Consider the following 72,089-nt stretch of genomic DNA (forward strand, 5'->3'; position numbering starts at 1 on the left):
AACTGTTGAACATGAACTCTACATTGTGTGCTCTTTATTTTTTGATTAGATTGACCAGGCGTTCCAATCATTTTGGCCCGAAGTAACCTACCTTTTTGGAACTTTCCGAATATGCTAAAAACAAAATGACGCAACATTGGCTTACGTGATTACGTCGCCGGTTGACGTCCACGCACCGCGCAAACAAAATTACGTTTAATGTCACGAGATCATGTGGTTAAAAGTCGACTTCTCAGAAAACTTTCTCAGTCGAAAAACAGTCAAGTTTTTCATTGAAATCAAACAAACAACAGCTTATTTCAAGGCAGCTGTCACATAAACGAATAGATGGGAAATAAATCCGGTTTTATTGACCTGCAAACTATTAGCAAAACGGCACCGCAAACAAATGTTTACGACAAATTAACTCGCTTCAGGCACAGACATAGCTTGCTGACTCACACTAACGTCACCTCATCTAAAAGGAGATATTTTGTGAGGTTTTCATATTAAAAAAAGTATATTTTCAAGATGTATTATTTACATGCTGTGTCTTTTTGAGACATAGGCTAAAGCAGGTTTGTAAACTATTTAAGCACCTTTCTAAACAGAAAAAAAACAAAACATAAACAGTAAATTCTATCCTCTTACAAAACCATACCAAGTGACATCAAAATGTGTGACGTTTTTTAAAATTTCATTAGCTTCCTTAATAATACGTTTTTATGCTTTGTACCGGTACAAAAACATGATTTGCAATTCTTAAACTAAGTAATTTCTCAACTTCCACAGCTCACAATTAGCACAACACTCGATTAATTCCGTTTCGAATCATACCACCATGTCACTGGTGGTATGCGAAATTATTTACGCGAAATTACGTTTTGCTATTTAAGTGAAGTTTGAATGACGGGTAGCCCAGAGCTGTATTCGTTAACACATAGCCAACTGTGGATAAGTTGCATTGTTTTGTTGAAATGTACAAATGTTGATTGACATATCCAGACAAGGGTCCCAATTTGTCACTGATTTTCTTGTGTCATAAGTCATTATAACATTCTGGGATGTCAAAAGATTTATAAAACACAAAAAATCTACATTTGCTACTTTTGCATGATTACTGCATATTGCTTTGGGGTGGTCTGCTCTTTACAACAAATAAAACAATTGGCAAGGAACAAATGATTAAATGATCAATGAAAAAAAAAAGACAATTGCAACAAGTAGCTACTCTTTTTTTTTAAAGCTAAAACAAACAAGTGATTTTTATCACAGTTTGTAATTTCACCAATGCACGTCCCTTACATTTTGGACAAAACTTTTAATGCTGCTCAAAATTTGCATGTGTTGACAATAATATCTCTTGTTTGCTGCTGGGAATTTACAAAATAAGTCTATCTGACACTGTTGTATAAAATCTCATGCGACTTTAGCAAAAGCGGCATGAGCAAATATATTGTACCAAACCTGACAGGACAGGCTACCTCAATCACAACCTGCATATCAGCTGTTTTCGGCAGTGATACAAATACTTGGGAAATGGAATCAATGTGAAAAACGATTGCTTTGCTGGCGGGAAAGATTGCATTTCCAATATCGTACTCAATGCTGATTCTCAATTGTCAGATACGTTACCAAAAACAACCGCAGGCTTAACGGTAATTAAAGACAAGAACTCCCTCTCAGATAAGCAGCTGGCTTGATTGTGATGTTGCAAGAAAACGCTCAAGATAATGTACTACCGCGGTTCTTCGCCGGAGGCATACGCCGGTAATTCAGATCTCCTTTTACTTCCTCTAATTTAGATTTTAGAGCGTTGTTTTTATAAATAACTGCATTGGAAAAACGCAGCTTTCTGTAAACAAAATTTTTTTTTTTTTTTTTTTTCGATTTTCTGATCTTCAGATGGTAATTTAAGACGTTGAAAAACACAAGTGTGGTGTTTTATCTTGGTGACTTAGATATTTTGTAAGTGGCATACTGTAAAGCAGTAGTTCTCAAACTGTGCGTCGCGACGCCCTGGTGCGTCGTTTCACTTTTCCAAGGGCGTCGCAGAATAATTCCGTTTCTTGGCTAAACTCAGTTTAAGATTATAAAAATTAGGTTAACCCTTTGAGGACCGCTAGGACAGATGTGTCCCATGCAATTAGCTGATTACACCGCAATCAACTAAATATTTGCCACTGCTGATACCCTAACGTAGTATTGGATGTCTATCCTTCAAAAAAAAAATTAAAACCTCTGAATCATTTTTCTTAGTGTAATTTCATTTTGAAAACAGTGAAGAGTTGAGGTTGCAAGTGCGTTTTTTCCTTCAAATTTGCGAAGCATATTTATTTACATTTGTCCAAGCTCGAGTCGAAATTTGCAAAATACTTCCAGGAAAATTTTTCAAACTACGAATGGATTCGCAATCCTTTCGTAGTAGGAAATCCGGCAAATTTTTGGATTCAATGAATGACGATTATCCACTATCCAGGTTTGGTGAAACAAAGCACTACGAATTATTATCCCATTCGCTACGTTGTATTTATGTGAAGCAAAATTTTCTGCCTTGGTGGTGATAAAAACCAAATATCGATCACGAATAAACACTGAAAGAGAAATGCGAATGGCAAGTTCAAAAATTCTCCCAAGATTCAATGAACTTTGTGAAAACAAACAAGCCCACACGTCACATTAAATAATATGCATTGCTTTTGTTGTCGTATCAATAAACAAAACTTTAATCATAAGTTTATTCATTTACTTTTATTTGCTGGTGCGTCGCAAGTCCAGAAAACTTTTCCAGAGGCGTCGCAACAAAAAAAAGTTTGAGAACCACTGCTGTAAAGAATAGCCTACTTGCAGAAGGTGTCACCAGTAGAAAAAATCAAAACAAATTTTATTTTGGTAAAATAAAGGAAACTTTTTTTGTAAAAGATGATCTGAAAAGAAACTTTGTTTTTCATACATTTTTTATGCACTTACTGTGTCTGTATAGTCGCTCAATAACTTTGATATAAAAAGCAATGCCAAGCAAATTTCCAATGCTAAAACAGAAAGTTCATAAAGTTACCAGTACACAGCAGGCTTTTTAAATTGTACCGATAGAGAAATGTAGGCTAGTATTCCGCCCAAACTGCAATACCAGATACAAAAGCTTCCAAAATTGATGATGCTACATTTTACATTCTAAGAAAAATGTTGATGTAAGTTACTTTAAAAGACAACACTACACAAAGCTCCTAAACTGGTAATATGTTGAAAAATCATGATAAAAATTGATTTGTGAAAATAATTATAACTTACCTCTGCTTGCCAATTGTGCTCTTTTACACTTACTTTCTGCAAATGTTGAATCAAACCTTATCATTCTGCCCAAATTGCAAAACCACACGCAATAATTTTCAAAGTCGGTGATAATACATTTTACATTCATCGGAAAATATCAATATATCTCATAAGTTATAACAATTATGTCATGTTTGTAAATTGGTGAGATGTCGAAACATCATGGTAAGATTAATTTGCCCAAATAACCCGACATTTTTGGCCAAATTTGCAACGCTCTTTTTTCAGAAGGGAGCTACCGCCCCCCTGCCCCCCATCTCCTACGGCTATGAGTATTGTTATTATTGTTAACCGTCAGGTCAGAAATAAAGGCTTGCAGCAACACGACTGCATGGTAATACACGACTGCTTCCGAAAGTTAAAATACCCAAAGCTTTCTTGGTTTGATCGAGCTGTAGGAGATTTGAGTTTCAATCATGAATTAAACAACTTTACCAATTTATCAACATCATGAACAGTGAGAGCGTTTGCAGCTTTTACGTTGATGAAACATTGAGTTACGTGATTTATTCCATCAACAGAAAAAAAGCAATTTATACAAGTACCACCCATGGAGGTTGGATCCTATGAAACGCAAGCTAAACAAGTTCAGTGCAAAACAAGTTCTATCAAAGCGCTACAGGCCGTTCCATAATATTTCCACATTTTCATAAAATTCTTGACTGTTTTGAACCAAATCTGAGCTTTAAAAAACTTTCAGAAATTAATAGTCACGTGCAGTGACAAACAATTTTTTTAATGCGGTTTCGATACAAGTTTGCCTGAGGTTTAATGTAAACTCACAAACAAAGAAGACGCAAAAAAGCTACAGTATTGAATGGAAAGAGAAATTAAGAAAAATCAAACACCAATAAACAATTAAATGTTACTGTGCTAAAAAAACAACAAAGATAAACGATTCCCAAAGTGGGCTACCTCGCCTGCTGCACACGAATTACTGTGGTTGTGTGTTACAAGAACCACCACTTGAAAGAACCGGAAAAAAAACCTGTGACTACATACCTACGCTAACATCATTATTATACTCAAAACAAAAGTGTGAAGACACATCACGCAGATACGTTGGACACACAACATGAACAAAATAGGCTGTTGTATATTGCATGTTCACTTTTATGGAGATTTGAAGAAATTGCATTAATTTTTTATCGTTGTGCTGCGTTTTACTTATGCCTGAATTTTTCTGCTATCTTATGCTGAAGTGCAGAGAAAAGCAAAGTTTCTTTACAAAACTAGATATTCAATGCTATTTCATGACTAAACTTCAACCCAATTTCTTTCACGTCACAATATCATTTTTGTGATTCCTTGAATAAACCTCACTTTTCTGACTAAGAACAACCGTCTCTGTTTGGATATTTTTTTTCACTGTGAAGCGTTACAGCTATGCAAAATAACAGCATGGTTCGGTTAGTAATAAGCCTTGGCTTCATGGCACGGCCGATTTCGAATAACAACGAAAACGTGGTTTATGGCGAAATCTTCGCCAAAGCTTAAATTCTAGTCTTGCATACCTGCAAGATGACTAGCACGCTTTTGATCTCACGTTTGTTAAAGTTTTTTTTTTTGACGTTTAGTCAACTACAAACGAAAGCACACTACTGTATGTTTCCAACTTTCCACCAAAGCAAAGTTAGTTTTTTTGTGCAACTAAGATCGTCCATGATATTTTGATGTTGCGTACTTGTGTTAGATAAGATGCGTTTTTTGTAATGTGGAAGGACCACAATGACAAGTTTCAGAAGCAGTTTCGACAAAAGTGACAAACGCCTTTAGGACTTAGATTCATGTTTCGAAATAAAAATTCTTTAAATTGCGGAAAGCCACCTGTTCCAATAAACTAATGTCATCCTTCTTGCAGGACTAAAATCATTGTGCAAGCAAAACACCAATGGTAAAAAGTAAAAGTTCCATACTCAGTTACTGAGTTTTGGGGAATAGGAAGACATGGAGGAAAAGGTTTGCATCGGTTCTCATCATGCTAAGCCTTCGGCACTAATGAAAGTAGGGTGGCCAGTTCCTTTCTTTCAGCCGCCTTCCCTTCAGCAACTATGCTCACCCAATTTATTGCACCCTGAGTGGAGGCTAACATTGTTTGTCAACAACTAGCTTAAGCCGGAGGTCGAACCAGATTTGCATTATTGGAAAGCCAGCGCCTTATCCTCTGCGTCATCCCACCGCCAAGCTCCAATGGAATACCCATTATTTTTCAGGGATTCCACATTGTGAGATATTTCAGTTAGCCTGTCTTGTCTTGATGTGATTGGTGCGTGGGAGACATGAAACCAAACCGTGAAGCTAATGGTCTGTCGTAAACACGCAATATCACGGCTTAAATAGTTACAATTAATTAGCCTGTTTCACAATGTTTTGTAACATATTTTGTGTGGTCTTCATATCTTTACATGGTTGTTTTTTCTTGTTTTTTTTTTTTATTGAATAACGCTTTTCTCCCGTTTCCGTCATACTGCAAACTTACCCAACCAAATTACTGTTGGCCAAGTACTTTTTAAATTATGGTAATTCAACGTCTACCGACATTGGTTGGCTAGCATAAGCAGTTACCCGATCGCAAATATTCTTGTTGTTTTTCTGATTGTTTTCCGTTATTTTCCTTTTGGTTGCTTTCCTGTGATCCGAATTTAGTTGAAATATATTGCGCATTCCTTGAGCATGAAAGCTCTCCATTCAGCGGTAATCAATTGGATGAAGTAATTTACAGGCAACAACACTTCAACAACACAAAGGAAACTTTAAGTAAATGATATCGAAGACCAGGCCCGAGTAAATGGTTTAAGTCGCTACAACCAAGCGTCGTTGTTTGAGTCTTTACTCTTGGAAGCCGAAGGTCAACTCTCTCATCACTCCAAGTTGACGGTGTTTCTTTGGAATAAAGCAAGAAGCTATCGGAAAGCAACTAGTAGTTTGCCTCATTGTCCAAGATGAGCTCTTTTTGTGCCATTTGGTAAACGGAGGATAGTACAATATCATCACACTCACACCAAGATACCGCTCACGGTCAGTGAAAGTTTGAGCGGAAAATACCGATTCTGTGCGAAAGCGGGTGAGCTGCACCCATGCTGGCGATGACTGTCTCGAAAGGTAAACTAAGTGTGAAAAACTACCAAGCGCTTGACATCACCATCATCATCACCAGCATCATTCATAATTTTAAAGATAAATGGTTCTTTGGTAAAAATTTACAACCAGCGCTTTTTATGACAACATAAATCTTATATTACAGTACAAATGGCCGCGACTTGTAATAAATCCATAAAATCGCTTGCATCTTCTAAAAATAAAGTTCTGAGTAAGCAAATTCTCATGCACACAAATTCTTTTTTTCTGAATTGTTATTATGTTTCTAATGACTTCATTTCGTTCTACGGAATTTTGTCCAATAGGAATATTATTCTTGCCAACATGTGACCCCAGTGCACAAAAAATCGTAGAAGGCTGTTATTTATATTTTATACTGGGACGTTTGGCTTCGATCACCGCAGCCCGCGCGAGAATACCACAGTTATGTACACAAAAATGTTTCAGCAACCTCTGGAGCAGAACTTCCCAAACTGACTAAAATACTCAACTGAAGAAGAAGCGAATGAAGTGATTCAGCTTAAAGTCAATAGCCGTAAAGACAGATAAAGTACTCAACATGTCACCAGCTCCCGTTATTTTTGTTCTCCTTGTCAATGGACGGCGCTTGTGGCTATTAAAGTGTGCTTTTTGAGCGTGCGTGGTCAAGTTTGCGTCAATCGAACTTACGTACAACTCACGCACAGGCGTTTGTAAGACATTTACACCAATGCGAACACTACTATTCTCAAATAGGAGAAGTTTCTATAAAGATGATGCGTGTTTATATTGTACATATAAATTTCAATCTGAAATTAGTGCTTAGTTAGACGCATTCAAGCCGTTTTAATCAGTTGAGGCATGAGAAAGTTTTCAATTGCTCTGCCGTGGGTGTTTGAACAGCAGAAGAAAACAAATAGCAAAGTATTCGGCTTGTTTGTAAATATCTTTGAAACAACATTTTGGTGTTGAAGTTGAAGTTTGTTTTATGAGTGATTGATGGTTTATGTGAAGACACACCGAGTGACTTATGACGAAGCATTCCGAACGTGTGAAGAGGTATTTTAAAGTTGCTTCAGACCAACAACATTTTATGTTTGATTAACAACTGTAGAAATAGGACTTTGAACTTTGTCTTTCAGTCATCATGTTTCGTTCATACTTACCAAAGCACTTGGTTGGTAAAATATATTAGGTGCACAAACTGGGAGCAGATCATGTAATTTTTTTTACAAATTAGTCCAAGGTAAAGTTGAAAGATACTTTTACTTATAGGAAACGACTTATAGAAAACACCAAACAATTTTCTTAATAAAATATTAGCTAGCATTTAGCAACACTCTAATGCTGTGCATGCCTGCATGCACTTTATCGCACAAATGTGAATGCCTACTGTAAAAGAAGATCAAAGCAATTAAAGGTGTTGCGACCGAGTCAAGTTTTGCACCTATTGACGTACAGCATTGCGGTCTCAAGAATGATATATAACACTTGCGTTTTGCCGCTTCTACCCTTTTATGGACCAACTCAAGGAAAATTTCTATAAGCAGTCATACATAATAGTTCTAACTTACCAGCCAAAAACCATTCAACGAGACAATCGGTCTGGCAACGCTGTTTTTAAAAAGAATTCAATAAAAAAATCGTCTATTCCCTGGGAAATCCCCGGTGCAAAAAACAAGCATTGTGTCTCGACGAATTACATCGAACTTTCGTCAATGGTCACTGGTCAGTCAAAGTCGATCGATTTTTCAAAAGCTTTTTAATTACCAAAACTACTATACTTTTTCATACTTTACAAATTTCTACTGCATTGTTTATTTTTGCACGCAATGCATGATTGATTATAAATATTATTTTTGTTTAAAAAAAAGAAAGAAAAAAAGTTGACTTTGCACTTGTTTTCACGCGAAAACTTAAATTTTGTATTATTTTAAAAACGCGTCATGCTTGAGAAAAACTAAAAGCAGTTTTGAAATCAAGAAAAATAAATAGCCCACTTGACAAATTCAACCAGCATGATCAGAAATCAATTAAAATTTTGTAGAGCATTGCTATCATCTGGTAAGCTTTTTACATTATTTTGCTGTCTGGGGTGTTTGCTTATCCTGGTTCTACTTTGAAAGTGTACAAAAGCATTTTTTCTTACTGTGTTTCTTTGTTGATGATGAATACTGATTCATTATTACACATGTAACCTGGTGCTATGGTTTATGATCAAAATAAAATACCCGATGACTTGTGTAGCACACCACGAAAATATCACCGAAGTTGTGATATTATGATCGGGAGATTAGAAGAATAGTCACACTTTTAAAACGTTTTCTACACTTGAAGCCTCGAAGCAGCTTAAACTGTTACATAACCACTTTTTGATGAGTAATTTGCAAATGCGGCTTTCAGGGTCTCACAGAGAGGCTGAAAAAAGTCTTTCAAATGCTAAATGTTTGAAATAGGGATTGTAGAAGTAGGGGATTGCTCACTCAAAAGTAAGGTGGACAACTGGAGGGTCATAATGCTATGACAAAATTAGATACAACCACAGCTTGAGGTCTACTGCCATCTGTCGCATACTCAGGTGCAGTTTATATGACCTGTCCACGTGTGTACAAAGCGTGTATCGCCAAAATAAATGTAGGAAATATGTCATATCATGTTTATCTAATAGTATTCAAGTCATGATAATGAGGGGGTTGACTTCACGCAACACCGTAACGGTCGGTAGCCTCGCACTGCTGCAGTAAGGTTTTGCAGATTTTCTAGCACCCAAAATTTTAACCAAGTATAGCAATTCATTTGATTTTTGATGATAATGAATTTACCTGAAAGCAAAGAAAATGTTTTGCAGTTCTTCTAATTTTTGAACTTCTTAAATCTTAGCAACCCTCCAGCTGTCAATTTCTCAAGACAGGAAAGTGAGTCGTCCCAGTAGGCTATTCCACTGTCGCTAGTTTGAAAGTTTTAAAAGTTCAGAAACTTGCTTGACAATTGTTCTTATTAAACATTTATCTGTAAAGTTTTTCCATCCCAAAAGCTGCGATGTTACACGAAATAAAAGAACAAACCACCCTATGATAGGATGAATCTAAAAGTTAGGTTTCGGTGTTAGGTTTAGGGAGCAAACACAGTTGAAAAGGGACAAATGGCGACATGTTCAGACAAACTATAAATAAGAAAAAAAGAAAGAAAAAAAAATTCTTTCTTATACTTTGCATAAAATGTCATCATTTGTCCTTTTTCCGCTGTGTTTGCTCCCTCGACGTGTATCTTGAGTTGCGCCACTTTCCAAAGATTTCCCTGTTGTAGTCCCGAGCTTGACGTAATTCTACAACTTTATTTATGACTATATTATATCAACAGACTTTTGGAATCACACTACGTGGCGTATAACACAAAGGTACTGCCATCGGGAGGGCAAAATTACTCCAAATCACCAGTCTTGTTTATTTTATGCTCTTTGCGTACCACAAATACAAGTTTAACTTTTTTTTATCTCGTCCGGCATTGATCTGTCTCACCTGCAAACATTTTTCAAACTGGCGATAACCTTCGTAACAACTCTGTTTTGACCTCATAATTAGTTAATCATTACATTGCTTATCGGGTGCATGATTACTCAATGGATACGTCATCAGTAAAAGAATGTTCAAAACAAAATTGTTTGAAGGTGAAAGTTACTTTGGTAAATTGGATTTATTTGATTTATACTTTCATATATTTTACAACAGATTGTAAACAAATAGAATCATAAAAAAAAGATTACGCTTGTAGACTGGAGAGTATAGGACAAATAAAGTAATTGCTTCTTTACATCTTAACTTTATCGCACAACTGACAAGGTTGAAGATGCAGTGGGTTTCAATGGGGATTGGTCTTCCAACTTAAAGTGATTAATTAATCAAACATGGACAATCAACTTTGTATCAATAGCCCTTTCTGCAAAAAAAGTTAAAGTTTAACTCAGCAAGAACAAGTCTAACAAAGAATTTGCGATGTAGAATTCAATTAAAATGAAATGTTTCATCATAGAATGAGCAAAGTTAGAAAGCAAAAAGACATCTTCTCCAATAACCTACATTACAAATTTTGCTAGAGCGTTTCTCACCTAAATAGTTCTGAACTTCCATAGCAAAACATAGATATGAAATATAAAGTTGCTTGCAAGAGTATTGGAGCTATGTAGCTTAGCCTTAGCCTATAGTTTAGCTTTGGTGCTTTGATAAGTGTATTAAGTCTCTCATTGCAAGCACTTAACTCAATTTGTAAATCATTTTAAATTGCAACACTCGTAATTAGTTCATAAATTATATGGGTCATCTTTTTATAAATAATTTTTCTCTTTACTGTATCTTGTCATAGTATAAATGAAACGTGAAATTTTAGTAAAACATCTAACGCTAAACATCAAGAACTCGTCCTTTTACTTAGTTCTAATTTTCATTATCATAAGAGCTACTGACAGGATGACTATTATAATTTTTTCCTAACTCTTGTCTGCTGTGTACTGCTTTTGTGCTACTGTAGGCTTATTTGCAACTGTACAAGCTACAAACGTGTGTTGTAAAACCAATGCAAACAATCCAATTTCTTTCATTAAAACAAACATTTCTTTGAATAATGTTACGTCGTTTTTTGAAATATCATGACATATATCAAAGTAACTAACAAACTTATCGACCAACATTTTGCTATCCAATGTAGTTACAGCCTACATGTTTATCGCTCATCCACTTCCAGTTGACTGGACTTTGCTTGAAAAGAGTAAAGTTTCTGCAGTGCTCGCACATTAAATTGCTGCGATTCATCTTAATTAGATAGACAACAAAGCGAAGTTAAATCGGTTATATACCTGTGCACTAGCTAGACCTATCCATAAAATTGGTAAATTCACTTCACAGAGAGGATAGCATGTTATATGTGTAGGCCTACGCCTATAATATTTGTTTTTAGCTTGATATTTCGTAATTATTGCATCATTACTTTTCCAAAACACTTAAATTGTGTATGTCTTCAGTAAAATATTCATTACACAAGAAGAGATATGTGTAGTCTCGTCATACTTACTATAAAAATAATCCTGTTAGATTTTGCGCCCATTACGACTTCTAGGTAAAGCTTGGCTTCTTTCAAAGAAACTTTTCGTATCGATCTTTTTGACTTTGCTATCCTTTCCTGAGGTGCTCGCTTGGAAACAACTGCATTAACTTGGCATTTTACACAGAAAGATTACTTCCATCATTTTTAGTGATACAAGTAATAATCATTGAAGATCACACGCTGACATAACGCGTGAGGAAATCGGTTGTATTTTTTATCATTTATGTTGAATCGGTGTAAATCTATGATATTTCAACAGAAGCTTGAACGATACTATTACTGAAGCGATCTCAGTTGAAATAGTGTTGCAATGTTGGCGCAATGCGTAGCGCAAAACGTAACGTTCCAGAAAGTTCACGTTAGTAAACGTAAGATTGACGTAAAACTGTGTATCTGACGAGATAATTTAGATAAATACGGTGTGGACCTTGGGGATGGTCGCCTGAATTGCAACGCCTATCTGCACGCACCAACTAATAAAGAGTGAGACAAACGTGTCTCAGTCCAATAAGGTGTTTCCATAAACTTGAATTCGGATCATTATAAAGAAAACTGCGTATCAAGGGAAGCAATCAAGAGAAATTGAGTACGCTAAGATGTTATTTTCATTCTCTCCAACAAGACGAAGTAAGCCTAATTAGTAGACATGGACTGTTGTATGAACTGAACTGGTTGGATCAAATTGCTAGTATTGTCCATGGCTGCCCAGATATGTGGCGGGATCGTTCACATTTTGCAGATTGTTGCTAACAGTCTGACTAAAAAGTTTTTAAAAATTATGTTTTCCAATTTTTCCCCGCCTGATAATATCACAAGTAACAACTTATGTCACATGGGGAAGACAGTAAAAGATGAGAAAATGTAACTGTTAGATGATATTTGCTTAAAATTAAATTTTCCCCATCTTTTACAACCTAAAATATCTTGGAACATATTGTGGCACCTAGGAAAGCAATAAAAAATTAGAAAAAGAGGTTTTTGGAAAACTTAAGTTGATTATAGACTGTTATCAACAGTTGGCAAAATGTGACAAACTAGGCCGTATCTTCAAGGAGCCGTGCACTGGTACGTCTGTGTGCTATTTTTCCCCGACTTTTTATGAATTAATGAGCTGATTTAACTCATTTATTAGATGTTCAGGCATTACCACTCAACGGTGACATAAACAAGGCTATTTGCGCATGCAGGCTACATGGGGCTTGGTAGGCCTATCATGAGGTCCAGAAGGATCTGTGGCAATCAAAAAGAAATTCTAAACTTGTGGAATTCCCTGCAAATATTCCACGGAGAGCCTCAAATATATTTTATATTACCTTGAAAGATATTTGTTGGAGACTGGTATTCAGCGTAAAAAGACAAGAACCCTTCAATAGATCAATGAGCATTCGTAAAAAACGCACCAACTGGCATATTGTCGACATCAGAGACTTTTATTGTTGCAATAATAGTCTTCCAACTGTTAAAACCAATTTTGTAATTTAAAAAACTCTGATAGAAAAATTAAAGACAGCTATGAACATAAATTTAATGATCATACATGCTCTTAGCATTAAAGTTTAATTGATCACAGCTTAACTAAGAAATAATTATTTACATTACCATCAGAAAAAATAAAAGCCTGTAGTAATTGCCCAATAAATCTTTACACAACTCCACACATATTTGCAGCCACACGGGTCATGCAATTCAACAAACAATGCTTTCACTGATCAAAAAATAAAAAACCCAAAATGTATATACTAAACACGTGTGCGGCAAACAAACGTTACTATACTGTCTTCATCTTCAGTGCTATAAATGTTACAGCACATAAACATGTCTATAGTATAGACATTTATAGCACTGAAGATGAGGCAGTGTAGTTTTTGAAACGTTTGTTTGCTTAACATAAGTTTAGTATCTACATTTTGGGCTCTTTTCACTGTTCTTAAGAAAGACGAATTCCGCAAAACTTTTTAAAACAAGCTTAGAAACGTCAAAGTATTTCAGCCACTGGTAGATATGAAGTTGAAGGAAAGTGAAAAAAAGTTTTAGAGCTTTAAGTTGAAATGGTTTTGATTCTTTTTAACCATGACCTTGTAGGAATGTAGGCTACTTTCAAAACAATTGCGACATAATTAATCGACGCAAGCTCTCTGCGACTGAAACTGCAGTCTCCTGTCTCTTGTATTAGACAAAGACCTTTCAGACTATGTGGTTTACATTGTAAGCACTGGCTCTATACGATATAGTCAGTCCATAAAGTTATAAACAGTAAATGAAATAAAGTGGTACTTAAAACCTCGGCTAAAGAGTACAATAACATACGGTATGCTTAGTACGTAGATAAGTGTACATATTATGGCAGTGAACTGGTATTTAATTCCACATTCAACAATTTGTATTCGTTTCAATATTTTGTTCTGAACTCATGAAATGTTTAGTTAAATAAATGTAAAATAAAAAATAAATGCATGTGATGGTTATCAAAAGTAATGTTTGCCTGCTTAAATTTTCTGCATCATTAGTTACAGAGGTATTATTGGAAAAGTTGATTGGTAGTTCAGAATTTGAAAATTACGAGCAGAATGTTGCATATGGCTAGAATCTGCAGGTTTTTGTTCGACTCTCTTCAGGAGTTCACCACATTTATAGGTTTATCTTATTCTGACATTAGCGCTTGTAGCGAGTCAAACGAAAACCTGCAGCTTCGAGCAATGTGCATTGTGCAGCATTCTACTCGCAAGAGTTATTATTAAATTAAGTCTTTGTTTGTTGCTGCTTTGCTTTCAAAGTGATTTGTTGCCAGGTATCTATAATTGCCTTAATATAATATGAGATTATTCGCCGGGAATTTAGTCATAAAAATTCTCAGTCAACACGGCCGAGGACTTGGGCATATATAATTTACCTGTCCGGCAACAAAATTGCACTGTTGAGTGCCATCTTAATTTTCTTAATTAATGTATTTTTATTCAACACTAAATTTTGTTCATGCGAAAGCCATCAATAATGTCATACCTGAGGTAGTGGCAAAATAATAAAATTGTAAAAGGAAGTGTCATTAACATTGACAAATGGCTTATGTAAGAGGGAAGTTTACTGATGCAGAAGCCCCTTGTTGTTTCACTTGTTCTAGAGTTTTCGTATTCTTAATATTCTACGTTAATCAATTACAAAATTTCACTATTCAATACAATATCGGAAGAATAACTTTTATTGAACGGGTTTAGATTTATTGAAACCAACTTCTTTGATAAAATTTTGTTATACAATGACATACGTAGTTTAATTTTTCAAGTTTTTTTTTTTTTTTTTTTGTAAAACTATGAAAAGTACAAAAATATACAATAGTCAACTTGTGCAGCATACCTTTTATAAATCATTAAAGTCTATACTTTGTTTAACGTTTTCTATCAGCAAATGAGAAAATGTTGCCATATTCTCAACACAAATTAGCCCTGTCTTGGCGCAGTGCAATCACGCTATCTTTTCAGCTCTCCAAGGGCCAGCTAATTATAACACGACAACAGGCGAAAGTAAAAATAAACCTTAGCAAACAAGCTGTAATTAACTGTATTACAAATTGGGTGAAATGAAGCCCATGGTTATGCATATAACCAGAATGTGATCGAAAGTTTTCCGTAGGATAGACAATTGCCTTCTGCCAAATGCGATAGCTTACCTTAAGGCACTTGGATGTGTGACAGGTATATAAGCTTTGTGTTCCGTACATTTATCCCACTTGCGTTGTATAATTTTGACGTAAAGACGTAAAACACCGCACTGAACAAACACAAACTCGAAAGAGAAGTTAGTTAGGAAATAGAGAATCAAATGTTAGTTATATCAATGCTATTCTCTTTGCGCATGCAACAACAACACAGAAGAAAAAACGATTAGTCTCTTTGCTGAGCAATGTTTGTGATATTTTTCTTTTGTCGAAATTTATATGGTGTAACGACTGTTGTATGCAAACAAATTCAACGATGTAGCTTAATTGTAAACTTTTTCTGGCAATGGCAATGCAGAAACGATAGTTGCTAAAAACGTTGTTGTCATTGACGGTCATTAACATGGATTTTTTGAATGGTTTACGCTTTATAACCTATTCTTGCTTCAAAACTGCTTTTTCAAAAAAATTTTCATTTGCACTTAAACTTTGTAGACGCATTGTTTCTTTCTTATTGCACATATTTTATCGATGCTAAGTGCTAACAACACAACCACCACCGTTTTCCAGCCAATTGCATCAGGTTTGTTCATGACGACTCATTTTGAATTCTTTATAATATGTCCCCGTCCCGTTTTACTGGCTCTGGTGAATGTTGCGTTATATCAAATAATTCTAGTTTTGAAGCTCGTGAAAGCAACTTTATAGGTATGCACAACACTGCTATAAATCTCTCAATCCTTTTGCTACGGCAATGGTTTCTATTCTGGGGTTCATGGGCCCACAAAGGGTCAGTAGAAAGTTTTAAAGGAGTGAAAGGGGCAAAAAAATATGTTATCTATAAACCAAACTTCATAGACTAGTTGCACTAGCAACTAATCAAAAAATAAAGAGCCCAAAATGTAGATACTAAATTTATGTTCAGCAAACAAACGTTTCGAAAACTATACTGTCTTCATTTTCAGTGTTATAAAATTTTGTATACATTTATAGCACTGAAGATGACGAAAATATACTTTACGTGCTTGCTTTGACGTAATGAAAACTCAATGAGCATTCGCAATGATCAGGTGAAGTTTTCTTACAAGGGATTGCATACAAACCGCACGATCCAGCAGGACTTTTGCTAGTGATCATATTACAGTTGTTTATACAGACTGTAACGTATTAGGCTTACTGTGTTGTATATACAGTATAAACTTTGGTTTTTGTGTTTTTTATGTTTTTGTCCGTGAATATGGACGTCTCCATCTGATACACACTAATAATACTAAAAAAATAATTGTTTCGACGATAAATGTTTGTGAGAGTAAAAATAGCGTTTCTAAAAATAGGCTTACAAGGGACTTTATTACAAAACAACATTGTGAAAATATAAAATCAATCCCTTGACAAGTGAGCAGGATAGCCAAGTTGGCAACGTAAATTGCCAAAACAGCTTCTATTTCAAAGGTCGTTATGTAATTGCTTAATGCAACGTTATTAACGCAAGGGCGCTTTGCCAGTTCTCCGAATCGTCTAGCTTACACGTTATATAACCGTTGTTTAATGTTTAAAGCTAAGAAACAGAATTTTAGTATTCTCTTGATACTTTACGCAGAACGCCTGTGATCAGCAAAGAAGTGAATGCCCGTTCTCAACGCACGCTGCAATGAAAATCTTGCACAGAGTAGGCCTACTGGTCTCGCTGAATTTTCTTATATGACAACAAGTGTCTTACATGTGATCTACAGCATCTCAGTTACATGAATTTGAAATAAGCTAGAATTAATATAAGTACCACCGGCTGCGATTTTTTGATAGTGAGGTTTTTTCTTTTCGTTTTGTGTTTGAATGTCTACGGACTCTACGCAAACCAGAATAAACATTTTCAACTTCATTTTCTATTTGTTCCGACTTACATTAATTTCTTGACTCGTTGATAACATCAAACAATATACCTAGTCGCTTCAATATATTTTTATTCCAAAAAGTTATTTGAAAACAAACAAAACAAAGCCATGCAAGATACATCACCGCCAGTTTAAACGAACTATTACTTTTTTATTTGTTTATTAGAATTTTGTGTCAAAACGAAATAAACAATAGCCTACCAAAGCCTTAAGTCTTTGCCAAATTTCCTGTTGTTGGTTTTGTTTTTGTATTTTATTCTCTCAACATCGTTTCTTCTATAAAATTGAATTGTAACGTTTTTGTTTTGTCGAACCCGATAACATCGATGTACTACGGTGATAAGGTAAAAGTGATCCCATACTTGAACCCAATTAAGCATCTGGAGAGATATAAAATATATGGTTCCCATAAAACTAAACCTTCGGCACTAACAAAAATAGAATGGCCAGTTCTTTTCTCTCGGCCGCCTTTCTTCAGCAACTGAGCCCTTCAAGTTAATTGCACCTTGGGAAGAGGTGAACGGTGTTTTTTGTACAATCAGCGCTTGGAGTTGAACTAGGATCGCATGTTTGGAAAGCGAGCGCCTTATCTACTGGGCCACTCTACCGCTATGGCCATATTTTAATTGCAATATAGGCTTTTTCACAACAAAACAAAATTTAAGTTTCTGAGTGGAGGATAAACAGCATCAAAAATATATTTAATGGTGTCGCTTCTATCCACAGAAACTTAATGCTGTGAAACCGAAACGCTGAAATGGTTCATCTTTTTCTATGAAATGCTACCACCCAGCGCATTCAATTGCGATGGCCTGTTGCAAAATGAACCTTTAAACCACTGCCTCGAAATTTGATAAATTACGCTTTAAAATGTTGTAGAGGTCAAAATGATTTTACAATCGTTTGATCACTTTATAACCTAATTTAATTTTAATGCTCATTTATGTCGTGCTTGAGGAGGTACAAATAGGGGCAAAAGGTTGTCATACAGTTGTTTTGAATACGTCTTACGTTGAGAAGAACTAAGACATGGCCCTACATGAACTATTAAGATTTATGTCTGTAGCTTAATAAATAACTTCAATCTTCCAGTGGGGTACAGTGACTATTTTTTTGGGTGTTCATACTTTTTAGAAAGTTTAAAACATAAGCTTGATTTGCAAAGTGCCTCTTTATATCTTAGCCTACTACACGTAAGTTTATTTTGATATGATCTGAACACTTGAACAGTTATTGAGCAAAGTGAAAACCTAATGTGTGTTTAAAGCTTGCTGAAAAGAGTGAACACCTGAAGAAACGTCACCATGCTTCCATGAAGACAATTAGCTGTTAGCACCATTTCAAGGCTTTGTCGGTCCGAGGATAAAGATTCAAAACCAAACCAAACCAATATTTTGATTTCAACATGTTTAATTCTGGTAAAACATGAATTAGTGATTTTGCCCTTTATGTGCAATAAAATTTGTTGAAAAGTTTAACTTTTTAGCAAACAAAATATAAACTGCTGAAATCCATAGGTGGAAATATTTCTCAGAATGTCTCTTGACTTAAGAAAATATCATTTAGGATCTTGTGTTACTCATACAGTAAGCTTATGGGCCATATGTAAATAGCGGAACTACCATCAATCGCAATCGATGTATTATTCGATAGTTCACAAGTACAACAGGATAGTAAAATGGCCTTATTTAAATTTTCAACTGTGCATGACACTCCTCATTGATTTGAAACATTAAAATTAAACACTGAAGAACCAAAGCGCGGATTGCGAAACTAAATGCATTTTTTGATATTATTTTTAAAATGCAAAATTCCAATTTTAAGAAAGCTACTTTCACCAAGTTGAAAGTTTGATTCTTGCTCAAAACAACTTGGATAAGCACCACTGATGATCTCAAACAAGGGTAAAACTCGAGTATGGTGTCTTCGTTCGATCAGGGCCTAAACTAGGTTACTTTTACAAATCCTCACATTTCCAGAAAACCTTTTCCAACTTTTTAAACAATCTAAAGTTTGCTTTAAAATCTATAGAACCAACAGTTAACAGTATTTACAATATGACATGTTTGATGCGCACTTAGCGAACAGTTACAGTTTTTGCTCATCATGTTTGAAAAATTAAATTTTACTTTTTGGCTGACCGATTTGCCCTTTTCAATCTAAGTAAATTAACTTCGTTGCATTAGTGTTATTGCTGTCATGATAAATTGTTGTCATTCGTTTGTATTGAAGATAAATAATATTTGCACTGATAAAGTGGTAACAGTTAATCAATGCATGCAGAAATTTTCATTAAGATTATTTTCTTCTTGCCAGCAACAACAACCCCACAAGCTGAGTTTATTTTTTCGACCACTAGAGAGCAGTAGGTTTTATTCTCTTCCATGCTTTTCTTTTTACTTTTGTAATGTGCTTGCAGCTTTTTCCCCTGATTATAATTTGTTTCTTACAAGATCAATGGTTTGAATGGACACTTTAATTTCTCAAAACACCAGCTCAGTGGCCGAGTGGTTTCGCCTTCGGCTCTGGTGCTGGTAGATCTGAGATCGATTCCAGGTCGGGTCAAACCGAAGACTTTAAAAACGGTACCGATTGTGTTCTATCCTGCATAGCGCAGTGAGAATGAGTCGGGTGATAATGTGATAACATCGTAAACCTGATATGAATTAAAAATGAGCCCTGTCGCTAAAAGACCTTAGCTGTTGTAGAGCGACAATAAATAAAACCATAACATTATTATTATTAATTTCTCAAGGAAGTTGTTTTAGTTGAGCCAAGCTTACTGTTTTTTGTTTCTTTTTATATAGTAGTCTACAGGTAAATAAAACTAGGCTATATTTTTTTCTTTAGATCAAGCCTTTTTTTCTCATCTTCACAAAATGGCAGAAATTGCCCGTTTCTACTATTCTTTGACAGGAGCATATTTGTTAGATGTACTGAACTAATTCTCCTCATGCCAACAGTCGCATACAGCCCAGTTGAAAGATTACTGTGCCCCAGTGCCCTGTTGATTGCGTTTCGTATTTTGTTGGTTATGTGCTGTGTTTGGCTCAATGTCAAACGCGGAATAACTTTACTTATGTTAAATCCTTTAAAATCTTTCCAAGACAAATTGGCAACAATTTCGATAAGAGACACTGCCAAGTTAAGGCTAGCATACAGTGGCGTAGCGTAACTCATGTGATTGAGGGCACTCCAAAAACACCAATGTTTAATTTGGCATGAAAGTTTAGCCTTAGTAGGCAATTTTTTGTTATATTTCAAATTTTACCCTTCATTTGATCAACGCATTGGTAATACACCCAGGCCATTTTCTTTTTTCTAATTTAGTTTATTTGCAATAATAATGGGCTAAATGCAATTTTGCAGTGATAACAAGACACGCACAACCAGTACAGTTGGCGGGGGTCCCCTAGAAGGTACTTTTAGACCAGGGGCGTACAATTTTAAGGGGACCGAAAAATTTTCAAGGGGCCCGGGGTCATGAAGAAGCTACCGCGCATTCTTTGGATATAGACTAGATATAGACGAGTGCGTTTTTCTTACAAACTTCTTGATTTAGCGCCCAATAATTTCATTGATATCGGGCCCAAAATATTGTTTTAACGGCCCTGCACCAAGGGCTCTATCCACTTTTATAATTCGGGGGGGGGGGGGGTAATTTTTGGACAATGGGTTGAAATCATCATAGTCATTTCAACTTCTGGGGGGGCTACGCTACGCCCCCCAGACCCACATTGTAGCGTCAGCTTCATTGATCATCAACGTGCACAGAGTTTCCAAATGGTTTCACAAAGTATGTTTCTGAAATGGCATTTTTGGGTAAGCATATAACCAGGGTTGCCATCGACATGGACCCAAAAATAAGGACAACCAAAAAATTAGATTAGCATTTAAAAAACGTTTTTGGACATACTTTGTATTTATACGAGCCGTGTCATATCACATTCCATACTTTTTGCCAGAAACAATCTGCTCCAGCAACTCCTTGTTATTAGAAATTGCTTCATGGATCTCACGACAGCTCAGGTCTAAGTTTATCTTTACTTATAGCTGGGATTTGACTGTCATTTCACTAAGTCTGTTCCTTTCCTTGGTCCACTGCGCCAAAACAAGAGAGAACACCTGCTCCACAAACGCATTGCTGACCGGAAAGGAGAAAATTATGCTAACCAGCATGTAGAGCAGCGGAAAAGAGTTGTTTCCGGTAAAGATCTTTATCCACTTGACCTCAGGTGCCTCCTTTCGGAACACATCATTTGGAATCTTCTTAAGCAGAGCGTTAACAGCCGAGACCTCATCGAACAGCTCATCTTTCATTGCCATTAGTGGATCAACTTGCTTCGCCGACCCCTTGACTTCCTCGTACTCGATTGCTTGATCTTTCAGCACGGTTCAGTTAATGTGCGTTGGATGCTTCTCAAATCGATACCACTTGTTGATATATTCCAACGTAATGCTGTAGAACTCCTGGAAGCTCGCTTTGAGAACCTTAGCATGCTCTTCATCGACGTTCTTCTGTTGTAGCTTCGAAAAACCCTGAACATTGTAATATTTTGATCTTGAAAAATTCAACTATCTTTGCCAGTTCTGGAAACAATGCAGTCGACTTGTGCAGGAGTAACAGTGGTTTATTGAAGAGCAAGAAAGGGCTGTGGAGGAATGATACGATGATCAGTGACTCTTCTCATTTAAAGAAATCCTTCAATATTCTTGGTGGATGTTTCAGCGAAAGAAAATGGGCTTTGAGTGGTTTCCAGAGATCGATCATTCGCTCGAGTAGGCCTACAGCATCAAGTGTGGTCTAACGAGTCGGTGTGTGTGTTGGTAGAGTCGAGCAGTTGCTATCAAGCTTCTCACAGAAATGCTTGAGCCTCATCGTTCTACCAGTTTGGCTTTTGAAGTGGCTACCAATCTTTAGTAAGATTGTTTCTATGTCAAGTGTGAGGCGCTTTGATCCCTTCTCTGCTGCATTGTGCAAAATATGAGCAGGTTAGCCGACTGGGATTAGATGCAATGTTTGCTCTTTGAGACGAGAGAAGACGTTGTTTTTTTCCACTATGCTGTGACCTTCCAAAATTTACTGGTGCATTATCGGCACAAAAGGATGACAGCTGTTTGGACAGTTTCATGTCTAGGCCATTTTCTTGAATAGATGAGAGAATAAAGTTCGTGATCTGTGCCGAGGTCTCGCCTGGCATCGATCGCGGGTCAAGAAGACGAGCTCGCACTCCAGCTTTGGCGTTGAAGAATCTGATGACTAGAGGAAACTAATTAGACTAATTTTAGAATATTATGCAACACCGGATACCAGAGGAAAACGATCGAAGTTCTGTAATTGTTAAAAAATAAGACAAAATAAGAACGCAAGTCGATAATAATGACATTTCTTAGCAATAAGGACATTTAAGTTTTCTAAGACATGGCCCTTCAAAATAAGGACAAACCTTAGAAATAGGGACGGTATGGCAGCCCTCCATATATCCAACTTAAAACTTCACAGTTTAAACGCCTGTCTCGTAGTTCAGGGTTATCAAATCATAAAAGTGATAACAGATGAAATAATTTTTTTTTTCAAAAGTCGATCAATAAAGTATCACAAAACCTTTTCAAAGCCAAATGAGTGGGGGTGATTTTGCATTGCTCACCCCCCCCCCCCCTTCAATGAGTGGAGGGGTGATCACCTCCCTTAACCCCCCTTGGATAGAGCCTATGCCCTGCACACAACACAAAAAAGACTCATAACAGACAAAAGTGAATAGCCTACATATGCAAAATTCGGCCAGGGTTTCTTGATTTTCTTAAAAGTCAGTAAACGGGTTTCGATACATCAAATACTTCAACAACAATCGGAAACTTTGCTGTGTCAATCTCGGTAACTGGCCCTGTGTCAGTGGTTGAAAACCTCTACAAGTATGCAAAACAGCCAGGAATAAGTTATTCCTGGTTATTTCGAATAATCCATGAAAGGTTTTGCCAGTCCGAGGAAAAACATTCAAAGATTCATTTAAACCAAGATGGAGTAGCCTACGGTACTGAGTAGGCTATTCCACTCGTCATTACTCAGGGCTTTGGAGCAGGCATAAATGTTAAGTTGCTCCAGCTCCGGAGCTCTCTTTTATCATAAATTAGCTCCAGCTCCTGAGCTTATTTATACCACTGCTCCAGCTCCAGGCTCCAAAAAGTGCTTTCATTAAAATAATGACGACATATCAATTTAATTTCTAAAGCTTGAAATTGCCTGCAGTCAACTGTTGCTAAAAAATGTCACAAGTTTATGAAATTTAAGGTACTTTCATCAAAATGTCATGCGGAACTGCGTTTCAAAATATATTCGTTACGGTAATTCGACGTTTGATTACGCAAATAATTTCTTAATTTTGTGAGAGGTTGCTGTTAAATTATGTGAATTCAGTCAATAGTAAAATCTTATGAAATAGGCTACATCGGAGCCGGAGCTATTTTTCAAACAACTGGCTCCAGCTCCACTTGAATTTCACGACGAGCTCCGGCTCCAGCTCCGTTGAAAATGCACGGCTCCGGGGCTCCGACTCCTTGCTCCGGCTCCAAAGCCCTGGTCCGTAGGCTTATGTAGCCTATGCCATAAACCTTGAAAATAGAGTTCAGATCAATAGCATAAGCTGCATAAAAAATTTCAATGGTAGTGGAAAATTGAAAATAAATTGCATTGAGGTAGACTACGTTAAACAAAACCATGGTAACTGCATTATAGCCTACTCAGAGGCAAAAATAAATCTGGGCTTATGAAAGGTTAAAAACTTGTAGGCTTCTAATTATGGTCTACTTATCATCAGAGCTGCAAGATTGTTCAGAAGCCTAAATCTAATCGAAGTTACGTTTTTTGCTTGAGATTTTTGTAAACATTTTTGGTTTAGTGAAAAATGTTGGCTAGAGGCTGTGAATACACATCAAAATCGCTGTTCACAAGTAACTCATCGCATGCGGTATTTTGTCTGTTTTTTATGCAGTGTAGCCTACGCCCTATGAACAGATTTTTTTCTGGGAGTTCCGATAAGATTACACTACAATACTTGCTGTACTAATTTAGCCTACTTTTATTCTGGGCTAGAACATAGTGGTCACAGCGGTAAACCATAATCTCTTCGTGGGAAAATTGTAACGTAAGATTCCCAAATCCGTTCGTCTGCATGCAATGACCCAAAAATAAACACACTTTCGAAACGTCTATTCAAACAGTGTATTCCAGTAAAATTAGCCCGAGGCTATCGAAAATAGGTGTAACGCCTACACCTCTAAAAAAACTGTCACTACAATACAGATTAATTGGATAAAAGACGGAACTTTTGTCCAGCCAGCAAGCACTAAGCCAACAGTTAAATGAGCGGCCAACTTTCAAGCAATCATTTTACGAATGACCAGAATAGATATCAATATCTCAAATTCACGTATGCAGTACTGTGACGCAATAATGAAAAACAATTATGAAGTCATTCAACAGGTGTTCGAGCTAGTGAACCAATGCATTCATGTTTAAACAGGCCCAAACAGGTCCAAACAGATTTAAACAGGTCTGACACAAGTCTTATTAACGCTGGTGCAATTTTGGCTCATGTTTTAGGAATTTCCATGACGTAATATTCAGTAGACTTGAACGGTTTTTATATGACGTTTGATTTGTACAGAGATTGGCCGTAACACATAGTACTGTAGTTCCATGGTGATAGTGATATTAACTTTTCCAAATATCTTACATTTGGCGACGTCTGGCAACACTGGTACATTTCATAAAGGCTGACTAATTGGAAACTTGGATTTTGGAATACATATTGCTTAGGTCAGTGATGTGTTGGAAATGTGAATGTGGTCTGTCTCTGAGCTACACCTTAGCTATGCTGAGTATGGAATATATTCCAAAAAATCTTTAGTTTGATTTTCGTATCATATAACCTAGCTTAAGATAGCTAGGCCACTAACCTACGTGTCACTTTATTCAGGGTGGTGTAGGCTAACGGGTAAGCTAGGTGGAGTAGGCTAACGAAATGTGATTGTGTGATGTAATTTTCAACTAATCTAATGACAGGATTGTTTCAGGTTAGGCTACATTTATTATGCACTTTCTAACAGTCCGTTTTGGTTTGAAACTTGTGATACTTTTCTCAGTGACTACAAATGTGTGGTGGATGTATAATTATTCCAGTGGACTTGACAGCTATGCGTACAAGAGTTCTTATGAATCAAATCAAACCAATTTTACTGAAAGTTTAAATTTGAAACAATTGAATTATTACAATATCTCCAAAGGTTATCGACAGCGTTGTGGAAAACCAACTGCATTAATGGGTTATTTACACATCAACTTAAATGAGTTGAAAGCCGCATATGATAATTTGAACACTGGACACTATTTAAACCAAAGCATCTTTCAATCTGATCACTGCGTGCCTAATGTTACAGTGGCAATCATTGTACCTTTCCGGCATCGTGAACACCATCTGCAGATTCTACTCAGTCATCTGCACCCAATTTTATTAAGACAGCTTCTGCGGTAGGTAGCCTAGAACAGTTTTTGTATATCGTACAAAGAAATTCGGCTTAGCCTATGCTACAACCAGGGGCGTAGTCAGGGGGAGTAGCCTAATTACCCTTCCAGAAATGTTTTGAATAAACATTTCAACCTGTGTTACATCATCTTTTGACAAAGTTTTACTTCAGATTTAGGCTGAAGTGAAAGTATTGTCAGAACGCGCAATTTTGAGATATTTTTTTTTTTAATTTCTGGGAAATGCCCCCCCCCCCAGACTCCTTTCCGGATGCTTCGCCGATTCGTTGCCGCGCTCACTGACATGTGGAATAATATTAAATTTCCTCAATTAATTTGTTACTGGTTACCTCCTAAAATTTGTTACTGGACACGACCTAAAATTAGCCTATCATGTTAAAAGTGTTCTTTCAACAAAAAGTAGTTTTAATCAATTAATCCAACGTTTAAGCATCATTTCAGCTGATTAATGCAAGCTCCACCAATCTCATATGACAGGCTTTTTGTTTTCGCGGAAGTTCAGGCAGTAGCTTACAGGCCTCTGAAGCCCATATCGTTTCATTTTCGCATACTGGATTTTGTGCTTTCATTCAGTTTCAAGTTTCGTTGTAGTTTTCACTGCAACAAAAGTGTGGAAGCAGAATAGGTGTGCCTACTTTTAATTCCAGCTGAAGCATTTTTTTGTTTGTTTATCTTTATCCTGCATTGCGAGAAAGCGGACTTGAGCGCTATGCATCGGTGTACGCCTTCCGGCGTACACCTGACTAGAGATGCAGCGAACCCAAAATTTTTATCCGCACACCGCACCGCAACTGACTCATCTATCCGCGCACCGCACCGCACACCGCAATTTATCTGGAACTTTGACACTGCACCGCACCGCACACCGCAAATTACAAAATTAAAAAAAAATATTTTAACGAGTTATTGTTTAGAAAGTCAATTGTAGGAAAAAGCATCCATGGCATATAACTGGTAACCTAGTACCAATACAGTTGTGCACTAATTGGCCAGGCTAACCAGATCATATTCTCTTATCAGCAATGCATCTAATTTCTAAGACATAATACAAACTAAGACAAATAGAATGTTCCTGGATCCAGTATCAGGACTTTTGAACACTTTTTGTAAGCAATAATGCAATTATAATGCCAGTGGCTATATGAACTACACACACAAGAGTAAAACTTATAGCCTGAACTCACTGGGCTAACTGATATAGTAAATAATGCGGTAGTTGCGCTAGGCCTATAGCCTGGTAACTGAGCTTATCAGCTAGGCTACTAACCAAAAACATTCGTACAGCTTCCCTGACAAGCAAGCCCTAAAACCCTGTCAACTGCAAGCCATTTGCAATTTGCATTTGCATAGCTTTCCATCTTAGGGTTTCCGAAGGGAAAAATAACTGATCCGTGTTTCCAATTTAAATTTTCATAGCTGATTCTTGAAAAGTTGAAAGTTTACGTTTACGAAAGTTTAATTTCTTGAAAGTTTACGTTTACGAAAAATTAATTTCTTGAAAGTTTACGCGGCAAGCGGCGCGGCGCGGCTTTGTCATTTCAACCTTCCACGCGGCGCGGCGCGGCACGCGGCGAAAAAGTCAAAAGCGGCCGCGTACGCGGCGCGGCGCGGCTTGCATCACTACACCTGACCCACGCTGCAGCCGACGGCAATGTCTGTTTCCGGTTGTCTACTCTACTTATGACTTAAATTTGGTACTACCCATTACTCGAAATCGATCACTGGTTAGAGGCAATTATCGTAAAGTTTCTTGCCTAGAGAAACAACAGCAAGTGCGGGTGGCTGGAGTCGAACATGCAGGCTTTCGACTGTGAGCCCAACGCGCTAGCCACTCGGCCATTGCTGCCTTTCTTTCGGTAATGTCTTATGAGCCCAAAGCTTTTATTGGTACTGGGCCCAAGTTATTTTCTCAACGGCTCTGAGTAGGGTAGCCTATACAAAACTGTTAGAAATAACCTTTCGGAAAACCAACCAATGTTGGCCTCATTTTTAAATTTTGTTTGTTTTGCGTGTTTGACAGGTTTCAAATTTTCGTTGTTGAACAAGCTGGAAACACAACTTTTAACAAAGGAAGATTAATGAACAGTGGGTTTCAATTTATTCGAAAAATATTCCGAGATCACTTTGATTGTTTCATTTTCCATGATGTGGATATGCTTCCAAAAAACGACAAGAATATCTACAAGTAGCTACTAAATGCGATATATTTTTAGGAATGAAATACTGGAACCAGTTTTTGTTCTAATCTCACTCACTGCAGTTTTAATTTGGTGATTGGAAAATAGCTTCCTTCAAAAGCTTCGTTTGAATTTTTACAGGTGTGGATTAGGAGAAAATGCAAAAGTAGTTTACCATCTTGCGTGCTCCCTCAACAAATTCAACTACAAACCATTGTGTTGCGGAATGACTGTTGGAGGAGTGCTCTCTTTCAGTGAACAACAATTCATAAAGGTGATTTTGTCTTAGTTCATAAACATCATATAACTTATGATGTCAGTTACTTTTTTTCATTCCCTCCCAAAAGAGCGTCACGTAGCCTATTATTTTAAAAGCCTCTTCAGGTTTGTTTTGACCAACAAAAAATAACGCTCAGTACCTAAGCTAAAAATGACGGTGGAATGGTGCAACGGATAAGACGTTTGTTAATTATGCAAACCTGGTTCGACTCCCGGCTCCAGCTAGTTGTTGAAGACACTGCTCACCCCATAAATTGGGTGGGCATAATTGCTGCAGGAAAAACGACCGATAAAAAGGAACTGGCCGCTCTACTCTCCTTAATGCCGAAGGCTTAGTACAATGAGAACCTTATCTTCTCATACCCGACACTTGAATCAAGTATGGGACCACCTTTACCTTTTACCTAGGCTGCGACCAGAATCCAAAACGTACTCATGATACGTACACTACAGTAGACTATAAGTAAAGAAGGTCCCATACTCAGTTACTGAGATTCGGGAAACAACCAGCTTAAGCCGGAGGTCGTGCTGGAATGGCCTCTTTTTGTGAATGTGGTGCTGAAGAACAGACCGCAAAGATGCAGACCACATTATCAACTCACCTAACGGAGTGGAAAGTCTGCATGTCTTGGATGCTGAAACCAAAGACTGGCTGCTCTCTAGTAGTCTTTCAGTGTAGTTCGGGAACAAAATGTAGTCTGAGATGGTAAAAGGATATACTATCGGCCTCACAAGCTCATACGAAGAAGATGGCACAACGGGTAAAAATTGGTACCTTTTTACATCTAAATTATCTACTGTGCTGAGAACCAAACAATTTTAAGATTCTGCATTATTCAGGTAAATGGATATCCTAATGATTATTGGGGGTGGGGAGGAGAGGATAATGACATGGACGAAAGAATAAGAATAAAGGACTTGCTGGTGTTGAGACCATTGTCACACTTATGCAGGTTTCTTAATTATCCTGAATTATTCCACTTCACTTGATCTCAATGCTAAATATTATCTGTGCATGACCAATGATCATAAAACTAATTCTTGGCATTATTGACCTAGAGATCCATTGCTTTCATGATAACCAATATGCTGCAGGTATTTCATGATGGAGCATGATAAGGATCGTCTAAACAACTATATTCCCAAAGAGGTTAACGCGAGGGTGAAATACACAAGATTTGTGATAGACGCTAACGGACTGAGTAATCTCAACACAACAATAGTCAGTTACGAGAGACAGCCGCTTTACATTCATGTGATGGTTGACGTTGACGACGGTTGACGAAGAAAGAGTAAGCGCTTATAAAAGTTTTTATTCTTAGTTGACATAAATTCAAAGTAAAGACTTGTAGGCTACTATTCATAAAACAAATAAAAAGTATTTAACGTACTTACGTATTCAAAGTGTTCAACGTACTAGTATTCAAATTCAACGTACGATAAATACGTATTAAATAAAATAAATCAAATATAGTTATTACTATCTGAAGCCTTTACAAATTGTTTCACCTAACGGATCATCAGAAGGTCTTATTCAAATAGAATCTAGCTCTTCAAAATATTCAAATAGAATTTGCTCTGCTTTGCTTTTTTGCTTAGCATTGAGCACTTTTTTGTAGTATTGATAGTTTTCATTGTTTTATTAAATAAAATAAATATGCGTGTAAAAAATGTAGTTTATGGTATACTACCAAAACCACATCCTTGTGTTAAGGCAGCCTCTATTTTAACAAACAGAATTTATTAACAGATTACTGTTGTCAACTTAAAAGGATGGTGATTTACGAAGCCAAACTTAGAATTAGCAATTGTGTTAACATCACAAAATAGTAAGAACAAATTAACAAGCAAAAGAAAACATAAAATGCTTAATACTTTCAATTCTTCCATGACTATGTAAGTTACTTTGGTTAATAAACTGAAATGAAATAATTTCTTACTTTCTTTCTATAGTTTTTCTATTGTTCATGGCATGGCTCATCACATCACAGATTACCAATCCTTCTTACCAAACGGTTTGTTTGCGAGGACTTTTTCTTTAGATTTTTTTTATGGATAGCATTTTTTCCTTTAAAATATTGAACTGACATGGTGTTGCTTTCGTGGTAGTTAGTTCATCCAAGTCCAATAAAGGACACACGGAAGGTCGGCCATGAGCACATTGGAAGGGCAACTTGCACGAGGCAAGTCTCTTCATTAGACCCGAACATTGTTCTTTCGAGAGCGCATCTCCGAATCTTATCGCTCCATGACAGGCTCGCGAACACAGCGCGTTGAACAAAGTGGGAGGGATCGCCACACCAACTGAAGGTCCTTGCTGAAGAATCTGAAAGAAAACTATTTTCAATTCTGAGCAATTATTTAAAAATAAGTTGACCCACGAGAAAAAGCTATCATAAACGTCTGCTCGAGTGACTATGGATATTGTGGACTATCACAAGTAATAAACGTATCAGAGCTAGTTTAGTAAAGACTTTAGAAAGCATCTTCAGACAAAGGCAATTTTCGATTTTAAAGGAGGCAACCAAAAGCTTAAGGTTTATATCAACCCCCAATTGCGAACTGAGTCTACTTTGCATTGATAACCCTTTGCATAACCCTACCTCAGTCCGTTCAATTATCAGTTCCTTCAACGCGCTTTTGATGTCTTTGCAAGTCAACAGGGCAGGTATCTTAGTAATTCGTATCCTTTCTGACAAAATAAAATAAAAACTATCTTGTTTAGTCAATACCCAAGAAAACTTCTTTTTTGTACAGTTTTGATAAATGAGTTGTATTTCCAGTAGGCTACATGGCTCAAGTTTGATGAACAATTCACCTGTTGCACGCAAACCATCCACAACGTCATATCCTAATCCAGCGTTTTCGAATATTTTCCTATTGCCTTGTAATGCTCGAAGCTCATCTTTCTCCACGTCGAGTTCAAGGGGTTGATTAAGTTTAATCGATTTAACGTGATGTGGTTGGCCTTCATCCATAGCTTCTGCGCAAAAAGTGTCATGTTTGAATGTAAAACTTGTTGAAATTAAGTCTGCACATCTCTGCAACACTTGTTTTCTCTTCCTCTAGATAACTTATGAAAATATCGCCTAAATTAAAGACATAACGATATTAATAATATGCGCATAACTAGAAACAAACCTTTAACAAACGCTTCTAATCTTATCCGCTCATGCACAGCGTGTTGGTCGAACAACAAAATCGATCGATGAGTAGCAAAATCCTCTGCTGCTACACAGGCGATGAATTCGTTTGATACCTGGCCGATTACCTGAACGTATTTCACAATCAGGTAGGCTGTGATTTACCACCATGAAAATTTATAAAAACTAGGAATTATTCATTGTAGGTTTAACCGTTTAACGAAATTTTCTTTAAGACACAGATAAACACTTTTAAGCCAAAACCTTCAAGCCGAGTGTGTTTTCGTCAAAATTGTGAATTCATCTCTTTATTGCAGCTTGATTATCAATGTAAAGTACCTGCAAGTTTTGCAGATGAGTCTTTGACAGTTTACACTGTGCTTTCAGACAGCTCCCAATGACCTGTAAGCAGCAAAGGATAATAATTTATTAAAGCTACAATCGTTAAATCAAGATGAAAATATCAGATTTTGGTTTTCACAACAGTTATTTATTTTTTCACGCCCATGTGCAAAAAACACAAAATATGCTACCTGTAAATTCTTTTTAACATCAAATGCAATTGAAGGCTGATGCGAAACGTCATCCACCGAGGATGTCTTGTGAAGATGTCGATGCGACGGTATGCGTCCAAGTGAAGACCGTGACGTCGAAAATGCATTCCTAAGTTCCAGTAGATATTATTTTATTTTTATTGCATAGTTGACGATCATAAAAAAATGACTTGTCAGCTTTACGTGTTTTGACGTTAAGTTGAGTTTTTTTTTAACAAAACGAAAGCTGAGTTCTATCTAAAGCGAAGAGATTCGTAAACGAACACTATTGCAGTCGGTATTTAGACTGTGAGAATCTAAGATGACAGACTGGTTGCTCAAAATTTATCTTGGTGATAATCGGCAAACCATACACAATTGCTCATCATGACAGGTTGAATAACTCAATTACACAACAACAGAAAAGGCATCAACAATGAATTGCAAACAAGACTTATAACACTCTGATACAATACTAGTTTAATACTACACAGCGGAGAACGACAAGCCACCTGCAGAGTTGTTTTGTTGAATAACCTCTCTTTTGCGATGGTCGGCCACAATCTAACAACATAAACCGTTTGTTATTATCTGACAAAACAAGCCAATCATAATGCTGAATTGCTGGTTTGAAAGAAAAGTGTGTTGTTATAATAATTCGTGTATTCTGCAGTAAATTACTTTTCGAAGCTTAAAGTATGTGGATTTGATATGGCACGAATTAAATTTAAAGTAACTTCATATTATGTAGTTTTCCGATGGCACAGCTTACCAGCCAACGCTTTGCCATCATTCGAAGAAGTCTCGGCTGGCTTAACAAAAGATGTCACCCCGGTTGCTGAGTTGATATAAAACCTTCCAACTTTGGGAGCATACTTTTCCACCCAACCTAAAATATTGACAGTGTAATATATATACTCTTAAAAGTGTATTTGAAAATGATAAATAAGCCTACTTGTTATATTATCACTGATTGCAATCTCAAATGCTTGATATTCAGAAAATGGCTTAACGTTGTATCAACGGATGCTATATTAAACTTTATTCCAAGATACTACCTGGACACAGTCCATCTTCGGAGTTGTTTTTCTTTTTCTTAGCTTCTGCAGCCATATCTTGATAAAGCAACTGTGAAGAGCAACTTTGCTTGCAATCGATTGAACCTGATGATAATTTTTTTTTTTAATATATATGGTCGGTTTGGTATTCGATATCGATATAAAGCTCATGGCGCGCATGTTACCTCATACATCATCAAACACTAGCGGTGACACAAATTTTGGGACATTCTTTTTTTACCGTGATCCAAACATGGCAGTGTCTTCACGTTTTCGTCCCTGCATTCAGTGCAATGCTTTCTTTTAGCGGTTCTCCCTGCCAAACAGACCAGATCTGTGGAAACGTCGAATTTTGTTGAAAAATCTGTCCCACAGCTTTCGTTGTTCTTCAGCTTGGCATTGGTCGAACACTTCTGCAAATTGAAATTTCCAAAGCAAACCTCATACGCCGGATGCATTGTTACAGTTGTATGAACTGAACACCTTCTGGTTAAACCATAAATGCTCAACAATAACTAACTGATGCAGGCTATGTACTGCAGATCTTTTGTGTTCAACAATTTATCTCTAGATAAAGAAAGTTTCAACCAGGGTTTTGCTTGCAGTAATGTGGGGAAGGGATTGTACCATTGACACAGGCCCGGTCGCCAAAGTAGGTGTTGAGCGGCCGTTAAAGTAAGCTTTTTAGGTGCACACACTGTGATTTGAATCACCGTGGCTAAATTTGTTTGCAATTATTTATTATACTGTATAAAATGCATCATACCGTTTCCAACTTTTTATTTTCCTTGAGGTTAAGAGTTTTATTGTTAGCATCAACGCCTTGTCTTGAACTGTCAACAAACATGTCTTCTATTGTAGATAAAATAAGTTTCCAATTTGAAAATTCTACCATCGTTTTTCCTGGCTCCAGACCAATGTCATACCAGTCAAATGGGCACCTTTGAGCAAGAAACATGAAATCATCATTAGGTGCCATACAAACATTTGATAAAAGACAAAATGTTTATTACAACTTACAATCAAACTGTTTTGATTTTAGATAAGTTTTCACAAAACAAAGTTTAGCACATGACGGGAGTAGTAAAGTACGAAAGTGTGCTCATCTTATATGACATGTTGTTTTAGATGTTTTAGCTAGTTTGAACGTACCGGCACAGGTGTGTTTTGATTACATTTTACCCAAATCACCCCTAGATTAAAGGTTATTTGGACAGAATAATGACTGATGAAGTTTCTTAACAAGTTAACCAACAACTGAATCTTGCTCAAAATATATTTTGACATGTACTACTGTAGCAATCCGGTATCACGCCAACATGTTTTCCTTCCTAACAAGTGAACCATTTTAACCCATACATCATTTTCTAAAGATTTTGTATTTTTCCATCTAAGCTGCATTCCCTGGCTGCGTTAAATAGAAAAAAGAGAACAGAAAATAAAACTGTTCCCATAACTGAGACGAACAGACATGAGAGAGAATAAAAATTAGAACGCATACAATTTGGATGACTGCTGAAATGCGATAATTCGTAAACTCATATTGTTTCGTGATTCTGCAATGATCAAATTCATTTTTGTTATAGGCCTACAATATTATGAGAACATCCTCTGATAATTTCAAATTATAATTCGAGCAACAATTGTGTGGAAATAGTTTAATGGAGTTGGATGGTCAAATTAGTTACAATATCCATCAGGAAGACAGAATTTTCGTTAGACAGCTAATTAACATTAAAAATCTCAATAAAACCACCTTTGCACATAAAAATAAATATAGGCTATTACCACACTACGGGCGGAATTCAGAAACCAGACTTAAGGCGGCTTAAGTCTGTCTGGACAAAATTTTGCGTTAAGCGTCGATTTTGCGATTCAGAAAGCAGACTTACGCTTTAGCAAGGCTTATACTCGGCTTAAAAGCCGAAAGATATAAGCCACCTGCGAAGGTGGTTTAAGCCTCTGTTGAAGGAAAAAGTGTTTGGCTAACACTGGAAGTATTGAAAGTAGGAGGTTTGTTACAGCATTTTTTTTTTAAAATAGACCGTCTGGTGCAAAGGCCACGAAACTTTTTTGATAGTTTTTAATGTGAAGCAGGTGTGCCTGTTATCTTAGCTTGGTTGCAGGCAGAGTTTCGGTCTGACAGTTGGCTTGATTGTTGAATAACTAGACTGCTTTCAGACGCTGACAATAGTAGGTTACTAGTGTTATTGCTGGTGGTGTAAATTTTGAAATGCCTATTTTGTGTTGTTGAATAACCAGACGCTGACACGCAGTTTAGTAATACTGCTTGTAACATCACTTTTGCAAACATACAATTGTGATTGGTCATACTTTTTCCTTTGTCTGCAATGCCAGGAAAAAACAAGTCTATTAACTATCTTACATTTGACAGTTTTCAGACCAAAGGGAGTCTATGCGCCCGCCCTTTTAGTCATAAACTGGCAACAGTATTCCTACAATTGTACTATTTTTAACTTTCAAGGCATCAAAAATAACCTGAGTTATCTGATTCTTTCAAATTGATGAATTATTGCAAACGAAAACCATGTGCGTATTGGCATAACGTTGTCTTAACGTTGTTTCAGTGCGTAATGAGTATTACTTGCTTGTGAGGGAAATTTTTGTGCCAGATCTGTTGCGTCATGGATTACTTGGCATCTACGGTACGTTAACGAACCACTTACTGATGCAACTACAACGTTTCTATTTCAACGTCACAAAAAACGACTTTTTTCTAGTTGTAGGTTTAAATAGCACAACATTGCATTATTTGTTGATTTAGCATGAATATAGCTCAGCTATACGCAAGCACTTCTTCGCGTCAGTTAACTATCGCTAAGATATGAACTACTAAATTCAGTGAGCAACTTGATGAGCGAGTTTACTGCGCTTTTAGATAAACATAGTTTATACAAATTCCCGTAACCCTTTAATGTAAATTGCATTATCATTTCTTATTTCAATAAAAATACCAAGAGGATTTAATTACAACGATTCTGAACGCCAACTGCTTATTGACCTCATCAAAGACTTTCCAGTGGTGGAAAATAAATAAAAAAATGATAAAAAAGCCTTTCCAAAATAATCAAGCGAGGAATGATTTAACTAAAGTTTTTGACGCGAACAGCTCTACTGAAAGGACCACCCAGAGAGCAAAACTCGTTATATTTACATTGATTCAACGTCTGCAGGCGTTGAATCAATGTAAAAATGACGAATCTTGCTGTCTGGGCACAGATCAGCTGAAAAAGTTAGGTTTAGTTAGTCCATCTGAAACATGGCGTTATTGACACAGGTTTTGGTTTGATACTTAGGTCACAGTATATTATTGCATATAATTGTATTTTCGTTTTCTCACAAATTTGCAAACCATTGCTTTTAGGCAACTCTTCGATGAAGAGTATGCAAATATTCACATTGAAAGGCCTGCTCGCAATCATGCAAATCCTTTTAATCAACTTAACGACAAGCAGTTTTGTCAACGTTTCCGTCTTAGCAAAACTGCAACTATGGAACTCTTTGAATTGTTTAAAAATGACGAAACGTTGACAGCCCGATTGCATGCAATACCGCCCATACTGCAGCTATTGATAAGCCTTCGATTTTTTGCAGCTGGCCATTTCCAGAGAAGCGATGGCAACTTGGCCGGGGTTAGTCAAAGTTCTGTTTGCAGAATTGTAGCGCGTATTTCTCGGTGCATACCCATTGTCACCCAATAGGATTCCATCAATTTCTCCTTTCTCAAATTTATCTCGAATGATGCTGTTGTCAAAAATCCGCGCATCATGTGTCAATCCTGGCCATGATTGTGCAAGCAAAGTCAAAACTTTCCTATTTAGGCATCAAAAATAACTTGAGTAACCTGATTCTTTCAAATTTATGAATTATTGTAAACGAAAGCCATTTGCATATTGGCATAACGTTGTTTTACGTTGTTTCATTGTTAAATGAGTATTCCTTGCTAGTGAATGAACTTTTTGTGCTAGATCTGTTGCGTCATGGATTACTTGGCATCTACGTTAGTTAACGAACGACTTACTGATGCAACTATAACGTATTTCAACATCATAAAAAGTGCTTTTTTCTAGTTGTGAGTTTAAAGCACAACATTGCCTTATTTGGTGGTTCAGCAGGAATGTAGCTCAGCTTTACAGCCTTCAGTTTCACGCTTCATTACCTCAACCAAAGAGTTGCTATAGCAATTTCTCTTTCGCGCGAAAACGAAGAGGCTTAATACGGTCTTATATAAGTCGCGCGTAAGTCGAGTTTCTGCATCGCAAATAAGCTTCTCGTATAAGCCTGGCCTATATAAGTCTGACTTACGCATAACACTGACTTATTTTGAGACGCAAATCTGAATTCCGCCCTACGTATACAATAACATACAATTGTACACACACACTAGAAAACCGAAACATACCTAATAAATAATGCAGTTTATACAAAAACTCACGTAATGAGAAGTATATACGCTGAATGTGTAATGTTTAAATGTTGCACAGTATTCTTCGTTAAGTGATTGCACACACCTTTTCCTTTCATGATGGAGTGGATTTTAGTCTAAATATAGCAAGTTGGTATAACATACAATGTATAGAATGTGTGTTATTTAGCATACATTTTCACAAATAAACATGTGAATAAAACAGTTCATATCCAATAAATATTCTGCTTTTGTTTGAGAACACCCTTTCATAATACAGTATATACCTGATGTACTATTCTTTTATTTACATACACGTATTGAATGGATTTCTTTACATGTCCAATGGAGGAAAAATATACATCAACAGTAAATTTTTCTATTTTTTTGGATATGTGATTTTCCAGATTGATACCAAGCAGTTGATTTGCCCTAATAATAAAGTTTTAAATGTCAACTGTTAGAAAATATAGTATATTTTGTTGAAATTGTAATATTTAAATCAAAAGTATAGGGTAATTTCATAGACTCTTATCTAACAGAGCAAAAGTATCATCCCGTTGCTCACTACTTAATAAAGTCGGAATGGCCCGTTTCGGTGAGTCCGATCCCTATTCAGTGATTTTTTTAATTTTTTTTTTAAATTATTGGGTACCGTAGCCTAATCATCATTGCCGTTTTAGGGTTAGGGGTTTGGGTTATAGGTTAGGAACTCACCGAATCGGACTCACCGAATAGTAGCAGACCCTAATAAAGTATATATTATATAATACATTATATATATATACTTAATAAATTACTCAATAACTAATAAAGATCATCGAAAGAAATCAATGGTTTCAATGTACCCGGAATGGCCCGTTTCGGTGAGTCCGATTCGGTGAGTCCGATTCGGTTAGTCCGATTCGGTGAGTCCGATCCCTTAATGGGGGATTTTTTCAATTTTTTTTTTTAAATTATCGGGTACCGTAGCCTAATTATCATTGCCGTTTTAGGGTTAGGGTTTAGGGCTTAAGGTTAGGGGTTAGAAGTTAGGAACTCACCGAATCGGACTCACCGAATCGGACTCACCGAATAGTAGCAGACCCCAATGTACCGTACCCCTTTGTCTTACATGCATAAGCTAAATTGTTGAATTACCAGTAGGTCTATATAAATATATATTTGATTGACTTTTAGATTTCCTACTTTGCAGTCTAATCACTGATATCAATGCAGTTGTCGTATCCTATAGACTGTATATGTAAAAAACATGGCTTTAAATAATGATCATTGAAAGTATGACGCTACTATTAGCTCCATGTAGCAGTATTCTCACCTTGCATGAAAGCTGATACTTCTTCCAATTTTCATATGAAAACCACTTTGCTTTTCACAAAAACATATTGAAACAGAGGTATGGACAAGAGCAATGTCTCTTAGCATTTGTTTGGTGTGTTCAATTTCGGTAAAAGGAACAAACGAACGCAGACGAACAGAAAGGTTTGAAAAAAGATTACAAGCAATCACAGTGCTGCCGCCTCCAGTATTGGTGCAATTATCATCTCCTGTCACACATTGGTGATTTTTTCCGAAGTTTGAAATTGTTTTGGAAAACATCTCATTAAGATGAGATGTTGATATTCTCAATTCTGAAGACATCTGGGCTATACTAAACAAAGCCTCTCCTCTGTAGCCATAATGACTCAGTTTTGTTTGAAGATCACAAAGACTGGAGCATTTGCTGGTGAAGTACTTGGTACCTAAACACGAGCATGATGAAATATGCGTTTGAAAATTTGACAGCCTGTTCCATGTTTTTCCATTAGTGTAAAAACAAGTATATATTCTAGGTTGTACTATGTTTGAGTGCATCCCTACATGACAAGTATTTTAGTTGCACTCTGAAGTAAAAATAAATTACGTTTAAATAAGTAGGCCTATTAAAATCAGTTGATAGAAGTAGCAGCTTAAATGGAATCAGCAGTAAAAATTAAATGTGTCATATTAAGATTGTTGCAATCATCAAAAAAACATAAGTACAATCTTGAAATAAAAATTAATATTTTTTGTAAAAAATCTGTGAAAAACTTGAATTCTGAGAGTTTTTAATTACAGTAGAATTTGCCTATAACGGCTTCGTTTATAACGTCAATTCGCCTATTACGTCACATTTCGCTCGGTCCCGGCAGAATTCCTATCTTTTACGTACATCGTAGTTCGGCTACAACAGCATCGCCTATAGCGTCAATTCGCATGTAACAGCACCCTAAATTGGTCCCCAGACGTCATTGTTCGTTTATAACATCACTTTAAGCCATCACCTTCACCCCGAACGGTCAGTCTTTTGATCCAGTTAGCGCTACTGCTTGCAAAATGTTTTCCCTTTATTTTGCTACGTCGTTCGCAGCAGGGACTTTAATTAACTGAATTGACTTTTTTCCCGCGTGAAAAACTATCACGTGTAAAAAGCAGCTCCACAGCTGACCTTTAAACAACTCAAAACAACAGTTGTACGAATGTACGTGCAGTACTGTATAAACTAATTAACTTTTCAATTAATTTTTTCCGTGTGAAGAAAAAAAAGTCCTGAAGTCAATCAGACAACTAGATCGATACTTCCGAAGTCACGACGATAGCGAGTAAATCCTACATTATTTAGCAAAAGCTGAACGCTATGTGGTAGAGAAATCCGTGTCAAAACCAAAACAGCTGAAGATCAATGCCTTTTTTGCTAATAAACAATGAACTTCTCTACTACCGGTTGTCACAATCAAGGTGCAATGCCTCGCGATGGCTTGCTTTGTATCTTCAACGAGCGTGTTGTTTTGGTTGTAGAATTCTGGTGCGGTATGTTATTATCGGTCAATGACCAGTAGTAACCTCTAATTGTGAAGTCGTTGTTCTGCAACGTAATTCTAAATCATTCTGTATCTGAAACGTTCTGTTGTTTTCACAATTGCCAATATCGTTTGTCATGATGTCACAAGGTTGTTTACGAATGGACCTCTGATTACGAAAACTGTATTATGTAACAGTCCTCTACCCCTACGTGACATTCTTTAGATTTCTTTAAACTTGCTTGTTTATGCCGCTCAATGCTACGTGACCGACGATGAGTTCGTGTGATGCAATACTACGTCACCTTCTCGAAGTTACTGGACTGAACAACCAACTATATAAATAGTGGTGTAGTTTGTGTAATTTTTTTTTATTATGGTGATTATTATGAGTTGATTATGAGAGGTGTGCTATGAGTTGTGGATTGGTAGTTGATGCAGAAATTAGAGTTATTTGAGAAGCCGTTCGTTAAAGTTCTTCAAGAAGTCAGATTATCATTTCACTAGTAGAATTATTCGACATTTAATTGACTGCTTTTCGGTTTGACCCATTAAACTACGTCATTGAACCTTTCCAAGTCTTTTTCCTGGTAAGAGATAGTGTTCCGGCGGGTCGATTGCCCTCTTGATTAGAATTGAAATTGGGATGAATTTTGTAACTTGGCTGGTTGAATTAAGCAACGTTGAATTTGCGTTGTTTCTGTGTTCTGCGTGACGTGGCTTGCCTGGTGGCAAAGAGATTTCACAACTGATTATCGCCTTTTGCTGCGTGCCGGGAGCCGTTGTTTCTGGACACAATTTTGCCTGCCTTTGTGTTGAGTTTCATTTCATTATCGAAAAAAGCAAGCTAGAGAAATGAATGTGTACCACGGATTTAAGTTGTCGTGTTAAAGCCAATGTAAGTTTATACAAAATCAAGTTTTTATCCCAACTCACTAACTCAATAAATAAATCAAGAAACAATTGCAATTATGATTGAGGCAGACCGAGGAGGGATTGTAGGTAGGCAGTGAGCACCTACTCTTGTAACCAAAAATAAAAACTTGATAATTGGACAACTGAAGTAAAGAACTATAAAGTATCTAAATAACGAAATAAAAGAATTAAAAGAACTAACAAAATTGACAGAATTGAAAGAACAAGAACTAAAGGACTAACTTAAAGACTAACAAATTTAAATTTCAACCAAGGAAGACTTCTGAAGGGGTGGTCAGCACATTCCTGCAACGAAAGGACTTTAATATAACCGTACTTTAATTGTGTTGTAAACTGGAACTCTATTGTACCGGAGCCTAATTGTGTATAACAACTTGTGTAAAATACTGTATTGTTTGTCAAAAGGCTTGCTCCACCGTAACTCAGAGAGCGGTAAGTTACTAATTAATGTTGGTTACGCTGTCCATTACGTTACGTGTGTCGCTTTTAGTGTGTGTAGGCTATAGTATACAGTAGTGTAATTTTTTTAAATTGATAAATGGAAGGTGACGGTGGCCATCCGGTATCTCGTGCGTTTCCCGTTGGCAGTGGGACAGGGGGCGCTGCGTCTGGGGGTGGTGCGGCGGAACACCCGGGCGTTGGGCAGGTGTATCCTCAGGGGGTTCATGGCAGCCTTACCCATGCTGATTCCAGTGCAGAAGCTGTGCTCAGGGACGTCAGACACAAAAAAAGAGAGGTGCTGCAGGGGGTTGGAGAATTAAGGAGAGGTCTCCCCATGGTACATGATGAAGCGTTGCTAGAGCGGGCCTTGGTTGATATGGCGGAGTTAGAGGGCAACTTTGGAGAACTGTTAGAACTTGCGAATAAACTAAAGGATAGCACTATGATATCTGAAGCTACAGAACAGGTCAGGTCAGAGATTGAGGAATTGAGACGTACTATAAAACAGAAGCAAATCTCCAAGGTAGATACAAAATTAGGTACAATAAAAGGAAAATCAACCAGCAGTGCTTCGAGTAGTCGCTCGCGCCGTTCAAAAGAAGAAGAGATTGAAATCCGGCTCGAAATAGAGAAGTTGCGGTGGGAAAAACAGATGCGGGTGACCAAAGCCAAAGCAGAGGAAGCCAGAGCCAAAGCCAAAGCAGAGGAAGCCAGAGCCGAAGCAGAGGAAGCCGAAGCCAGAGCCGAAATTGAAATGCAGATCAAGGCAGCCGAACTGAGAGCAAGGCAAAGTAAGCTTGACTTGTTTTCACAATGTGGATCGGACCAAGGGTCGGAGCGCGGGCAACGACGGCCTACGGCCAGTAGTCTCGGAGTCACCGACTACATCCCTACAGCGATAGAAAAGGTCCAGAGGTGGGACGCTGACATTATCAATCCGCCTGGGAGATCCCATGACATTCATGGGGCCGCTAGCATAGATGCCCAACCTAAACAGAGCCAGGCTAAACAGGAGAATTTAATGGAACCGCCACATAGAGAAACTCCCCTAAGAAAGCTCTTTCCAGGAAACGCCCTCACAAACAAGTATAGAACGTGGACTAAAGATAATTTTCTGGCAAAACCGCCCGGGGGGACCCATGGGGCCGCGGAAAGAGAACCTCATTATGATTATCAACGTGATTTTCATAGAGAGAAGGTTGTGAAACCGTCACAAACATGCCCCTTAACTGTAAGGAAAGATCTTAAAGATGAGAGATGTAATTTACCACTAGTTAAAGATGATGGCCGTGAAACTCGACATGCTATGACACCCCCGCCAGGGCTTAATGCAAACAGAGGCGCTGAGGATCAACAAAACTGGTTCTATAAATATCATAATTGTCGCACTTTCTATGACAGGGCCGCATTAATCAACTATGACGGCAACAACATGCCATTTATATTTTTTAAAAACCGTATCGAATCACTAATGGAGAGTTGCCCATTTGAGGGAAATCGGCTGACTTTGCTACAGGCAGCCTGCGTACGTAGCGCCGCGCAAACCATTTCAAACTTAGCATCGGATACTTCTGGTTGGAGCGAAAAGGAAAGGATCGATATGTCGTTGGATCGCTTGTCGCAGCGCTTTGGCGTTAGAGGCGGATTTCTCGCGGAACCGGAGATTCGGCGGATACGGCATGGCAATAAATTATCTGGGATGTCATCATCCTCAATAAAGGAATTCAAAGACGAGCTGGCTCAGTGTACCCTCTTCGCTAGGGCGTATAACCAGCGCCATCAGCTAGAAGGACGTTTTGTACTAGACTTGGCAGGTCGATTATCTGGATATGCGAAGAAAGACTTTTTGTACTATCTGAAAGAGCAATATGATAGCACCGAGGAACCAAGCTTCCAAAGCCTAATGGATTTCGTAAATTGCGAAGAGACGTGTCGCTCTACGGACTTCGCCATACGCTTAATGGAAGAAGTCGTTGCTAGAAAAGATACAAAACGGTCGGCGAGTGATAATCACATTATGCGTATTCGTCAAACCTCAGCACAGCCTGTCAGAAATGTCACCCAAGGTAGCAGTCGCGGGTCTGGCTTTTGTTCTGGGAGCCGAGAAGAAACGTTTGGTAGCCGCTCTTTTGAGGGTACGAGGAAGGACATACTTTGTATCTATTGTGAGAGTAGGAATAAGCAAGAGCGTCACAGACTACCCAATTGTCCTGAGTTCCTAAACTTGACGCCGTCGCGACGCCGAGATGTCATCGCCACGACTGGTCGTTGTCTAAACTGCCTACGTCTAGGACACGAAGCAAAAAACTGCACCCAATCATGTAATTGTAGGCGCTGCGGCGAACATTTCCGATTTAAGCACTATTATCTACTGCACGACGCTTATGTGAGTCCTCAAGGAACATCGGGCAATGGCAATGGTCTTAGAACGGCACCTGCCGTCACTAATCGTAGTGTAAGCATCGCTCATAAGAGGGCAGTGTTTAATCGTGTCACGGCTGTGCGAGTCATAAACCCATCTAATGGAGAGACCACTCTGGTTTACTGTCAACACGACCCAGGCTCGCAGCTCACATTTGTTTCAAGCCGATTGGCTAAAGAATTGTATCTAAAAGCCACGGATAATGTATCCTTCCGCATGGACACTCTAGCAGGCAAACAAGAAATACACTCTGATCTGGTTAAATTTAATATCCAATCCTTAGTTACTGACGAACTGTATGGTGATGTGGAAGCAGTGGTAAATGCACCTTGGAGTGACCATGTCGAAACATTGCTGCAGCATCAAGACTTAAATAGGTTTTCACATTTCGATAATGTTGAATTGATTTCGTTACCTAACAAAATGTCGGTCGATATTCTAATCGGGAATGACCATGCTTACTTGATGCGAGTATTAGAAGAACGTGTTGGCATGACTCGGGAAGAGCCTAGGGTGCATCATCTGCCCCTCATTTTTTTCTTTGATTTTCTGCAGTGGATTAAAATGTTCCTTTTTATGATTGTTGAAGATGTGCAACTTTTCAGAAGAATTCATTAACATCTAGGGGTACCACAATTGGATTAAATTATGTCATTTTTTGTTATTTTGGGGTCATTTCATGGCTACTGGTACAGTTGTGGAACCATATGTCGTAGATTTTTATGAAATTTCATATGTAGAATCTCTGTGCAATTCTGAGAAACGTGAAACCAATTATACCAAAATCGGCCCAGTACTTTTTGGGATATCGATGATTGAAAATTGGCCCTTTTCGTGATCGCTCATGCGTAAAAATTAACTGCAAATTTTGTTTGACCTATTAGGCTATTATGAAGGTGTTTCAAATGGTAACTTGAAAATTCCAATGCATATGAGTTATCCAAAGTAAGGAGGTTCTGAAAAGATATATTTTTGTTTGTTGTTATATCACTACAGGCCACCAAGTGGCTAGTTTCCCACATGACTATTTGTGATCAGTCATGCATGACGAAACTTTGATCGCTTATAGCAAAAAACACTCTACTTCGATTTTTCTGCAACTTGGCTTAAATGAAAGATAATTTCCTTGGATTTCTAGCTTCCATATATGAAGTGGGATAATTGAGTAGAAACGAGGTAGTTTGCTGTAGTAAGTGTACCATGTATTTTTAAAAGTGAAAGAAGGATGGGTAGCACAGTTTAAACAACTAACTGAGGGGAGACGTTAAAACCAATTCCGTGGCCGGTTACAACGTCTTATACAGGAGTTACAACGTTAAATTGGGATTCTCATGAATTAGTCAAACACAAACTGAATGGGTTCCGGAAGCTCCTGCCAAAACGTACCATTTTGGCCTTAATGTGCAAAATTTTGACAAACCAATCTTCATATCTGGTTGTCTCTTTTTAAACTCCTGATACAACTCATTTAGTGTCACCAAAACCAATCTTCCAAAACCTCAACCACGTCGACAAAGGGCTTTCCCTCAAGAGATTATTGATTATGTGTTGAAGTTCTATGAAGATGATGAATTTAGTAGGTTACTTCCAAGACAAAAGGATAAAGTGTCCGTGCGCAAAAAATGCTATCAACAAAACAGATTGGTTTTGGTGACACTAAGTGAGTTGTATCAGGAGTTTAAAAAGAGACAACCAGATATGAAGATTGGTTTATCAAAATTTTTCACATTAAGGCCAAAATGGTGCGTTTTGGCAGGAGCTTCCGGAACCCATTCAGTTTGTGTTTGTCTAATTCATGAGAATCCCAAGTTACTGATAGAGGCGGGAAGTTTGGCACAATCTAACAGACTTGCATTCTTTAATAGTCTGTGATATTACCTCAAGAGAATGCATGTTTTGCAAGTGTGACCATTGACCAATGTTCATCTTCAGAAGTTTTGAGAAGCCACCTCAACTCGCTGTTTGAGGATCATGATGAAGACATCACTATTAAACAGTGGACAACAGTTGATAGAGCAGAAATTGTTACGATGATCAGTTGATCACGAGTGTTTCAGATTTCATAGAAACCTTGATTGAGAAGCTGATCTAACTTCTTTCACATAGTTGTGTGTCCAAAGCTCAATCAAATTATTACAAGTCCAGAAAAGAAAATTTGCAAGAAGGTGAAGTTTTGATTGCAATGAACTTTTCAGAGAATTGTTTGTTTGTTTGTTTGTTTGTTTATCTTTATCCTGCATTGCGGGAAAGCGGACTTGAGCGCTATGCATCGGTGTACGCCTTCCGACATACACCTGACCCACGCTGCAGCCGACAGCAATGTCTGTTTCCGGTTGTCTACTTTACTTATGACTTAAATTTGGTACTACCCATTACTCGAAATCGATCACTAGGTAGAGGCAATTGTCGTAAAGTTTCTTGCCCAGAGAAACAACAGCAAGTGCGAGTGGCTGGAGTCGAACTCTCGACTGCGAGCCCAACGCGCTAACCACTCGGCCACGGCTGCCGACATTATTCCTTTCATGTGCAAAATGAAATCCAGGGCTTTCACTGGACACATGCCCAAGCAACTGTGCATCCAGTATTTTGCTATAACAAAAACACCGACTCCGACATGGTTGAACACTTATCCCTTTGCATTCTATCAGACATACTGGTTCATGACGTGCAAATGGTGTATTACATTCAAATTGCAAAGTTTCAACGTCTTGTCAAATTTATCTTGTCGTGCTATGGCTGGTACTGGTTTTTAGCACCGTGCCAAGTCAACGCACCAACAAACAACTTGCGCTTTATTGAAGTCTTACACCAATACAAAGAAGAAGACAAGCTGGTAGCAGAGGTAGCGCTCAAATATTTCATGCTACACACATGGTACTTGTCTGGAGAATTTGTTCCCTTTGCCCTTTTCAGCACCAAGACACTGCCAGCTGAGAAAGCAGCAATGGCAAGAGCAATACTAAAGAAAATGAAAAGTTTCAGACAGCCATTAAAAAGATTTGTAGAAGGTTTTGGAAAACCAAGGTTGATTCCAATGTTGTCAGCCACCAAGTTGGCTGATCTAATCAATGAAGATTCCTGGTTCCTTTTTGCAGCATTAAAGCTTGGCCATTGTACAAGTTTCATGGAAGAAAATGTTCTTCAGTGAGACAGCTGTCCTTCATATGCAGCTTGCTACACAGTTGTAAGGCAGCTGAGAGTAGTGAATGATGCAGCTGAACGGGGCGTAAAGCTTGGATGCGACTATGTTTCATCGACAAGGTCTGAACAGAGATTCCCAACTGTTCTGCAGACTGTTGAAGGAGCTATCGGCAGTGTCCGAATTTACGGAAGAAGAAAATGAACAACAATGTTTAATGGATACTACATATTTTGTTGAGCAGGAAACTGTGCCTTTTCTAACTGTGTTATTTCAATTCCGAAAATACAGAATTTTGCAAATTCAGCAAAACAATGTGCATTTATTGGTGTTTTGTGACCAAAACAGTGAATGTTAAAGTTTAGATAAATTTCAGCGAATTTTTTTGCAATAAAATGATCAAAAGGTCTGCAGTTTAAGGAGAAAAACCCTAAAATGAATGATTTAACGCTTTTGGACTAACGGTACATATGTGTACCACAGACATGCCATCTGAAACTAGGCTTTTCGCATTTTTCGCTTGACGTCTATATATCAAAAATTCATTCGCGATGTGGTACCCCTAGATCCAAATCATTTCGCATAAAACTTCACAGGTGTGTTTACTTTGACAAAAGGAACACTTCTGACAACTGCAGAACAAAATTTAAACGAAAAAGGGCAGATGATGCACCCTAGAAGAGCCCCATGCTATTTTAACCCCACTGGGCTGGCTGGCTAGTGGAGGTCGAGGTTCTATGATCTCTGGTAATTCTAAAGTACGTCGTGTTGCCATTAATGGTAACGTCGCTGAGGAGTCACTTAGTCTTGACAGTTTTGATGCGCAGGAGATTGAAATCAGTCGCTTAAAACATGTAATAAAGGATTTAACCCTATCAGATGAAACGATAGAACTGTCCCGCAATGATGTCATAGCACAAAAATTTGTTGAGACGCAAATGAAAGTTGAAGATGGGAGATTTGAAATGCCCGTACCGTTAAAAACCGACTTTGAATTACCGGATAACCACTCTTTGGCTCTTGACCGTGTTCTGAGCTTACGACGAAAGGCTTTAAAGCAATCTGATGTTCGATTATTCTTAGTAGACACGATGACTGAAATGCAGTCCAGTGAGTACATCGAGCTAGTAAAAGACGACGACTCATCGGCATGTGTGTGGTACTTACCATATTTTGTGACATCTCAAGCAAAAAAGCGAGTGGTATATGACGGCAAATCTGAGTTTAAGGGTAGGTGTGTTAATGATGTGATTTTGTCGGGCCCAGACATATTAAACCCTTTAACACAAGTTCTGGCTCGCTTTAGATTGGGAAAGTTTGGCCTAATGGCAGACCTAACCAAGTGCTTCTTCCAGATTCAATTACCAATGGAACAACGCGACTTGTTCCGTTTGCTATGGTTTGAGAATAATGATATCGAAAAGGGCAAAGTAATTCCGTTTAGATTTTGTGTACACCCTTGGGGAATTAAAAGCAGTCCATACATCGCCTGCTTAGCTATTCAAAAAATGATTGAACAAAACCCCACTGGAGCCAGTGACCTGACCTTGAGTACCATTCGAAAAAATATGTATATGGACGATCTGATATTCTCTGGAAATAGCCTTGATGAGGTCAGTGAGATTGCAAAAGAAGCCATTGACTTGTTCGATAGCCGAGGCTTTAGTTTGGTGAAATGGAGTGCCAACAAAGGGGCGTTGGATGTTTTGTCCAACTTCAAAAAGGAGATGTTAGCTTCTTCCTTTCGCGATGTTGACCTGGAAAAAGACGATACAGACTTACCAGTAGCAAAAACTCTAGGTTGCGTGTGGCAAACTGAATCAGATTCATTATACATTAAGTGCTCTCTCCGACCTTTGGAGAAGTACACACGTCGCTCAATGTTAAGCCAACTTGGCCAAAATTTCGATCCATTAGGGTTCGGCGCGCCATTCTTCCAGAAAGCTAGGTTAATTCTGCAGCGTTTAACTATTGAAGGTCTTGATTGGGACACCGAAGTGCCACCCGACTACATAAAAGAATGGAAGTCGTGGTTTCATTCTTTAGATTTGCTGAAAGAATTTTCTATACCTAGATGGTATTTTGTAAACACCGAGCCGTGTTGCGCAGATGATATCGTATATCAGTTACATGGATTCAGTGATGCTTCCAATCACTCCTTTGCTTCCGTGGTGTATATACGTAGGCTGTGTAATGGAGTCCCTTGTGTATCCTTCGTTTTTGGCAAAAGTAGGGTTGTCCTCAAGCATCAAAGTGCATGGCCGATTGCCAGAAAGGAGCTTGTAGCCGCGCTTAATACTACGGAGCTGTTAAACCAGGCAGCTAATGCACTCCACCTGCCTGATCTTAGAAAACATTTCTGGTGTGACTCGAATACTGTCCTTCAGTGGATCAGAAACCCTGAATTACGATTATGCAAGTTTGTTACTCGTAGGTTAAATCGTATTTTACTCTTGTCAGAGGTGAGCGAATGGCATTACTGTCCGACACATCTCAACTCTGCAGACGTTGGAACCAGACCGAACGCCATCACCAAAGCAGGTTCCAGAGAGATGTGGTTGAGCGGCCCATCTTTTCTCATGCAGGAAGGCGAGGTCCCAACGATGAATGGAGCAGATGCTGCTATTCGTAAAATGGAACTGTCGCCGGAGATGACGGTAAGAGAAAATGCAACTGGCTCCATTAGCAAGATGATCGAAACCGCACCTACTCTGTACGTGTTGAAAAAGAGAGCCGCCTATCTTGTAGCTTTCACGGAGTTCATTGTATCCAAATGCAAGAAACATGGGTATGTAAAACCAAAGTTAAATGCATCTTATCTAGAGGACGCTTTAAATAGGGTTGTTTCCTACGTACAGAAAGTAGTGTATAGAGATTTGTTAAGTTGTGACGGTCTGCCAGAGTCGATCGATGTGGTAACAAAACGTCTTGCTTCGAGCGAAGCTGGCGCTGATAAACAGTGCTTGAGAGAGTTGCGCTCTCTAAAAAAGTATCGTCCTTGTGTGGACACACGGGGGAGACTTCGTATTGAAGGTCGTTTGAGTAAGTCTCCCGAAATAACTGTCGATGCGAAGCATCCTCTTATTTTGCCTTCGAGGCACGCATTGACACGGCTAGTTGTCCTTGACGCTCATTGTGATAGCTATCACTGTGGTGTGCAACAGACACTGTTATCTACTCGCCAACGTTTTTGGATTGCAAATGGTAATTCCTCGGTGAAACATTATTTGCATGATTGCGCTCCATGTGCCTTAGAGAAAGCAAAGCCTATCAGGCAGCTTATGTCGGATCTACCATTACCACGAACCACGGCCTATGACAAACCCTTCTTCAACAGTGGCGTAGATTATTTTGGTCCAATGACGTTTGTGGAGGGAAGAAGCCAAAAGAAAGCATGGGGTTTGTTATTTACCTGCCTTGCGAGTAGAGCAATCCATGTGGAACTTGTGACGTCACTATCTTACAATGAATTTGTTTTAGCATTTACCAGATTTGTAGACTTGCGTGGATCTATACGTAACATGTACTCAGATAACGGGACCACATTTCAAGCGGCATCTAAAAGACTACCAGAAATTCTGGAGTCTTCTGAAATTCAAACTTCTTTGCGAAAAAAGGGAATTAACTGGGAGTTCATTCCTCCGTATGCCCCGGCCCAGGGAGGGGCCTGGGAAGCAATGGTCAAGCAATTCAAAATTGCCTTTTCCCACGTTATTGGGAACTCATCACGGAAACCCAACTTTGTTGAACTTCTTACATTTACGGGTAGTGCCACAAGAATAGTCAACGAAAGACCTTTAGTCCCTGTCTGTGATGACCCTAAGGATTCTACTGTTATCACCCCAGCCGCACTCCTTAACCCCTTCTTGAGCCCATTTTCATCAGTAGGAAATCCTCATGACCGAGATGAGTTACGGAGAGACTATAGGTATAACCTGGCTCTATCTCACAGTTTCTGGGAGAAATGGATCTCTTTCTATTTACCTTCCCTGCAGGGTAGAAAAAAGTGGGCCAGTTTGGTGGAAAACCTACAGCCTGGCCAATTAGTGGTGGTTGGTTCCCCAGAAGATATAACTAAGAGAGGGAGGTACCGTCTGGGGAGAGTCCATGAGATCATCCCCCAAATTAGGAAAGGAAAACCGATTGTCCGGCGCGTCAGGGTGGCAGTCTCAGTGGTGGATGAGGCATCGGGTGAGGTCAAAGTGGATCTGGTCCTAAGGGATATATCGTGCGTTGCTCCTGTGGGGGATGCTTGACTGCGTTCTGGACCCGGCCCCGCCCTGGTCTGTTGTTAGCGGGTGTCGTGGAGACATCTGTACCACCCTTGCCTTTCATTTAAATTTGTAGTGTATTGTAGATATGTACCGCGCAAATCTGTTTTTTAACCTGCGTATCTCTATGTGTCATCCGCAGGGCCCCAATATGCGTAACTCAACAACATGTCCTAGTAATGTATGCTCTACAGCGATCTCAGTGATCGGCCTCATTATAAGTAGCTAGTTAGTTACTGTGTAATGCATTTGATTTGTTTGCTACTGTGTGTTTCATGAAAATGATGTAAATAGTAATCGTGTAAGTATTCGCCAGCGATCTCAGTGATTTGCGTCATTATAAGTAGCTAGTTAGTTACTGTGTAGTGCGTTTGATTTGTTTGCTACAATGTATGTCTCATGAAACTAACGTAGATATTAATCGTTAATCGTGTAAGTATTCGCCAGGCCATTGTGGCCAGGGTGTCCAAGTGCCTTGCACTGCTATCAAAGGATAATCACCGTTTTTGTGTAGTTTTAATGTACATACTTTCTGTGTATTGCATGTCGGGAATCGACCCTTCTACTTCAACCTTTGTTTAATTATGTGCCATAATTAGGGGCCGCAATGTTCCGGCGGGTCGATTGCCCTCTTGATTAGAATTGAAATTGGGATGAATTTTGTAACTTGGCTGGTTGAATTAAGCAACGTTGAATTTGCGTTGTTTCTGTGTTCTGCGTGACGTGGCTTGCCTGGTGGCAAAGAGATTTCACAACTGATTATCGCCTTTTGCTGCGTGCCGGGAGCCGTTGTTTCTGGACACAATTTTGCCTGCCTTTGTGTTGAGTTTCATTTCATTATCGAAAAAAGCAAGCTAGAGAAATGAATGTGTACCACGGATTTAAGTTGTCGTGTTAAAGCCAATGTAAGTTTATACAAAATCAAGTTTTTATCCCAACTCACTAACTCAATAAATAAATCAAGAAACAATTGCAATTATGATTGAGGCAGACCGAGGAGGGATTGTAGGTAGGCAGTGAGCACCTACTCTTGTAACCAGATAGAAATAAATCGTGACATTCTGGGGGCTCGTCCGGGATTAAACCGAAAAAATTTAACCGAAAAACCGAAGAATACCGAAGATTTATTGAAAGAATAATAAATTAATGTCAAGATGGCGGATACTGTCAAACATGAGATGATTGAAGACTTAGGGAGCATGGCTGAACGAATGGGGCTGACTGGTAATGAAAAGTCTCAGTTTGTGATGGAAGAGTATCACAAGATAATGGACCAAAAAGCTCAGCGAGAAGCTGACGAAAGAGAAGATAGAAGAGCTGCTCGTGAAATAAGGAAAGCACAACTTGAAGCTGAAGCAGAGGAGAAGCGGGCGCAGTGCAAAGCTGAAGAAAAACAAGCTCAACGAGAAGCTGAAGAGAAACAAGCGCAGCGCGAAGCTGAAGAAAAACAAGCTCAACGAGAAGCTGAAGAGAAACAAGCGCAGCGCGAAGCAGAAGCTGAAGAAAGAAGAGCGCAATATGAATTGGAAAAGTTAAAACTTGAATTAGAAAGACAAAAGCTGGACATTGGTGAGCGATCTAATTCTACTAATGATAATGCTCGAGATGTTATTGTGGCGCAAGTTAGACGTCCAGATTTGCCATCATTTGTTGAAGAAAAAGATGAGTTGGATAGTTACTTGTTAAGATTTGAAAGATATGCTACAATAGCCAAATTGGAGAAGTCGACGTGGGCTACCCAGCTAAGCATGTTATTATCGGGACAAGCTCTTGATGTATATTCAAGACTTTCGCAAGAAAAAGCCATGAACTACGACAGATTGAAGTTAGCTCTGTTAAAGCGATACAATTTTACCGAGCATGGATACCGTCAAAGATTCCGTGAGGCAAAGCCTGAACAACACGAAAGCCCAGGTCAATTTATTGAACGTTTGAGAAACCTTTTGTTAAAATGGTTTGAACTTTCGGGGGCCGAACAATCATTGGACGGATTGGCAAACCTTATAGTTAAGGAACAATTCACAGATTCATGTTCAAAAGATCTGTCTGTTTATTTAATGGAGAGAAGTCCAAAGTCTCTAGAAGACATAGCCAGTGTGGCGGAACAGTATTTAGTTGCTCATGATGAGAAGTTGTCGACTGAAGAAACACTGTCATGCGATAATGACGAGGAGCAAACAAATAATTCTAAAGGAGGTGCTGTTCCAAGAGAAGTACGTTGTTTTAATTGTAATGGCTTAGGTCATAAGTCTGTTAACTGCCGGAAGAAGACTAACAGAAATCATCAGGAATCGAGGAAGTGGTGCAATCGTTGCAATAGGCAAGGACACGAAGCGAAGGAATGCAAGGACAAGTCGTTGTCCCGATCCAATTAGTCTGGAAAAGATGAAGACACGGACGTTTATCGATGCGGTTGTGCGTTAATGATTCCTGAACCCACGCTTGAGGAGGAGAGACCGGATGAAGATGTTTGCGAAAAAATAATACCTGAAGATTACCTGCCAGTAGTAGATGGAAAAGTTGGAAACAAAAAGGTAAAAGTTTTACGTGATTCTGGTTCTACTGGTATAATAGTGAGGAGAGATTTGGTTAAAGACAGTCAATTAACGGGAAAAACTGGAATTGTGATGTCAATAAATAACACTTCAATCCAAGGACCGTTAGCGAAGATATATATCGAAACTCCATATTGTAGTGGGACTGTGAAAGCGTTATGTTTACAAAACTCTTTAGTTGATCTTATAATCGGAAATGTTATTGAGAGTAATTCTGAAGTTACTTGTTATTCTTGTGGCAAGAATGGTCACTTTGCTCGAGATTGTTCTGCAGATAATCAGCAACGATCTCACGATGACGGATATTACGAGCGCGAAGAACCGAGGAGAGGGGGCAGGCGACGACCATTTGGAGTTTGCTATCGATGCGGTAGACGCGGACACTTCGCTAGGGAGTGCGTTGCTGACGGCGGACATTCGGAAAACAGACGTTGCCGTGACAACCACTGCTACCGATGTGGGGAGATTGGACACATAGCCAGGAGCTGCTCTTTTGATGAAAAGGCTTGCTACAACTGTCACAAAGAAGGTCATCTCGCCAAGGACTGTCCGGAGAGGAGGTGTTTCCGATGTAAGAAGATGGGTCATCTCGCTCGCCGATGCACTGAAGTTATTGAGGACGTTGGAAACTTTCGCAGAAAACGTGACTATTGTTTTGAGAAAAGCTATCGTTGGTAGATCATGCAACGATGGACTTATGAGAATTGATTATTGAGTAATTAATTGTTTTGTGGTGTGTTTTGTATTGATTGTGTTGTTATATTGTTTGCAACAATATTCTAAGGGGGGGCGTATGTCACAATCAAGGTGCAATGCCTCGCGATGGCTTGCTTTGTATCTTCAACGAGCGTGTTGTTTTGGTTGTAGAATTCTGGTGCGGTATGTTATTATCGGTCAATGACCAGTAGTAACCTCTAATTGTGAAGTCGTTGTTCTGCAACGTAATTCTAAATCATTCTGTATCTGAAACGTTCTGTTGTTTTCACAATTGCCAATATCGTTTGTCATGATGTCACAAGGTTGTTAACGAATGGACCTCTGATTACGAAATCTGTATTATGTAACAGTCCTCTACCCCTACGTGACATTCTTTAGATTTCTTTAAACTTGCTTGTTTATGCCGCTCAATGCTACGTGACCGACGATGAGTTCGTGTGATGCAATACTACGTCACCTTCTCGAAGTTACTGGACTGAACAACCAACTATATAAATAGTGGTGTAGTTTGTGTAATTTTTTTTTATTATGGTGATTATTATGAGTTGATTATGAGAGGTGTGCTATGAGTTGTGGATTGGTAGTTGATGCAGAAATTAGAGTTATTTGAGAAGCCGTTCGTTAAAGTTCTTCAAGAAGTCAGATTATCATTTCACTAGTAGAATTATTCGACATTTAATTGACTGCTTTTCGGTTTGACCCATTAAACTACGTCATTGAACCTTTCCAAGTCTTTTTCCTGGTAAGAGATAGAAAGAAATCGTGACACCGGTACTGTATATAACGAGCTGTATGCGCAAATTTCCTGTACCTTTCGCTGTAGGTTATTTTTTTTAAACAAGTTCTTTGTTTACTGTTTTTTCTGCGTGACTTTTTTCAGTTTGGTGGTACACAGTAAACCTGACTGGATTATACACCTCTTTCTTTAATCAAATGACAGTGTTGGAATAGTTTGCGGTAGTTGGCCTATAACGTCAGTTTTTGCAATCCCCTAGAGGTGTCGTTATAGGCGAATTCTACTGTATTATTAATTTATTACATTATTACCGGTAGTATTTGCATCAGACAAAGCTGACCAATGACCATATCTAAAACAATGAAATAATACAAACAACATATATTATATACCGGTACAGTGCTCAAAGATTAGGCTATGAGGTAACCACTTTTAATGTCGTCAGTGTAAGAGCTCACTGAACATCTACTGTTACAATGTTAAATACAATAAGATTTGTAATACTAAAAAACGGTATCTCTTATAAAATAAACTACACACTTGTGAATTAATCTGGGCAAGGTGAAGAAGCAGCAGATTCTCAAATTATTTTAAAGACTATTCACATTCTGTGCAAAATTTAATTCATAAAAATAAATTAAAACAGATTGATCAGCTGACATAATTTTATACTTCTACTGTCATTTTCACAGCTTTTCATCATTCAAAACCTTTGTTGCTTGAATAAATAATGTATAAAAAATTGAAAATCATATAATAATTAATATAAACAAGTAAAAAGGCATAACCAACACATTTTGGCAACTTTACTGTACATGGATGGCAAACTCAAGGGGCTCATACAAGGGGAAACAAAAATACTTTTATATTATATATACTTCACTCTACAAAAAAGTATAGCAGACTTTGCAAACAAAACTGCCCAGTACATTGCACTAGAGCAGGGGCTCCTAAACTGGGGTCCGTGAAACCCCAAGGGGTACGTGGACTAGGTTTAGGGGTTCCATGAAGGCCCAATGGAAATCTTAGTGTATAATTTGAAAAATAGATTAAATTTTCAACAGAAAAGAGATTAAGTTCAAACAACGCTGATGATTTCTAGTTTGGCGTTTCCAGATAGCTGTTATTGCTGTGTTCTGTTTTTTGTTACCTACGTTTATTATATGCAGCACTTTCCACATTGTTGTTTTTGCCGCTATTTGAACATTGTAAAATTTCATCAGTTGCAGGCTGCAGCTATCTAAGCTAGACGTCAGCTAGGCTAGGTTAATTAAGATTGTGAAAGCTTTGTGCAGATCTTCTTTTGTTAAAGAGAGCCATGGCTGCTATAATCCCTTTTGCGACTATATATTTCAGGCGAGTCAGTGAGTCAGGATTTTCATCCTTGGTAACTATCAAAACAAAGAGTCGAAACCGGTTGGATGCGTGTTGGAATTTCATGTTCTTGTTAAAGACAAACAGCAGCATCCTTCACATTAACAAAATAAAGTCGAAGATACTGAAAAACAATCTGCATTCGCTATTTCTTAAATTGAATAAAACATAAATTTTGTTACCTCAAATCAAATATAGTTACAACTCTCTAAACCCTTGACAGCCTGCTTCGCCCTGAAAGGAGGATCATCAGAAGGTCCTTATTCGAATAAAAACAAGTTTGTTGCCAATAGATTTTAATTTTATTGCGTTATGTCCAATTCATGCTGACCAAAAAAGTTTCTCGGACTAGGCCATAAAGGAGGTCCAGGCAAACCAAATTTTTTTTAAGGGGTCCGCGTTAAAAAAAGTTAAAGAACATCTGCACTATAGCTAGCCAAGTTAAAAAAAAAGAACTCCAAGCTTCTGACCAAAGTTGTCATTTTAATGTGTTGTTATTTTGTAAACTAGGTAGGCTATTAATTAAACCTATTTAATTTATGTACCGGTACATTGGCCTAGATCAGGGGTCACCAAACTTTTTTCTCTGAGGGCCGGATTGCTGCGAGATTAACAGTTGCGGGCCAGATGCCAATTGAGAAAAGATATACAACTATTTAGAATCTCCATTGACTTGAATTGAGCACAATAAATAACAAAGTCAGCGGTGGAATAGCAAAGTTGTGATGAAAATCGCAAGGTTGCTGGAAAAGTTATCCCCTGCTCGGCCTGCTGTGATACACTACAGGGTATCGTGCTCTTGAAAAAACATTATATCTTTCCAAATTTGGCCTAGGCTGTCCCCATTTGTGGTGGCCTAATGATAAACAGCAACGTCAGTTCTTTACAAAAAGTTTGGTAACTTTTTTCCTTAACAGTTGTAGTGCAGCTGTTATTTCCGCAGCACGTGGCGGGCCGGATGAAATCAGTTCGGGGGCCGGTTTCGGCTCGTAGTTTGGTGACCCCTGGCCTAGATCACACCAAATCTGTACAATTTGTTTCTCATCAGTGTTTTAACAAGAAATTCGAACCAATGCTTAATCTTGGCATTTATATGAAACTTGTACACATTTTAATGATGTGCATCTTTAATTCTTTTGGACCAATCAGGCTAAAGCTAGACAAGCATCAAATTTAAAGAATGGGTTTTTGTTTATAATTGTATTGTATAAACATACAGACATGATTATTTACCTGCAAATTCCAAGTTTTTCCTGGTAAATCCACAACCATTATCACTGACTTCAACAGTGGGTGAATGAGTGTCCAAAAATACTTTAATTACAGAAGCTGAAGCATCAATGCTGTTCAAAACAAGCTCTTGTACACATTGTGTTACAGTTGTTATAACAAATGAGCTTCGAATTTTTGATTGGACATCACTGTTATGTAAATGCAACATTACCAAACACTAAAAGTGATCATAAAATAACCCTTGTAATTTTTTAATCCAGTAATTAGAATAAAACCGCTTTATTGCAAAAACAAAACTTGACATCTAGTTACAGAGTGCTGGTGTAGTAGTGAAACAATTACATTCAATCTTTGTATATCTGCATTTTACCAAGATCGAAACAAACAGGCCCAGTCTACTCAAAACACTACTAGTAGGCTAAGCCTAGGCTACTAGCCTATCACTGTAATTTTAAAGAATTAACAGACACACATTTTAGATCCTTGAAGGATAATTTGGATAGTGCATCTTTAATTTTTTAGTGGTTTACCTATATACTTTAAAAAAAACTATCTCTAGATAAAACAAAATATATTGACATTGTGATACAACACTCCACATATATAAGTGAGGTAAGTTAAAGTGTTGCAACCGTGCCATATTTTAAACTGAGTGTCTTGCATTGGTATTATGCACGTTATAACGTCCGCGTTTTGTCGCTTCTACCTTTTTCTAAACCTCTGTAATGTTTGGCATATATTGTTTTTCGTTACGATGGTCATAAACAAAAACAAACTGAACTGAATCGAAGGAAACTTAGGAAAGAAAAGTAATCTCTGTTAAATTTAGCCATGTACTTCGTAGTCTAGAAGCACTGTTGCCACTCTCTTGTCATGGAAAAGTACTAGATTTGACTAAAAAAAACACTAGATTCACAAAAAAAACACTAGTATCATAAATACACGATCATTTACATGCATAATGTACAAAAATGACAACCAATGGCGTTAGTGAGTGTTAAAAGTCCTTAAAATTTCAAAGTAGAACTGAATTTCCTTGAAAGTGAGAGCTCTGAAGGGCTGTCTTTAAATGTAGCAAACCTAGCAAACCTCGCAAACCACAAAGTTGCCAGATGGTATTTTTTTTAATTGTATTTTTTTTTCTTGGCGTTTTATTTATCGGATGCATGTTTTTTAAAACCTTTTTGAATATGTTATTTGTTTAGTGTTGATGTCTTATTTTTATCAGTAAAAAGATATCAAAATCTCTGCTTTGTTGGTTATGGTTAGTTTAGATATAAATACATTTAAAGCAATGCCTTTGCGATCAACATTTGTGAGATGTTGAAACTTGAAAGGTAATATTAACGCAATATTTGGTAGTCAGACATTCGAGAATCAGTACTTAATCCCTTAGACCATGGTTGGGTGAGTTCACTAATCACTGGTCCTCTAAAAACCGGGCTGCAGACGATAAATAAAACTTAATTTTTGCAGGTGACCGTAGTTCCTGGGCTACGCCGTGTGACACAAAAGGAAGAAGTTCCTAATGACAAGTTTTTGTGTGTGTTTAAAATGTAAGGAATTTTTTATAACGAAACCGGTTTTTCCAAAAGTTTTGGTAAATTGAAGTGTGTTTAAAATGCCTATATGCTTTGGCTCCTTTTTGGGCTACTTGCAAAAAAAATTGGTTTGAAACGTGTTTTTGGCTGGGTAATTTTGTGGAATCTGGCAACTCTACAAGGCTTGCTTCTTTAAATGTAGCAAACCTAGCAAACCTCACAAATCTTGAGAAAGGTTTCTATAATTGATGGCCGATGAGGTTTTCAACTAATCATAGTTTGCATCAAATAGATAGGCCTAGACTACAGACAACCTTATCATTACTTGCTGCTAGTCTAAATCTATCTTCTTTAGGGAGACTATGAAAACCTATTGCGGTAGGCTTTCAAATGCAGAAACCTTCTCTAGTTTTGCGAGGAATTCGGAGTTCGCGACAGCCTGAAAGACGCCTGCTGAGAAAACCTCATAACTATCAATTGACAAATGCACAGACCTTATTAAAAGTCATAGCCTAGATAGTAGCTACCATCACTAGGTAATTGTACAAATGCACAAACCTTGTGAGGTTTGCGAGGTTTGCTAGGTTTGCTACATTTAAAGAAGTAAACCTTGCAGAGTTGCCAGATTTCACAAAATTACCCAGCCAAAAACACGTTTCAAACCAATCCCAAAAACAAACCATTTTTTTGCAAGTAGCCCAAAAAAGAGCCAAAGCATATAGGTATTTTAAACACACTTCAAATGACCAAACCTTGGAAAAACCGGTTTCGTTCACAAAATATCCCTTACTTTCTAAACACACACAAAAACTTGTCATTAGGAACTTCTTCGTTTTGTGTCACACGGCGTAGCCCAGAGCTGGAACTACGGTCGTCTGCAAAAGTTAAGTTTTATTTATCGTCTGCAGCCCGGTTTTTAGAAAACCAGTGGTTAGTGAACTCACCCAACCATGGTCTAACTAAGGGATGGAGTACTGATTCCCGAATGTCTGACTACCAAATATTGCATTAATATTAACTTGCAATAGGCTATCTCACAAATGTTGATTGCAAAGGCATTGCTTTAAATATATTTATATCAAAACTAACCATAACTAACAAAGCAGAGATTATGAAATGTTTTTATAGATGAGAATAGAACATCTGCAAAATCAACACTAAACAAGTAACATGTTCAAAAGGGTTTTAAAAAACATGCACCCGATAAATAAAGAGCCAAGAAATTTAAAAAAATACAATAAAAAATACTATCTGGCAACCTTGTGGTTTGCGAGGTTTGCTAAGTTTGCGAGGTTTGCTAGGTTTACTACGTTTGCTAGGTTTGCTACATTTAAAGACGGCCCTCTGAAGTCATAGCCGTAGGAGAGTATAATATTTTGGGGGGCAAACAAAATTTTCCCAAATTTTGCCTTTGCAAATATATTGTTAAAAACGCAATATTACTCACAATCATCTCTGAGGTAGTGTAGTCTAAGAACTCCACACTCATCAAATGTGGGAGCAAGTCTTTTAGGCGCAGACAGTTAGGCGCTGGTCAAATAGGCGCGCATACTGTGGCGTCTGGATATTTAGGTGCGGAGTACTGTGGCGCCCGTTCATTTAGGTGCTATTCCTAGTAAAGTCTGCAGATTGTATCAGCTTAGCAGGTAGGGCAATGCTTTTCACACAAAATGTTAAATTGAACAGAAAAATATGTTGTTTTGCTAATGCGCGCGCATTTATTTGTTGTTAGTCATGGCTTCACTGAGTGAAGCTGCTTCTTCTGGCAATGCTTTTCACACAAAATGTTGTATTGAACAGAAAAATATGTCATGGCTTCCGTGAGTGAAGCTGCTTAAATCGGCAATGCTTTTCACACAAAATGTTATATTGAATACATTGTTTTTTTAATGGGCGTGTTCAGCATTTATTTGTTGTTAGTCCAGGTTTGCGTCGGCGAAAGCTTTATCGATAAATTATTCAAGTTTCTGAACATGACTGAGTTCACTTTTAGTTATATAAGTCAAATAATAACTACACTAAACATCAGTAAAAAATATACCGTAGCCTATAATCAAGTGGGTGGTAGGCTTAAGTGAAGAGTAACTTAGTTTTCCGTCAAAACCCCGACTAGGTTTTGCCCAAGCTGAGCTAATACAATCTCCAACCTTTACTAGGAATAGCACCTAAATGAACGGGCGCCACAGTGCTCCGCACCTAAATATCCAGACGCCACAGTGTGCGCGCCTATTTGACCGGCGCCTAACTGTCTGTGCCTAAAAGACGTGGACCCTCAAATGTAAGTGACGAAATGTAAGCCTACGGTACCGTACCATAGGCCTATGGTAGGCTATGCTACCTACTTTAGTCTACTTTGAACACTTTTCACAGTCATTTGTGTGTATTTTTTAAAGTATGTATGCTAAATATCTCAAATTTGGTCATCAGTGGGTGTAACTAGACAAAAAAACTTGAGTCCTCTTTGAAAAGCACTACAAACACATTGATGCAGCCAAACAAAAAATATGTGGGGATACTTTGAACACTGTCCAAACTGATGCACACCAAAATAGCGGTAAATCGCTAAAAAACACTAGATAGCAAAAAAAAACACCAGAACACTCGATGCAACCCAAAAACACTAGATCTAGTGGAAAAACACTAGGAGTGGCACCACTGTCTAGAACAGTGGTTCTTAACCTATGGGTAATTACCCACATGTGGGTAATTTGAAGATAGCAGGTGGGTAATCAGCTGAACCAGAATATATAGAATTAGATGTAACAAACAATGTCACAGCTGTAAGTGGTAAAGTTGCTTTATTACTTACACTTTTTTTGATGTTTTGAGTCCCTTCAAAACAACCAAACAAGCACAGTGATATTTTATCATTTTTAAAATTGTTTCGTCATAGTAATTTATTTTCTCATCAGTTTTGTCGCCGGTTTTATGTATTTTATTTTTGTGACATAATAATAAGATTTTTCTTGTATAATAATCAGTTCAGTTACAGTTGTTTTATGAGCAAGCTTGATGGCTGCGTTGCTGTTTGAAGTAGTATAGCTAAGTGTACATTTAGAGTTAGTGTTGAGACGAGCGAGCTATATTCTTTTGAAGATGAAAGCTTGGAAAAATTCTGGGGAAAGCATATCCAAAAATCACTAACATTGTTGACCATGTAGCCATCCCTGCATGTAGCCTATATATATTCTACTTATCTCTGTGAATCAGCAATTTCAAGTGTTGTTGCTTTTTGAAATCAAAATCCCGAAACAAGCTGTTAGATCTGGAGTCAGATTTGAGTTGTGCAGTATCCAAAATCGCACCCAATATTGCATCGATTGTACACAAAAAAAACAAGAACAAATGTCTCACTGACACTATTGATGTCGTTCTTTGCATTAAATGTTATTTTTGTTGAATAACGCTGTTCTATATTTTTAATACGGCAAAATAGATAAAATTAGATTTTGGGTAATCGGACTTTGATCTGGACAGAAATGGGTAATAAGGGAAAAAAGGTTAAGAACCCCTGGTCTAGAAGTACATGATTTAGCCTTTAATAAGCGTTGCCAGATGCAGATGAATGAGTTTATCCAACGCCGGCGGGCTTTTTCCAAACATCTTGTCAACAATACCAGCCCAGAGCAATACTTTTCAACCAACCACCCAGGTTTGTCAAACCGAACGCGGTCTCTATAGCTGCTTTCCCTGCGATCTTTGTTGTTTGAATTATTTGCATTTTGTATTATTTTTTTTTTGATCAACAAAACAATTAAAGTTTTGCGCCAGCTGCAAAATTAACTGAATTCTGAACACATGTCTTCACCTGTTTTAAAAGTGTTTTTTTGCCGATTAAAAATAATGTACAAGGAAAAAAAAACTATTTATTTAAGTGGTAGAACTCGAAGCCCGTTCAAGTTTTCCAAAGCCTATAAGTTTTCTCCATTTGTAATTTAATATTTACTTGAATTTTGCTTGATTGGAAAAATTTATTTATTTAGCAACACTGTTTAAATGAGACTTTTGCAGGCTACGTCAAAACAGTGGTTCCAAAATAAAATATTGCTTCAGTGGTCACCAATCGGTGTTAAAGCAACGTTTCTGCGGCTATTTTGCGTGCAGTAGGCTTTGGTAGGCCCCTAATCATAAAAAAAAAAAATTTGTGAGACAAATTAAACTGGACCAGTCAGAATTTACAAGAACGGATTTTCAACCAATCAGAAGTCAATGTTAATGATTATTTCACAGAAATTGGTCCTTCCATGGCATCTAAAATCCCTCTACCGTCTCCTGGCTCATTACTGAAATTGCAAAGTGTCCCATTCTCCTTTTTCCTAAAACCTGTCAATAGTTAGGGCAATATATGGTTTGACCCCAAAAAAATTGCAACAAAAGGTTTTTCAACTGATTTGATTAGTTTTGGGTGTCAGTATTGACATATTCAAAATCTTAAGCGATCCAACTTCCGGAAAGTGGTTATTTTCAAGATGGCCGCCAAACCATTAAAATAACAGTGAATTGACCAAAACTCGGTCATCATATGACCAAAACATGGAGTTTTGGTGTCTATATCTAGGTTTTCATACCCTGTGAAGTCAATGGAGACCATTTTCAGAATTTTTGAATTATCTGATAGCCTATAAATTCAATATGGCAATCCAAGATGGCCGCCAAATCAACAAAATAACAGTATATTGACCATAACTCGGTCATAATATGACCAAAACATGTAGTTTTGGTGTCTATACCTAGGTGTTTGTACCCTGTGAAGTCAATCAGTCCATTCTCAGAATTGTTGAATTATCTGAGAGCCTTTAAATTCAATATGGCAATCCAAGATGGCTGCCAAACCAATAAAATAACAGTAAATTGACCATAACTCGGTCATCATATGACTAAAACATGCAGTTTTGGTGTCTATATCTAGGTTTTTATACCATGTGAAGTCAATGAGACCATTCTCAGAATTGTTGAATTATCTGATAGCCTATAAATTCAATATATAGCAATCCAAGATGGCTGCCAAACCAATAAAATAACATTAAATTGACCATAACTCGGTCATCATATGTTCAAAACATGTAGTTTTGGTATCTATATCTAAATTTTTATACCATGTGAAGTCAATGAGACCATTCTCAGAATTGTTAAATTATCTGATAGCCTATAAATTCAATATGGCAATCCAAGATGGCTGGCAAAACAATTAAAAATGAACAATAACAATGTATTGGTAATGGTTGTTAAAAACCCGGTGAATTTCTATACATATTTGGGTAAACTAAGCAGGCATAAAGAGTTCATACGATGTGGTCATGTACATCAGTAGACTCTTGACATAATCAGCGTAAATGATGAAGATGAAGGGGAAGATGAAGACAGCCTCTACGTGGCCTTCCCTACAAGTAACTTCGACCAGAGCTAACAAGCACTAGAAGTGAAACCAATGTTTTCACCACGTCACACGACAACCGTGCCTACTCTAACGTCTAGCCAGCCCTTTTTAGGGCTTGCTCTAACGGTGATCTCGGCCAATATCGAAGGGTTTTCTTCAGCAAAATCAGCCATCCTTGCTGAACTCTGCAAGCAACATCAATGCAATATCCTCTGCCTACAGGAAACCCACCGAAGTGCTACACACCACAGGCCAAGAATACCCGGAATGGACCTCGTCAACGAAATCCCTCATGGGAAACATGGCAGTGCTATGTACGTAAGATCTGGATCACGCATTAACTCAGTTTCGTCCGATAATAGCAATAACATCGAATGCCTGACTCTCCACCTCGATGGAATAGACGTAACATCTGTCTATAAGCCCCCAAATGAACCCTTCATACCAAACGATCTGATGGTGCAAAATGGCAGTACGCCTGGCTTGTTTATTGGTGATTTCAACAGCCACAGCTCGAGTTGGGGCTATAGAAACACCACTAAGGATGGAGAAGCTGTTGAAAAATGGGCTGACGATAATAACTTGCAGCTCATACATGACCCCAAGTTACCCCCTTCCTTTTACAGCGGAAGATGGAAACGAGGCTCAAACCCAGACCTCATCTTTGCAAGTGACTCCATCACTATGGGCTGTGTGAAGCACATATTGGATCCAATCCCACATACTCAACATCGCCCAATCCGCCTCCGAATCAAGGCAGTTGTTACTCCAAAGGATGTCCCATATCAACGACGATACAACTTTCGAAAAGCTAACTGGAAGGGATTTACTTCAGATCTGGACTTCCACATCGCCAATTTACACACGTCATCAGATAAATACCCTGACTTCATAGAAGCTGTACGAAGAGCGTCAAGAAAAAACATTCCTAGAGGCTGTAGGACACGTTACATCCCTGGTCTGAATTCAGACTCAGCAGACCTCTATGAAGACTATAAAGAAAAGTTCCAATTAGATCCTTTCTCTCACTCTGCAGTTGAAGCTGGAGAAAACGTGATGGCAGCTATCGCCAGCGAAAAGAGAAAAATGTGGCAAGATATGATCGAATCCACAGATCTGTCTCATAGCAGTCGGAAAGCCTGGAAAACAATTAAATTGCTGTCGGCCGACTACACTAAACCAGACCACCACTACACTGTATCTGCCAATCAAATTTCCCATCAACTCCTTCTAAATGGCAAAAGCAAAAATAACATGAAAAAGCAGTCTAAACCCCGGCTAATAAGACCTCAAAATAAACGCAACCCTCGTCTAACATCTCCTTTCTCAATTGAAGAACTGAAGAAGGGCATTGAATTTCTGAAACAAGGTAAATCTGCTGGATTAGATGAAATTCGGACTGAACAAATTAAACATTTCGGTTCAATCGCTCTCGGATGGCTGCTAAAGTTTTACAACAACTGCCTCGGCTCTTACCAAATTCCTAAGCTATGGAGAAAAGCCAAAATTATTGCATTGTTGAAACCAGGAAAAGACCCAACTGACCCTAAAAGCTTTCGTCCTATATCTTTGCTGTGTCATTTGTTCAAGTTGTTTGAAAGGCTGATATTAAACCGATTGCAACCTCTCATAGAAGACCAACTCATTAATGAACAAGCAGGTTTCCGACCTGGTAAATCCTGCACAGGACAACTCTTGAATCTAACACAGCACATAGAGAATCATGGGTTTGAAGAGGGTTCCGTCACTGAAGCTGTCTTTGTAGATCTATCTGCAGCGTATGACACTGTCAACCATCGTCTCCTTATATCAAAGATCCTCAATATCACCGAGAACTTTCGATTCACTAAGCTGATACAATCATTGCTTAGCAATCGCCGTTTCTATGTTTATTTTTGTGGCAAAAATAGCAGATGGAGACAGCAGAAAAATGGTCTACCACAAGGGAGTGTTTTAGCCCTCATCTTGTACAACATTTATACAAACGACCAACCAATCCATCCTGGTACAAGAAGCTTCATATACGCTGACGATTTGTGTATAGCAACACAACACAAACACTTCACTTCCGCGGAGAGAGTACTCAGCGATGCTCTGGATGGGCTGACAACATACTACACGGACAACCACCTGCGTGCCAACCCCAATAAAACCCAAGTCTGCGCATTCCACCTTAGATCCCGGGATGCATCACGCCAACTAAACATTTCCTGGAATGGAACCAAACTGGCACACTGTATCAATCCCACATACCTCGGTGTCAAATTAGATAGGTCCCTCACATACAAATCCCATATCGAAAAAGTAAGAGCTAAGGTGGCTTCTAGAAATAATATTTTGCAGAAACTCGGAAACTCTGATTGGGGTGCCCTCCCTGACACAATACGGTCAACTGCTTTAGCCTTATGCTATTCGGTTGCAAAATATGCTTGCCCAGTGTGGGAACGCTCAGCACATGCCAAGAAAATTGACCCCATATTGAACCAAAGCTGCCGTCTGATTACAGGTTGTCTCAAACCAACCAACATCACGTCGCTGCACATTCTGTCTGGAATTGCTCCCCCCAACATCAGAAGAAGCGTGACCAGCAGAAAGGAAAGATCTTGTCAGCACATAGATTTGAGACACCCACTGTATGGCCAAACTCCAGCACACAGGCGTCTGAAGTCAAGAAAAAGTTTCCTTGCTTCAGTTGTCCCATTAGGTCATGACGATGTCGCCGCCTATGTGCGGGTTCAACTATGGCAGGAGAGACTGGCAGCCGGACCGACATTGGCCAATATGGAGCTCACACCCATGGAGAGCCTTCTTCCCGGAAAACGTGAACCGTGGAAGTATTGGCGATGCCTCAACCGCTTAAGAACTGGTATTGGCAGGTGTAAAACCTTGATGAGACACTGGGGGTATTCCATGGGGAGCACAAGTTGCAAATGCGGACAGGAGCAAACGATGCAACATCTACTCGAATGCCCTGACCTAAAAGCAAAGTGCTCTGCACAGGATTTGGCCGAGTTCAACGATAGAGCAAGAGCCTGCGTGATGCTCTGGGCTACGGCCGTGTGACACACGATGAAGAAGAAGATCAGCGTAAAGAAAGCACATGGATCAAGTATTACTAAATCTCATCGCTGTCACTCTCCATGTCATCGTCTGTAATTATGTGATTGCTGTATGGGTTGACACATGAACCAGTTTGGCATGGTCCACATTCAGCATGACATGGTAGCCCATATCTCCGGCAACTGCAGTGAGGTGGACACGATTCGCAATTGCAGTGTATCATTTTCAGTAGGTTGTCCGGGGGAAGCTTTCATGTCCGTCATGATTGGAACCATCTGATTATTGTCTACTTTCCATCCCCAGTCTAAAGCATCCATACCATCGTCAGTAGCCTACCCATCCAGACCATAATCTGGTAGTAAACTCTGAGGCAGTGAAATTTGGTAGAGGATGGTGTAGGTGGCAAATGTTCAGGGTGAACAAAGGACTTGGATGTTGTAATTTTCTTGACCAATGTATTGCAGCGCTGTGTTTCCAGGTTACTACTGCCATCGTTGCCAAACATAACGGTCATAGCTTTGTTTCCAAGATCCTTAATCAAACAGGTGATCTCTCCATGCAGGAAGTGATGAAGCACGAGCTCAGTACACGCCAACCCGCCTTGTTTGAAGCTAGACATTTTTTCCGAGAAGCCGATAAGTCTCAAATAGCTCTCGCCATCACAGAACATGCCAGCAGTGTGACGTCAGGCGATTATGAAGTAGTGAAAAAATCTGCCCCGAAAACCGATCACTACGTTCTTGATGGGGGGGTTATTGTTGCATCGAGTGCTATGGAAAGCTGGAGACAGTTGTGGGTCTATTGTACAGTCGTATGCAGATTATACCATTCGTCATTATCGCTTAGCAACGGTAGTCTTTGATAGATATGGTGGTCCGTCTATCAAAGACAATACCCATCAAAGACGCGGCATGAACGTCCACCGGGTTGTTCACTTTACTGCAGACACCAAGTTCATTGGAAAGAAGGAGCAGTTCTTGTCTCGAGCTTCCAACAAGGAAGGATTAATTTCTCTAATTTCTGCTCAACTGAGAAATAAAAGCTGCAATGTGATCAACGCACCAGGTGATGCAGATGTTGACATCGTCAAGACGGCAGATGGACAGCCCTCATAGACATGGTACGACTTTAATTGGTGAAAACACGGCTCTTTTAATATTGTTACTATACTATGCTAACACTGACCCACACATTAAAGACCTTTACTTCCGCTCCGACAAAGCTTACTCAACCAAGATACACGACATCAACAAACTGAAGGCAATCACCGGGCCAGATATAGCCTATGCTCATTGCTCACAGCTCTTCTTCCTTCATGCATTCACCGGTTGTGATTCAACGTCAAGGATATTTGGTATCGTGTCCACTTCACTGCAGTTGCCGGAGATATGGGCTACCATGCCATGCTGGATGTGGACCATGCCAAACTGGTTAATGTGTCAACCCATACAGCAATCACATAATTACAGACGATGACATCAAGAGTGACAGCGATGAGCTTTAGTAATACTTGATCCATATGCTTTCTTTACGCTGATTATGTCAAGAGTCTACAGTACATAACCACATCGTATGAACTCTTTATGCTTGCTTAGTTTACTCAAATATATATAGAAATTCACCAGGTTTTTTAATAACCATTACCAATACATTGTTATTGTTTATTATTAATTGTTTTGGCAGCCATCTTGGATTGCCATATTGAATTTAAAGGCTATCAGATAATTTAACAATTCCAAGAATGGTCTCATTGACTTCACGGGGTATAAAAACCTAGATATAGACACCAAAACTGCATGTTTTGGTCATATGATGACCGAGTTATGGTCAATTTAATGTTATTTTATTGGCTTGGCGGCCATCTTGGATTGCCATATTGAATTTATAGGCTATCAGATAATTCAAAAATTCTGAGAATGGTCTCATTGACTTCACATGGTATAAAAACTTAGATATAGACACCAAAACTACATGTTTTGGTCATATGATGACCGAGTTATGGTCAATTTACTGTTATTTTGTTGATTTGGCGGCCATCTTGAATTGCCATATTCATTTATAGGCTATCAGATAATTCAACAATTCTGAGAATGGACTGATTGACTTCACAGGGTATAAAAACCTAGATATAGACACCAAAACTCCATGTTTTAGTCATGTGATGACCGAGTTATGGTCAATTTACTGTTATTTTATTGGTTTGGCCACCATCTTGGATTGCCATATTGAATTTATAGGTTATCAGATAATTCAACAATTCTGAGAATGGTCTCATTGACTTCACAGGGTATAAAAACCTAGATATAGACACCAAAACTACATGTTTTAGTCATATGATGACCGAGTTATGGTCAATTTACTGTTATTTTCACGGTTTGGCGGCCATCTTGGAAGCCATCTTGAAAATAACCACTTTCCGGAAGTTGGATCGCTTAAGATTTTGAATATGTCAATACTGACACCCAATACTAATCAAATCAGTTGAAAAAACTTTTGTTGCAATTTTTTTGGGGTAAGGTCATATATTGTCATATATTGCCCTAACTACAATCAAGAAGAAGTATTAAAACATTTTAATAATCTTTCTGTCTCTAAAAGTACAGGACATGATAGAATACCTATAAAATTTGTCAAACTATCATCACCAATAATCGCCCCTTTTCTCACCAACTTATTCAATGAGTGTATCGATAAAGGTGTATATCCTGATGTACTAAAGATCGCTTAAGTTACCCCAATCTTCAAAAGTGGCTCCAGGAAAAATTGTTCCAACTATAGGCCCATATCACTATTGTCCCCCTTCACCAAAATATTGGAAAAATGCCTGTATGAACAAATGTACAATTATCTAACAAAAAAATACCTGATCACACCACATCAGTATGGATTTAGACCACAATATTCCACTTCGTTAGCTGTGTCAAACGTTTGTGATAACATCTTAACTAACCTAGATAATAAAAATACAACTTGCTCTGTATTTCTTGATTTAGCTAAAGCCTTCGACACAGTTGATCACACTATTCTCATACAGAAACTGCAAACATATGGTTTTCGGGGCCTTCCATTACAATTGTTAAAAGACTATAGGCCTATCAGCAATCGTCTACAGCACACGGTCGTCAATGGAATCTCTTCAAACTCTAGACAGGTTACCTGCGGTGTGCCCCAAGGATCGACATTGGGACCCCTTCTTTTCTTACTGTATATAAATGACTTACCAAAATCAACAAACATCAATGTAAAACTATTTGCTGACTACACCAATCTTACGATGAGCGACAAATGTGAAAAACTGAATACATGCTAATAACAAATAAAAAACACATAAAAATTTTTAACATTAACATTGGTAACACAAGCATTCAACAAAAAGATCAAATAAAATACCTTGGCGTTTACATAGATAACAAATTAACATGGAAATATCACATAGATAAAATTTGTGGAAAAGTAGCAAAAGGTTCATGGGCGTTGCTTAAACTCAGAAATTATGTCAACACAGACATTTTAAAAGATGTGTATCACGCTTTGATTTACTGTCATTTGCAATATTGTATTTCAAGCTGGGGAAAGGCCTGTGACAGTGCACTGGATCCTTTAATAAAATTACAAAAAAAGGTTATAAGAATAATTACGAAACAAAATTACTATGCTCACACTAATTTTTTATTTTTCAAAATGAACATCTTGAAACTAAAAGACATAGGCTACATAACACTGAAATAAAAAAAACATATGTACATTGTACAAAGTTCATATGAATGAGTATCCGTCTACGTATTGTGATCTATTTACAAATGCTTCATCTATTCATCAGCTTAACACAAGATATCAAACAAGCAACAACTATTTTATAAATACAGTAGATCAAACACAGAATTTGACAAAAAGTCCATGCAGGTATTGGGACCAATGCTCAGGTCAGAGGTTCTAAGTAGGCTAAAAAACTTATCATTTCATTGTTTCAAAAAAGAGATCAAAACGTTAATTTTACAAAGCTACAGTGCATCGTAAGTGATATGTTATGGAAACCAACTTGTCAGTTTCTTCGGAAACTTGATTATTCTCTGCTTGCTTCGTGGAATTTTGTGTTTAGGCCTACGTTATCATCAATATGTTTTTTTTTGTGCGTATGTTGTTGTTGAAGCGCGGGAACGTTTCAGCTATTTTATTTTTTCACTTGTAAGCTTATTTTAAATGGCAAAATCGTAATTTCCCTAGGGTGGCAATTGACTAATAGACCGTATGGTCGTCTCGTTGTCTCTCTGTCGGTATG

At 38.1% G+C, this 72,089-nt stretch overlaps 2 protein-coding genes across 2 annotated transcripts; one reads left to right on the plus strand and one right to left on the minus strand.

The window, feature by feature from the left end:
• The first annotated feature begins 25,349 nt into the window (after positions 1-25,349).
• Positions 25,350-29,532, plus strand: LOC145780615 (beta-1,4-galactosyltransferase 2-like). Its single transcript, XM_082592240.1, has 5 exons — positions 25,350-25,558; positions 27,594-27,758; positions 27,892-28,024; positions 28,870-28,982; positions 29,125-29,532. The coding sequence occupies exons 1-5, from the start codon at positions 25,350-25,352 to the stop codon at positions 29,309-29,311; spliced, it is 807 nt and encodes a 268-aa protein (XP_082448366.1). The 3' UTR covers positions 29,312-29,532.
• Positions 29,533-29,697: 165 nt separating this feature from the next.
• LOC145780616 (uncharacterized) lies at positions 29,698-58,040 on the minus strand. The gene is made up of 15 exons (XM_082592241.1): positions 57,833-58,040; positions 38,508-38,931; positions 37,477-37,621; positions 37,220-37,326; positions 33,530-33,704; positions 33,005-33,176; positions 32,764-32,868; positions 32,478-32,594; positions 32,218-32,269; positions 31,706-31,835; positions 31,512-31,574; positions 31,171-31,300; positions 30,848-31,012; positions 30,633-30,721; positions 29,698-30,355 (listed from the first exon to the last, which is right to left on the minus strand). The coding sequence occupies exons 1-15, from the start codon at positions 58,038-58,040 to the stop codon at positions 30,068-30,070; spliced, it is 2,370 nt and encodes a 789-aa protein (XP_082448367.1). The 3' UTR covers positions 29,698-30,067.
• Positions 58,041-72,089: the final 14,049 nt, after the last annotated feature.

This window comes from Aplidium turbinatum, chromosome 12 (genome assembly GCF_918807975.1).
Source record: "Aplidium turbinatum chromosome 12, kaAplTurb1.1, whole genome shotgun sequence".
Lineage (NCBI taxonomy): Eukaryota > Metazoa > Chordata > Ascidiacea > Aplousobranchia > Polyclinidae > Aplidium > Aplidium turbinatum.

Bases quoted from the DNA above. Each gene is read 5' to 3' on its own strand.
- LOC145780615 (XM_082592240.1), top strand. From the start codon at position 25,350: ATGGGTTATTTACACATCAACTTAAATGAGTTGAAAGCCGCATATGAT. The intron at 27,759-27,891 runs GTAGCTACTAAA...GAATTTTTACAG, and splicing joins AACGACAAGAATATCTACAA to GTGTGGATTAGGAGAAAATG. The intron at 28,025-28,869 runs GTGATTTTGTCT...TGCATTATTCAG, and splicing joins GTGAACAACAATTCATAAAG to GTAAATGGATATCCTAATGA.
- LOC145780616 (XM_082592241.1), bottom strand. From the start codon at position 58,040: ATGTTGCATTTACATAACAGTGATGTCCAATCAAAAATTCGAAGCTCA. The intron at 37,622-38,507 runs GTGAGAATACTG...CTTTATTATTAG, and splicing joins AGTATCAGCTTTCATGCAAG to GGCAAATCAACTGCTTGGTA. The intron at 31,575-31,705 runs GTAGCATATTTT...TGCTGCTTACAG, and splicing joins ATGTTAAAAAGAATTTACAG to GTCATTGGGAGCTGTCTGAA.